The following is a 72,089-nucleotide window of genomic DNA, read 5'->3' on the forward strand; positions in this document are numbered from 1 at the left end:
GTAATAACCCTGTATTTGCGACAAATGTTTGTATGCAAGGAATCGAATATGTTTTCTATAGGAAATATTCGTAATCATTTTAACAAGAAGTGTATTGCTGCAGTTATCTTTTATGTTCAAAGTATCTCCATTTCTAAAGGCATTCGATAGCTTCCGATAGAAAAAGAGAAAGACCGGGACGTGTTTCGTGAAACTTATTAGGAAAGCAGCCGGACAACTTGCATAAATTGAAGGAGAATGTAGCCAGCACAGTACCGTATCACCTCATGGGTGGGGCAGAAATCATACGATGTGACTGGTCCTGCAATTTCAGGTAGGCTGTTTATGTCTAATCACAGCCACTTACGAAAGCACGAGGGTTGCCCAGAAAGTAATGCACCGCATTTTTTTTCTTCAACAATTGTTTCTTGAACGTAATGAGAATTACACACACGAAAGAATGGTGTTTTATCTACACACCCTATTTTTCTACGTAATGTCCATCCCGTTCTATGGCCTTCCTCCAGCGCGAAACAAAGGCGTGTATACCTTGTCAGTACCATTCCTTGTGCTGGTGGCGGAGCCAATACTTCACTGTGTGAATCACCTTCTCATCGTCCTCGAATTGTCTCCCACGAATGGCATCCTTTACTGGCCCAAACAAAAGGAAGTCCGAGGAGGCTAGGTCAGTTGTATCAGGTCTGACAGCCATGGCTGATCTCCCAAACCGCTGCAAATCGCGGAGCTCCGCCAAACCGCCTTCTGATGACCTCACCCTCCGTGCCCAGCGACTAATTGTACTTCCGTCGACAGCAGATGCTCCATAGACTTTGCACAAGCGTTTGTGAATATTCCCTACAGTTTCTTTCTCTGCAGTGAGAACTTCAAGGACGGCACGTTGCTTGTAACGTACATCACCTAAAGATGCCATTTTTAAACTGTGCTGCAGCTACGCTATCTGTCGGAAGTGACGGAAACTTGGCACTACTCAGGTGACTTCAAATAAAACTACACACATTCCTGGTCGTACAATCGTATATCTTTCTTTTATATTGTACACGATAGAGTTTTCAAATAAAGTTGCAGATCCTCTACTATTTCGGTACGTATAAATGGCAATTAATATTAACCACACCGTAAAATGCTTGTGGAACAAAAGTGTTCTACGAGGTGCATTCAAGTTCTAAGGCCTCCGATTTTTTTTCTCCGGACTGGAAAGAGATAGAAACATGCGCATTGTTTCAAAATGAGGCCGCATTCATTGTCTATACGTCCCAGAGATGGCAGCACCGTACGGCAGATGGAATTTTACCGCCAGCGGCGAGAATAAGAACTCTTTTAAATACTTAAAATGGCGACGTTTTCCTTACTTGAACAGCATGCAATCATTCGTTTTCTGAATTTGCGTGGTGTGAAACCAATTGAAATTCATCGACAGTTGAAGGAGACATGTGGTGATGGAGTTATGGATGTGTCGAAAGTGCGTTTGTGGGTGCGACAGTTTAATGAAGGCAGAACATCATGTGACAACAAACCGAAACAACCTCGGGCTCGCACAAGCCGGTCTGACGACATGATCGAGAAAGTGCAGAGAATTGTTTTGGGGGATCGCCAAATGACTATTGAACAGATCGCCTCCAGAGTTGGCATTTCTGTGGATTCTGTGCACACAATCCTGCATGACGACCTGAAAATGCGAAAAGTTTCATCCAGGTGGGTGCCACGAATGCTGACGGACGACCACATGGCAATGTTGACGCGCAACGACAGCATGAATGGGACTTTCTTTTCGTCGGTTGTGACAATGGATGAGACGTGGATGCCATTTTTCAATCCAGAAACAAAGCGCCAGTCAGCTCAATGGAAGCACACAGATTCACCGCCACCAAAAAAATTTCGGGTAACCGCCAGTGCTGAAAAAATGATGGTGACGATGTTCTGGGACAGCGAGGGCGTAATCCTTACCCATTGTGTTCCAAAGGGCACTACGGTAACAGGTGCATCCTACGAAAGTGTTTTGAAGAACAAATTCCTTCCTTCACTGCAACAAAAACGTCCGGGAAGGGCTACGCGTGTGCTGTTTCACCAAGACAACGCACCCGCACATCGAGCTAACGTTACGCAACAGTTTCTTCGTTATAACAGCTTTGAAGTGATTCCTCATGCTCCCTACTCACCTGACCTGGCTCCTAGTGACTTTTGGCTTTTTCCAACTATGAAAGACACTCTCCGTGGCCGCACATTCACCAGCCATGCTGCTATTGCCTCAGCGATTTTCCAGTGGTCAAAACAGACTCTTAAAGAAGCCTTCGCCGCTGCCATGGAATCATGGCGTCAGCGTTGTGAAAAATGTGTACGTCTACAGGGCGATTACGTCTAGAAGTAACGCCAGTTTCATCGATTTCGGGTGAGTAGTTAATTATAAAAAAAATCGGAGGCCTTAGAACTTGAATGCACCTCGTATATAGAAAAACGTTTAGGTGCGACCATGTAATGCCATTGATACTACACCGAGGCGCCAAAGAAGAAAAAAAGAAAGAAATCTGGTATACGTATGCATATTCAAATACAGAGATATGTAAACGGGCAGACTACGGCGCTGGTGTCGGCAACGCCTGTATAAGAAAATAATTGTCTGGTGCAGTTGTTAGATCAGTTACTGCTGCTACAGTGGCAGATTAGCAAGATTTAAGTGAGTTTCAACGTGGTGTTACAGTCGGCGCACGAGGGTGGGGACACTGTATCTCCGAGGTAGCGATGACATGGGGATTTTCCTGTACAACCATTTCACTAGTATACCGTGAATATCAAGAATCTGATAACACATCAAATTCTGACATCGCTGCGGCTGGAAAAAGATCCTGCGAGAACGGGACCAACGACGACTGGAGAGAATCGTTCAATGTGAGAGAAGTGCAACCCTTCCGCAGATAGCTGCTGATTTCAATGCTAGGCCATCAACAAGTGTCAGCGTGCGAACCATTCAAAGAAACATCACCAATATGGGCTTTCGGAGCCGAAGGCCCACTCGTGTACCCTTGATGACTGCACGACACAATGCTTTACACCTCGCCTGGGCCCATCAACACCCACATCGGACTCTTGATGGCTGCGCGTGTGAAGAAAGTACTTCACGACACAGTGTGTACGCAGTCTTTCCTTGCTGATTCAGTGTGCAGTCCTTCCTTGTGAAGGGATCACTGAAATCATGAATCTTAGTTCAGAGTCGGACTCTGATCAGAAACAGGACATTTTGATATTATATAGCACTTGAAAACGAAACACATGACAATGGGAAAATGGATACTGAACAAGAGAAATACTCAAGGCGCACTCGCGTAGGTGTCAAGTGTTTTCTGAAAAAGATTCACAAACTACTTTCGTTTGGACCTAAAATACACAGGGTATAGGGTGAACATTAATAAAACCGACGAACAACAGAGACGGATTTATGACTGGAAATGGAGGTAAAAAGGTCTCATGAACATGTGTCAGGAAAGTGACGGTGCGCGTGCAAGGACAACAAATCGTCCCAGAACACAGTATAAATCTGCGTCGCATCCACGTCAAAACAGGTGTTGAAAGTGGTCTCCATGGGATGCAATGTCATGTAGGATACACATAATAGTAGCTTGGCTTACGCCATGTTGGCGGGCCACTCGCTTGGTAGGGTTCGTCTCACTATTTAGTGCAGGCTGTTCCAACCGAGCTCCAGGGAGCCGGAGCGCTCCGGAGCGCTCACTGTGGCAGCTCGGAGCCCGCGTGGAGGGGGAAAGCGAACTCACTGCCCCCTGGCCGCATGCAGCCGCAACTGACGCAATAATCCGTGTTCAATGACAGCTATGATTAGCCGCGGGAGCCCTGTACCTCTATTGGAGGATACCTTTCTATTCACTGAGAGGGATGGTCGTCCGCAGAGTCTTGTATGTCATAAAGTAATTAATTCTGCGAAGAGGTACAATATACAACGACATTATACACGTCTTCACGCAGCGCACCACGATCAGGTAGAAGGCGTTGCACGCAGAGAACTGGTGGCCAGGCTTAAGAACGACATACCAGGAGACGTTAAGTTTAAAAACGGTTTCGTAATACGGAGGGTATCAAAACATGCAACATAGTTCGTGATCTGTAATGCGTTTATAATTTTCAGGTGAATGAGAGCGGAGAAAACACTACTGAGTCTGCAATTCGAGCAAGCTGCAGGGTGGCTCACATCATTGCGACGAGTGGCAAGCCGTTTTCGGTGGACCACTCGTAAAATCGTGCATGGTAGCCGTTGCAGAATGTTTGTTTCCAAGGGAGGTGCAGGCAATTGAAGGGGTTTGCCTGTCGAAGCAAACAATGTCTCATCGAATCCTAGACATGGCAGCGGATTTAGAGACACAGCTCAGGAAAAAGGCGGAGAGCTTTGTTGCATTTTCGCTAGTGCTTGACGAAAGCACCGACATATCGGACTGTGCTCAGCTTGCAGTTTTTGTGCGTGGAGCTGCAAGTAACTGAAGAACTCTTGGATGTGGTACCACTCGATTACACCGCAACAGGACGTGACACTTTTGAAGCTGTTTGTGAATCAGTGCACAATATGAATTTGCCGTGGGATAAACTCCATTCTGTAGCGACAGACGGTGCACCACAAACGATCGGGTGTCACCAAGGTTATGCTTCTCGTTTGAAAAATAAACTCAGGGACGAATTCGGGAAAGACATTTTGACTCTTCATTGTTTTATTCACCAAGAGGCACTGTGCGCTGAAACAATAGAGCTAGGTGGCGTAATGAAAGATGTCGTGAAGTGTGTGAATTTTGTGCGGCGTCACGGTATGAATCATCGCCAATTCAAAGGATTCCTGAAAGATATGGAAGCGGAGTATGGGGATATACCTTACCACAGTACAGTTCGTTGGCTGAGTCGGGGAAAATTTCTTGATGTTTTCTTTGCCATTCGTGAGGAAATAACCCTTTTTCTCGAAATGAAAGGGGACGAAATGCGTTTTCTGAAAGATATAAAATGGATATCAGAGCTGGCGTTCCTAGCTGACATAACTATGCATCTAAATAATTTAAATCTGTCATTGCAGGGCAAAGGGCAGCTAATAGTTGACATGCACGACCAGATCAAAGCGTTCATGCAAAAGTTATGTTTATTTGAGAGGCATATGAATAATGGACATTTAACGTTCTTCAATCGTCTTGCTTCTTTAAAACTACCTGAAGGTACTACTTTCAGCGATTACCAAGCAAAGTTAAAGCAGCTCATCACGTTGTTTGAAACACGATTCCGAGACCTCACTAGTTTGGAAATGGAACTTAAGGTGTTCAGCATTCCTTTTTCAGTTTCCCCCGATGACTTGTCATCATCACTTCATTTGGAGATTATTGATTAGCAAAATTCAACTTTGTTGAAAGACAGGTGCTACAACACGTTGGATTTGTCATGATGGTATGTTCATTACAGCAAAAACATTTCCCAAGCTTCACAACAATGCTACTCAGATCATGGGCATGTTTGGATCTATTGTATTGTTGTGAGCAGTTTTTCTCAGCAATGAAAAGAGTAAAAAGTAAGGAACGATCGTTTCTTCAGGATGCAACAATGAAGGCCATCCTCCGCATTACCGCTGTGAACACTTTGACGCCTGATATTTTCGATCTTGTAATGAAAAGAAAAGTCAAGCTACAGAGGCCCAATAAATTTAGTATGCAATTTCTTATAAAACAGTTGTTTCTTATTTATTTCTTGAACATCGTATTTCCTGGTGTAGCATGTCACCACGTCTTAGGAGCTAAAAGTATGAGGTTGTCGATCTTGTAAGACGCAACTGGCACATCAAAACGCTTGCCTTGCCGCCTGCCTCAGCCTGCCGTGCCACCTGCCGGCGTGCGGGCCCACTTGAATGGCCACAGCGAGCGACACGGCTCCCTGGAGCAGAGAGCGCTCCGCGGCTCACAGCGGAGCCGACGAGCTGGAACAGCCTGATTTAGTGGAACCCCGTCTTCCAAACCTGTCGTACGCAAAGTCCGCCGCCTCCCTGTACGTTCGTCATTCTGAAAGGACACATGATGACATAAACGCCCCAAAGGTGCTTGAAATGTTGCGAGATGTGGTTGGTTTCCGTGAGGGTACTTGTTTCGATATAGCCGTCGTGCCTCTCGAGCGTCTGCATCTGCTTCGCCGTACACAAACGCCACCCCGGCTTCTTCCCGTCATCAATACCGAATCGTTCTGCTGCTCACAGTACGCTGTGTCAATCATGCAGCCTGCAACACCTAAGGAACACACGGCACGTGGTCAGAGGAACTTTCACTCATCAGCGCCACATACCGTAGCAACGATGCATTTCCGGACACATGTTCAGAGGACCTTTTTTCCTCCATTTACAGTCAGGAATCCGTCCCTGCAGTTTGTCGGTTTTGTTAATGTTGACTCTGTATATTTCTGAAGGATGTAATGCCGAAAAACCAACTGGAAACGAAGTGCGTTCTTCAAGTAAGTGTTATTCAAATTTCTTACAAAGTAAAGACATAACCAAGAGATGCAGAGGTTACTTTGGAAAATTAATCAGGGAAATTTTTCGTACTATTCATGAACTGAGCGTAAGATCCTGCTGTTGTTCTAGAAGTTAGGTTCACTGAGCTATGAAGACGTGTCAAAGATGCGCCGCTGGCTTCCAACCGGTATTATCGATGTGAAGCACTTGTACGAGGGTAATCCCAGAAGTAAGTGTGGCGTCACCGCCAGACACCACACTTGCTAGGTGGTAGCCTTTAAATTGGCCGCGGTCCGTTAGTATACGTCGGACCCGCGTGTCACCACTGTCAGTGATTGCAGACCGAGCGCCGCCACACGTCAGGTCTAGAGAGACTTCCTAGCACTCGCCCCAGTTGCACAAGCGACTTCACTGACAAAATACGCTCTCATTTGCCGAGACGATAGTTAGCATAGCCTTCAGCTACGTCATTTGCTACAACCTAGCAAGGCGCCATTACCAGTTACTATTGATACTGTGAATAACGTACCGTCAAGAGCGACGTTCACCATTAATGGATTAAAGTTAAGTATTCCACCAGCTACGTCCGTTTTTTCTAAATTCTAATTTCCTTGTCCTGTTCCAGACCTCACATCAGCCTGCCTGAGCTAAAACGCGTGCCTTTCGGCTTCCTGTAGTAACACGGTGTTGGCTCTCCTGCCAACCACAGTCCGCAGCTCGTGGTCGTGCGGTAGCGTTCTCGCTTCCCGCGCCCGGGTTCCCGGGTTCGATTCCCGGCGGGGTCAGGGATTTTCTCTGCCTCGTGATGACTGTGTGTTCTGTGATGTCCTTAGGTTAGTTAGGTTTAAGTAGTTCTAAGTTCTAGGGGACTGATGACCATAGATGTTAAGTCCCATAGTGTTCAGAGCCATTTGAACCATTTTGAGCCAACCACAATAGTAAGGTCACCTATTTTTTTATAAGTACATAGACCTGTTTATATCTACAATAGTTAACATCAGTTTACAGCTTGAACATTAAGCTATTTTTCGACGTAATCACCATTTCTGTCGATGCATCTTTGTATACGTTGTGGCAGTTTTTGTATGCCCATGTCACACCAGCTCGCCGCCAGCTCAGCGGCTTTGGCGAAGAAGGATGCCGCCACTGGCGTGGTTGTTGCTTGTTCTCAGGTGTTAAGTGGTGTGCCCAGGTTTCGTCACGGGTGACAATTGAGTCCAGAAAGTTGTGCTGTTCGGCTGCAAAGCGGTGAAGAAATGAAGAAATGCGCGGGAAGCATCAACTCGTTGCCGCATGTGGTCCTCAGTCAGTACGCATGCCACCCAGCTTGCGCACACCTTCTGGTAGTTCAATGTTTCCGTTAAAATTCTGTGGGCGGTGCTTCGGGAAACCTCAGGAACCAACGTGCAGAGATCATCCAGGGTGATACCGCTATCTTCACGCATGCTTTACTCAACCTCCTCAGAAATTGATGATCTCCCGCTCCTTTGTTCGTCGTGAATTCGGTCCGACCAGCTGCAAACTCTCTACACCACTTAGGAACATTTTTGACATCCATGCACGACTCACCATACACTTCCGTCAATTGGCGATGGATTTCAATCGCAACAGATCCCTTTGCGTTCAAAAACCGAATAACTGCGCGCAATTCGCAATTGGCGGTAACATCCAACGGTAGCTCCATTCTCAACAGCTGCCAAGCCAAAACTGAGCGCCTCAGCGCGGCGTGCGCATGTTCACGCACAGCGCGTGAAGCACTCCTCATAACAGAGTGAACAACTGCCACACAAACAGAGTTCTGTACTCATAAAAAAATAGAAGACCTTACTTTTGGGATTACCCTCGTAGCATCCTAATTCCGAGGTGGTTCAAGTTCTTGAGGTGCAGGACTGTGAAATCCTGGGAGACATGTCTCAGTTTGCGATATGACGTCAAATAACTGACTTAGAAAGGAACTCCTCATCGCATCCCACTAACATTTAAAGCATGATGATCGAGTGGATAGTCCGTAAAAAACTGAACACAGAGCAGGCGTGAAAACAAAAAGAAAGTGTGCTAAACTATGAAAAAAATGAGAAAAATAGAAACAGTGAACGGTCCAACCTCAAGATATGTAACATGAAGCAAATTGGCAGAACCAAGGCGTCGTGGTAATGTTGTCACAGTATTGGACTGAAAAATAGAAGACCCGTGTTCAAACCTCCGTCGTGACAATTTCTTTTTTTTTTTTTTCATAAAATTATGAACTGTCCGACTGGTCACTGACGTGTCTGTTCGCTGTATTCACATTTTGTATGTGTCCAATGACCAGACGGGCAATTCATAAATTTGTGGAAAAGAAAAAAAAATAATCATTTGCCATGTTTAGTTGCTCGGTACGGCGACATGGAGAAATGGTAGAGGTTCACTGGCAGATTTGGGGTCTCTTTCCTTTGTCCTTTGTTCACGCTGCACAATGAAAAGTTGCGTAAGCTTGGGAACATTAAAATTCGTCATTTTCTTTGTTTGTCCTCTACAGATTCGGCACTTGATTCATGAGGAAGTGCCCAATTCCGCAGGATTCTCAGTTTGAGATGTAACTTGTTTGTAACTATCAATACTATCAAGACCTTCACCTTCGTTGTCGTCATTCTAAGATACCAGGCCGCACCAGCACTTGTGGCGCCCGCACAGAGAACTGTGACCCGGAGACTGCGCGATGAAAGCGGAAGCAGGCTCTGTGCTGTCCTGCGTCTCAATTTTCGTTGTTGTATTTACACCCGTGTGTCACAAAAACCCTTGCTCCTCTGCCCTCACTTGCCCTTCGCCGCCTCCGTCCAAATGTGCGCCGGTCCTAACAGTTCAGACTTTTAGGAAATATAAGCTTTACGAAATGTGGTACAGCAGAACAATGGCTAGATTGAGTATTTCATGAGAATGTAATGAATCGAACTGTAGTGTATTGCACAACTTGACTAAAAGGAGGGATAAGTTGATCGTGCATATCCCACGGCATCAAGGAGGCGTCAGTTTGGTAATAAACGGAGATGAGTGGGTAAAACCTATAGAAGGAGACAAAGGGTTGAGTACAGTAAGCCAGTTGCAATTCTTGTAGATTGCAGTAGTTACTCGGAGATGAAGAGACTTGTACAAGATAGAGTAGCTTGGAGAGCTGCATCAAATCAGTCTTCGGACTGAAGACAGCAACAATAACAGCGACAACATGGGACTATGACGTCACAAACTTTTACACGACATTTACGCAAAGTAGTGTAACCATGCCAGACAACCTCTGGATAATATATAGTTAGTCATATAAATATGATAACGTGTAATTAGTATAGATAGCAGATAGACCGAGAATCCCTTTTTGAAGTATTAGCAGAATTTGGACTAGATCAAAAGACAACAAACATCATAAAAGAAACACTCACGGAGACCAAATCCAAAGTAAAATTTATGGGAGAATTGACCACAGAATTTGAAATAGACACAGGAATACGACAAGGGGATGTACTGTCCCCAGTGCTCTTCAATTGTGCTCTTGAAAAAGTTGTTAGCGACCGGAAAAAAGCAGGCGCACCAGCACACAGACTGGGACCAAGACGTAAGGGCATAGAATTACACTGTTTAGCATTTGCTGATGACATGGTATTGATAGCACAAGACATTACCGATGCACGGAAACAGCTACAATTATTACAAGAACAGGCAGCTAAAATAGGATAACAAATTTCATTTGAAAAAACAAAATTTATGACTGACGTCAAAGATGCACCTTCTGATCTCAAAATTGGTAATAACTACATCTCTCGAGTAAAAGAATTTAAATATTTAGGTGAATGGATTGCAGAAAATTGTAATGAAAAGAAATCTGTCAGATCAAGAGTCCAGAAAATGGAGACGGCGTTTCAGTTAACAAAAAACATTTACAACAAAACGAGTCTCTCGTGGAACTGCAAAATACGACACTACACAACAGTAATTAAACCCGAAGCTCTCTACGCATCTGAGACACTAAACCTTCAACACAGAACACTAAAAGAGGAATTAGAAGTGAAAGAACGTAAGATAATGAGGAAAACCAAGAACTAAAGATGGGGTACATTATCCAAAACCCAATGCAGAAATATATAAAAATATCCCCAAAATAACAGACACAATGCGGATGAGAAGAATCCAATTCATGGGGCACTTAGAAAGAATGGACTCAAACAGGTTAACGCACAAAATCCATACATTTTTAAAGAACAAAACTACAAGACCGAACTGGTACAAACAGACGGAAAAAGACCTGAGAGAATTGGGGTCTCCAAATCTACATGATAGAAATGAAATCACAAAAATCACACAAACACACGGGGTTTTGAGGAAGAAGAGAGAAAAACTAACCGACATACATGGTCTACGCAACGAAAGCTAGCCCATTCGTTGTTTATGAAGGAATACTGGGCGAAAAGGAAGGCCAACAAATGTTGATTACGCGTGGTCCTAAGTGATCCATCCGCGAAGAAGAAAGAAGAATAGATAGCTGTGAAACAACGGCACCAATCTCTGTTGTTCCTGCTCCTTTGCTCTGCTTCTTTTTATCTTTACTCTTTTGCCACTGTCCTTGTCTTTCACGTTACGCAATTAATTCTGCGAATTTGATGAAATGGTCATAGGAGATCTTTCTTGGACTGTTAATAATTTGCAACTGAAACTGTTACTAGAAATCAGAATATCAGGTGCGTGCGTTTCATGTAGAGCATCTTTTGTTTTAAATATTAGGCATCGAATGTTTTCTGTACGGAATACGGTAAGTTGACTTCTATTTCTTTAAAATATAGTGTTAAAGTTTAACCTTACTTCACTTACAAAACTGTCCTTCCTTTACAGACTCATAATTCTATGCCTTTTCTTAAATACAGAAGCATTTCTCTTGGTTATTATAGTCTGGGTGCGTCATTTCATGCGCCGTAGTTTTTTGCTTGTGAAATACGACATAACCTGCAATCATTATAATATTACCCAATTTAGTATTAATTTCCGCAAGGAAAGACATTTAAATTCACAGTCAGTAACAAATTTTACCAAAAGATTTGCACTTCAAGCCAAAACTATCGGCCGTTGCTACTTTCAGAAGAAATTGCATTAACTTTCGTAAAAGCTCAGAATTAAGTCAGTCATTTAATGAAAGACGCCCAAGTTACTTTTAACATTGCCGCCATTGCTTTTAATTTTAATATAAAAAATAGTTAACAACCCAAAACTGGCTACCACATTAATTGCAAGCAAGATAATTAAGGTTCGCAGGAGAGCATCTGCGAACTTTGGATGATAGGAGGTGAGGTACGGTGGATGTACAGTTGTGAGACTGGATCCTCAGAAGTGCGTGGGTAGCTCAAGCCGGCACGGTAGCTCAGCGTGTTCGGTCAGAGGGTTAGCTGCCCTCTGCAGTCAAAAAAAAAGAAACTGCGTGAAAGGCTGTCATGCGACGAACGCCCCGAACAAATGCAACGAACAATATCGAACAAAGTAACATTCAAAAAAGTTGGTAGAGAATGGCACAGGTCCCGAGCTCGAGTGTCGATCGGTCACACAGTTTTAATCTGCCAGAAAATTTCACATCAGCGCACACTCCGCTGTAGAATGAAAATTCATTCTGAAAATAATTAAATCCTAATTAACGGGCATTGACGTTAAAATATATAATTGATTTCTTTTTATTCGTATTGTGATGGAATACGGTAATTGTTTCCGAATAATTACTGAGAAGCCCTTTAAAGAATAACCGTAATCAGTTCATTGTGGTTCAAAGTGCATCAAATTTTGTGGGAATAAAAGTAATTATGGTACGTCGACTGGCCAAAAGTGATGGGAAGCCACTCAATGTGACATCAGTCATCGGCTACTGAATCGTATTCGTAGTGTAGGTTTCGTCTAAAAAGTTAGGTGAATGGTATTAAAAAATAAAGAAAACTACAGTTACAAACAAAATACTTTCACTGCCTCTCGGATTAATGACCATTAGCTACGACACACTTCTGACGTTGGTTGTAAAACTGTTGCAAACTGTCAGCGAACGGTTCTTGTGGAATCGCTCGAAAACGTATCCTACTGTCGAAATAAATCTAACAAGGATCAATAGAAAACATGAAAGTAGCATAAAAAGAAATGGGTGGGTTAAACGACCTATGACACGCAGATGTGCAGTGTGGCCGCTAATTTAAAGCGTTTTATCCACAAACAAAACACTAGTCACCGTTGACTGTTTTTTAATGTTCACAACATATTTCGTAGTAAAATCTCCATCTTCGCGTGGTACGTTCTCGTCACTTCCCTTCTGTTGCCCTTCGTCACCTCTGTTCCGCATAAGTTCTGGCGTTCAGTAACATTTTCGCACACGCAGTGATTCGAGAGCTGCCCAAACTGAAATGAAAGCATTTCCTAGACGTGAATCTGATACAAAAGATGAGTTGTAAGTAGGCTGTTTAGGTTTTCTTATTGGTAACGCCACGTAGCGCTCTGTATGAAAAATGACTGGCTGTGCTGTGTGCAGCCTGTGGCTAGTTTGCATTGTTGTCTGCCATTGTAGTGTTGGGCAGCTGGATGTTAACAGCGCGTAGCGTTGCGCAGTTGGAGGTGAGCCGCCAGCAGTGGTGGATGTGGGGAGAGAGATGGCGGAGTTTTGAAATTTGTAACACTGGATGTCATGAACTGCTATATATATTATGACTATTAAGGTAAATACATTGTTTGTTCTCTATTAAAATCTTTCATTTGCTAACTATGCCAATCAGTAGTTAGTGCCTTCAGTAGTTTGAATCTTATATTTAGCTGGCAGTAGTGGCGCTCGCTGTATTGCAGTAGTTCGAGTAACGAAGATTTTTGTGAGGTAAGTGATTTCTGAAAGGTATAGGTTAATGTTAGTCAGGGCCATTCTTTTGTTGGGGTTATTGAAAGTCAGATTGCGTTGTGCTAAAAAATATTGTGTGTCAGTTTAAGCACAGTCATGTATAATTTTCCTAAGAGGACGTTTCAGAGTCTTTATATGTAATTGTTGGTTGGTTTGGGGAAGGAGACCAGACAGCGTGGTCATCGGTCTCATCGGATTAGGAAAGGATGGGGAAGGAAGTCGGCCGTGCCCTTTCAGAGGAACCATCCCGGCATTTGCCTAGAGTGATTTAGGGAAATCATGGAAAACCTAAATCAGGATGGCCGGACGCGGGATTGAACCGTCGTCCTTCCGAATGCGAGTCCAGTGTCTAACCATTATATGTAATTCAGATGGCATTAAGTAACACACATAAATTCAGTAGTACTTGGGTGTGGTGTTTGATATGTGTACAAAAGATTAAAAATGCTTCCGTCTTCACAAAATTTGTGTGGCACAAAACGTGGACGTCGATCTATTTGCAAATCAGTTTCCAAGTTGAGTGCGATATTCGGTGGTTAAATTTCACGTTCCAGGCCGAGTCCTAACAGCGCTGGCCAGGTTTCTGCGCATTGCGCTTAATGGTATTCCCTACTGGGAACGGCCCTAGCAGTCCGCTCGACTCGTTTAAAAGTGAACCGAGCAGTGCCGCTCGCGCCAGTTACCCTATTCTATTACGCGAAAAAAAAGGGGGAAACGGGAATGGAAAGAAGAAAAATCCTCCCGTTGGGGACGCAAAGCGCAGGGCAACGCACGGAGCGAGAGAGTCCTAAATTCACAGGTAGCTCGCCCGGGCCGGCCGCGAGGGGGCTGTTTAATTAAATGTGCGCGGCGCCAGCAGGTAGCGGCGTGGCCGGGGAAGTCGCATCAGCATGCGTGCCGCGTGCGTGCTGCCCCGCAATCTGCCAACACGCACCGCACGCACCCGCACGCGGCAGCTCCACCAGATATCCCAGGCGGTACTTCTGCCGTAGCGGCTTCGGCGCCGCGTGCTTACAAGTGAATGCAGGCTCTATACAGGGTGATTCAAAAAGAATACCACAACTTTAAAAATGTGTATTTAATGAAAGAAACATAATATAACCTTCTGTTATACATCATTATAGAGAGTATTTAAAAAGGTTTTTTTTTCCACTCAAATACAAGTTCAGAGATGTTCAATATGGACCCCTCCAGACACTCGAGCAATATCAACCCGATACTCCAACTCGTTCCACACTCTCTGTAGCATATCAGGCGTAACAGTTTCGATAGCTGCTGTTATTTCTCGTTTCAAATCATCAATGGTGGCTGGGAGAGGTGGCCGAAACACCATATTCTTAACATACCCCCATAAGAAAAAATCGCAGGGGGTACGATCAGGGCTTCTTGGAGGCCGGTGATGAAGTGCTCTGTCACGGGCTGCCTGGCGGCCGATCCATCGGCTCGGGTAGTTGACGTTCAGGTAGTTACGGACAGATAAGTGCCAATGTGGTGGCGCTCCATCCTGCTGAAATATGAATTGTTGTGCTTCTTGTTCGAGCTGACGGAACAGCCAATTCTCTAACATCTCCAGATACTGTAGTCCAGTTACAGTAGCACCTTCGAAGAAAAAGGGACCAAAAACTTTATTGGCAGAAATGGCACAGAAAACGTTCACCTTAGGCGAGTCACGTTCATACTGAGTTGTTTCCCGCGGATTCTCAGTGCCCCATATACAGACATTGTGACGGTTGACTTTCCCGTTAGTGTGGAAAGTTGCATCATCACTAAACACAATCTTTGAAACGAAAGATTCATCTGTATCCATTTGAGCAAGGATAAAATCACAGAAATCGATTCTCTTAATCGTATCAGCTGCAGACACTGCTTGAACCAATTTCAAACGATTAGGTTTCATAACATTTTCATCACTCGTTCTCGGCCGTCCAGAACTTTTCCCTTTGCACAAACACCCATTCTCTGTAAACTGTTTATACCAACGTTTAATACACCACCTACCAGGAGGTTTAACACCATACGTCGTTCGAAATGCACGCTGAACAACTGTCGTCGATTCACTTCTGCCGTACTCAATAACACGAAAAGCTTTCTGTTGGGCGGTCGCCATCTTAGCATCAACTGACGCTGACGCCTAGTCAACAGCGCCTCAAGCGAACAAATGTACAACTAAATGAAACTTTATAGCTCCCTTAATTCACCGACAGATAGTGCTTAGCTCTGCCTTTTGCCGTTGCAGAGTTTTAAATTCCTAAAGTTTTGGTATTCTTTTTGAATCACCCTGTATAACAAAATTTTATGAAAATTCCTATTTTCTGTACTAGACAGTGACACGGTAGAAATTTGTGTCTGAGGTTCCTTGCCAAACTAAGAACTAGTGACGACATTGTCTATAATAATTTGGCAACTCCCGGGTTTCTCCTGCATTCACACAGTGGTCGTTTGCCGTGGGCCTCGTACGATCTTCCACACTGAAAACTGTGCTTTTGTGTAACACAACAGTCTGTACGTAAACGTGCTAGGTAGGTCACTCCAGGTCACAAAGAGGGCAGTAGACGGGGTGCACGCAATGACAGACCAACATCAAAAAAATGGTTCAAATGTCTCTGAGCACTATGGGACTTAACATCTGTGGTCATCAGTCCCCTAGAACTTAGAACTACTTAAACCTAACTAACCTAAGGACATCACACACATCCATGCCCTAGGCAGGATTCGAACCTGCGACCGGAGCGGTCACGCGGTTTGTAACGTCTCTTAGCAAAAGACATATTATGTAATAAAGAGAAAACATTGTGTGTCATGTTTTGTTCTTGTATAGAAATATGTACTGTTTTTTTTTATTTAGATAATATCTGTGTCGGCGAGTACTGAAACCGCCACAGACGATACTTATTAAATATCAAACAAAGATGAGAATAGGTGACTAGTATAAATAGTAAAAAACGAACAATAATTTCTCTGTCGTCTTCTTGGAGTTACGTGAGTAGGATAGCCTGTGACGTTATATTGTACGCTAGCGTAGCATTCTTTTGTCAAGATTGTGAGAGGGACGCCATTAGATGTAGCCTTGGAAAGGTGTGTAATTAATTGATTTGTTTAAATGTTTTGAATAGATTTACTTAGTGAAACCTTGCATTATGATTTGTAATAAGCTTGCCTGGTATTTTATCCCATCCCTTTAAGACATTTTCAGTTATTTAAATATTATTCGTGGTGCAGAGCTGCGCTACGAACGAACGAGCCGCTGCCGCGGCGCATTCAGACTGCATTAAATGAAACCAATCATACCGCAAAGAAGCGGACAGGTAATAGTGAACTAAAATTATTTCTTTCAGCTTTCGGAATTGTAGAGCAGAGCAGCAGATTTTATGATGTGTTTTACAGGTTGATGCGGGCTGCTGATAATATATTACTAACAGTGTAAAAAGATAATTTACCTTCGTAACATAAAAGAAATCTTGCTGTGCGTAGTTCTGGTCTGGCAAACATTATAATAAAAACATCTTTTTCTCCGATAATAGTCTCATGTTCTCGGGTTAGTCGTGGTACTTATTGGTGTTTTACTGTTAACAAAAATCCACTGCAAAATTTTGATGTTGAACAATCATTGCGTACTGTAACTTCAGTATTGATAACAAAGTAATTTTCATTAACCTTTTCAACAACTATAAAGTAAGGAAGACATGTTGAACTTTATAGTGAGTTACAGTAACGAAAAAATGTTCCTTTAATAGAAAGCCAGATCCAGAAGAATAAGAACATAATATATTTCGTTTTGTTGAAAATTAATGATCCAAAGAAAGTCACAGCACAGCATCACTAAAAGGTATTTCGGGGCTCTTTTCGTAGTAACATATTTTATTTTATATATGAGTTGTCACGTGAGTAATAGTAAAACAAAGCAAATAATAATAGAGCCAGCGAAAGGTTCCAGACTGAAGCGCTTAGAACCGCACGGCCACGCCGGCCGGCAGACCAACATCGCTGACGTCCGTCGGCTGCAGGACGCTAGAGCATGTTCTAATCTGTAAGGTCATGACAGTCATAAAAAAAAAAAACAAGCGTCTCTAAGAGAGTCGGCACGGATTCAGGAAACACGTGTAATAATATTTTGTCTTTTGCAAACACGACATTTTTTCAAACAAAAGGTGCACGTGAAAAGGTGTATTCCGTGTACATAGTTTTCCCAAAGACGTTCGACAATGTACTACATGTTTTTTTTAATTAACTTATTTATTTTATTGCTTTCACTAGTCATATGATGATGATGATGAGGTTCTATACTCCGAGGAGCGTAGGGGACGATGCGGGAGACATTTTTCCTTTCATTTAGATGTAACCCTTTCCTCCCTCTTTACTGACAGATTAACTTCGGTGACGATTGCTTTTCCCAAATTTCCATTAGGTACACGCGGTTTAATTTTTCACTGTCATTAAAGTCGATAAGTGAGGGGGAGGTTACAGAGTCTCCCCCTTCAAGCTAGACGAGTTTCGTTCTTTGTAGTTTTTTTCGTTTGATGCTTAGTACGTGAGGTATTTGGCCCGGTCACTATATACAGGGTGTCACCTAACGTTACCACTGGATATATTTCGTAAACCACATCAAATACTGACGAATCGATTCCACAGACCGAACGTGAGGAGAGGGGCTAGTGTAATTGGTTAATACAAACCATAAAAAAATGCACGGATGTATGTTTTTTAACACAAACCTATGTTTTTTTTAATGGAACCCCGTTAGTTTTGTTAGCACATCTGAACATATAAACAAATACGTAATCAGTGCCGTTTGTTGCATTGTAAAATGTTAATTACATCCGGAGATATTGTAACCTAAAGTTGACGCTTGAGTACCACTCCTCCGCTATTCGATCGTGTGTATCGGAGAGCACCGAATTACGTAGGGACCCAAAGGGAACGGTGATGGACCTTAGGTACAGAAGAGACTGGAACAGCACATTACGTCGACATGCTAACACCTTTTTATTGGTCTTTTTCACTGATGCACATGTACATTACCATGAGGGGTGAGGTACACGTACGCACGTGGTTTCCGTTTTCAATTACGAAGTGGAATAGAGTGTGTCCCACTGGAAACGCGTCGACGTATGTGGTATCAGCATGATGGTGCACCTGCACATTCCGCAATTAACACTAGGCTGACCCTTGACAGGATGTTCGACGGGCGTTTCATAGGACGTGGAGGACGCATAAATTGGCCAGCCCGTTCTCCTGATCTTACACCTCTGGACTTCTTTCTGTGGGGTACGTTAAAGGAGAATGTGTACCGTGATGTGCCTACAACCCCAGAGGATATGAAACAACGTATTGTGGCAGCCTGCGGCGACATTACACCAGATGTACTGCGGCGTGTACGACATTCATTACGCCAGAGATTGCAATTGTGTGCAGCAAATGATGGCCACCACATTGAACATCTATTGGCCTGACATGTCAGGACACACTCTATTCCACTCCGTAATTGAAAACGGAAACCACGTGTGTACGTGTACCTCACCCCTCATGGTAATGTACATGCGCGTCAGTGAAAAATACCAATAAAAAGGTGTTAGCATGTGGACGTAATGTGCTGTTCCAGTCTCTTCTGTACCAAAGGTCCAACACCGTTCCCCTTGGATCCCTACGTAATTCGGTGCTCTCCGATACACACATCGAACAGCGGAGGAGTGGTACTCAAGCGTCAACTTTAGGTTACAATATCTCCGGATGTAATTAACATTTTACAATGCAACAGACGGCACTAATTACGTATTTGTTTATATGTTCATATGTGCTAACAAAACTAACGGAGTTCCATTTAAATAGACGTAGGTTTGTGTTAAAAAACATACTTCCGTGCATTTTTTTATGGTTTGTATTAACCAATTACACTAGCCCCTCTCCTCACGTTCGGTCTGTGGAATCGATTCGTCAGTATTTGGTGTGGTTTACGAAATATATCCAGCGGTAATGTTAGGTGACTCACCCTGTATACACACATCAAAATAAGTTTTGCATCACCTCGGTTCCGAGAGTTGCGGAACACGTACAGAAAATTGGAGTAGAGATCAACATAAACATCATTTCCGCCCTTTTTATTGCTCATGAAAATCACACATTATCACCATACAGCGAGACCTTCAAACGTGGTAGTCCGGACTGCTGTACCCATTGGTACCCCTCATGCCCAGTACCACGTCCTCTTCTATTGATGCATGCCTGCATTCGTCGAGGCATACCTGTCCACCAGTTCATCAAGGCACTGTTGGTCCAGATTGTCCCACTCCTCAATCGCGATTCGGCGTAGATTCCTGAGAGTGGCTGGTGGGTCACGTCGTTCATAAACAGCCCCTTTCAATCTATACCATGCATATGCGATAGGGTTCGTGTCTGGAGAACATGCTGGCCAATCTAATCGGACGATGTCATTATCCCGAAGGAAGTCATTCACAAGATGCGCACAATGGGGGCGCGAATTGTCTTCCATGAAGACGAATGCCTCGCCGATGTGCTGCCGATATGGTTGCGCTATTGGTAGGATAATGGCATTCACGTATCGTACAGCCGTTACGGCGCCTTCCATGACCACCAGCGGCGTACGTCGGCCCCACATCATGCCGCCCGAAAACAACAGGTAACCTCCATCTTGCTGAACTCGCTGGACAGTGTGTCTAAGGCGTTCAGACTGATCGGGTTGCCTCCAAACACGCCTCCGGCGATTGTCTGGTTGAAGGCGTATGCAACACTCATCGGTGAAGGAAACATGACGCCAATCTTGAGCGGTCCATTCGCCATGTTGTTGGGCCCATCTGTACCGCGCTGCATGGTGTCGTGGTTGCAAAGATGGACCTCGCCATAAACGTCCGGAGTGGTGCTCCGCATCATGCAGCCTACTGCACATCGGTAGTCCTCTCAGTCCAGTGGTGGCCAACTTCTTCATGGAACAATTCGAAGCACAGGCACTGGACTCGGTGACTTGCAAACCTAAGGTGTGGTACAGGTACGTCGATGATACTTTCGTGGTGTGGAGCCATGGTGAATAACAGCTCGGTGACTTCCTAAGACACTTGAACAGCGTCCATGCCAACATATCATTTACCATGGAAGTAGAAAAAGGACAAGAAACTGCCATTTCTAGATGTGCTGGTCACAAGGGACGGCGAAAACCTGGGACACAGCGCGTATCGAAAACCGACACACACGGGCCGATACCTGCATAAACTGTCAAACCACCACCCGAGCCAGAAAAGAGGTATGATTAGTACGCTCGTAACGAGAGCAGCACGAATATATGAGCCGCAACACCTCAAACGAGAAATGCAACACCTGGAAACTGTTCTGAGGAGCAATGGGTACTCCACAAATTACATTAGAAGTGTAACAGAGCCAAACACTCTGCGAAGTATGGAACAAGAAAAAGAAATGTTAAGTACGGCCTTTCTACCACACATTCCCAGAGTGACGGACAGAATCGGCCGTATATTGCGCAAACATGGCGTAAAGACGATTTTCAAACCGACAAGGAAGATTAAAGAGTGTCTTAGATCGGCGAAGGAGAAAAGAGACCCACTTGCAATGTCGGGAATGTACCGTATACCATGCACATGCGGAAAAGTTTATGTCGGAATGACTGGACGATCAATTAACACCAGGATGAAAGAGCATAAGCGACATTGCAGGTTGGGGCAGGTGGAGAAATCGGCCGTGGCAGAGCACGCACTGAATGAGACCGACCACGTAATAAAATTCGCCGACACGGAAGTTCTGGCTGTAGAGAAGCACTATCACACGCGCTTGTTCAGAGAAGCTGTAGAAATACAAAAACACGCGATCAGTTTCAACAAGAAAGAGGAAAGCCTTAAGGTAAACGGGTCCCGGCTTCCCGTACTGCAGCGAACGACCGTCGCAGGTAGCGAGAGGAGAACCGCACCGGAAATGACCGCGGAGAAGCCCTCGGACGTTGGCGCGCCAGGTACATATAGTCTGCGGCCGCGAGCTCGCCTCCAGTTCACCACCGGCAATGGAGGGTGAAGCTTTGATAATGCCAGCCACTCGTGCTGGCGAAACGTCAGAACAATCATTAGATGAACGTCGGCCGAAGAACCCGAGACAGAAGCCAATAGGCAGTTTGTCACCTTATCGCTAGTTATGTGATCTACCCATATAATCTTCAGCATTATTCTATAGCACCACACTTCGAATGTTTCTGCCCTTTTCTTATCTAAACTGTTTATCCTCAATGTTTTCACTTCCATACATGGCTACATTTCACACAAATACTTTCACAAAAGACCTCCTGACACGAAAGCATTAACAAGTTTGTAGTCCTCTATAACTTACAACTGCTTAAACATAACTAACCTAAGGACATCACACACATCCATGCCCGAGGCGTTTCCGCAACAGGAAAGTTACGTGTTGTTCCATCAGGATAGTGCTCGCCCACAGACTGCCCGTGAACCACAACGTGCTCTTCAAGACGTGTAGCAACTTCCCTGGGGACGAGAAGTGATTGGTGCAACTCGTCAACAAACAACTCCCACAGGACTACGTGGACAGGTCGAGCAGGCGCGGCATAACGTATCTCAGGGCAGTGTTCGCCATCTGTACGATCGACTGGGTGACAGAGTCAGCACCTGCATTGCCGCCTGTGGAGGCTACACCACGTGGTAATAGGGGTGTTTCTGCATGGGTCGATAACTGCTAACTCACAAGGGAACCTCCCCATCGCACCCCCCTCAGATTTAGTTATAAGTTGGCACAGTGGATAGGCCTTGAAAGACTGAACACACATCAATCGAGAAAACGGGAAGAAGTTATGTGGAACTATAAACAAAATAAGCAAAATATACAAACTGAGTAGTCCATGCGCAAGATAGGCAGCATCAAGGACAGTGTAAGTTTATGAGCGCTGTGGTCCCGTGGTAAGCGCGAGCAGCTGGGGAACGCGAGGTCCTTGGTTCAAGTCTTCCCTCGAGTGAAAAGTTTAATGTTTTATGTAATCAACTTCGCTCGCCAAAATTCCAGAACATGATCAGATTTGCTTGGACATATGCAGGATTTCACGGTCTACACACTGGAAAATTTGAAAACGTTAAAAACATGTTTTGACAGAGCACAGGGAAAACTGTGCGACTGTGAAACTGTTGCATTCATTTGTTGCAGTTTATGTGACAAACTCTTATGTTTTCGTCACTTTTTTGGGAGTGATTATCATATCCACAACAAAACCTAAATCTGGCAAGGTAGAAGAATCTTTTTACTCATTCGCCAAGTGTACAAGTTAGGTGGGTCGACAACATATTCCTGTCATGTGACCCACATGCCGTCACCAGTGTCGTATAGAATGTATCAGACGTGTTTTCCTGTGGAGGAATCGGTTGACCTATGACCTTGCGATCAAATTTTTTCGGTTTCCATTGGAGAGGCACGTCCTTTCGTCTAATAATCGCACGGTTTTGCGGTGCGGTCGCAAAACACAGACACTAAACTTATTACAGTGAACAGAGACGTCAATGAACGAACGGACAGATCATAACTTTGCGAAAATAAACTTTTCATTCATGGGAAGACTTGAACCAAGGACCTCTCGGTCGGCAGCTGCTCACGCTAACCACGGGACCACGGCGCTCCTGAGCTCAGGTTCTCCTTCATGTTGCCTATCTTGCACATGGACTACTCAGTTTGTATATTTTGCTTATTTTTTTCATAGTTCCACACAACTTCTTCCTGTTTTCTCGATTGACCTGTGTTCAGTTTTTCAAGGCGTATCCACTGTGCCAACTTATAACTAAATCTGAGGGGCGTGCGATGGGGAGGTTCCCTTGTCAGAATTGCTTGTGCTAGAGATTTGTAAATGTAATCTATACTTGCACTCCGTGTGCACTGCCGCAAGAATAAATTTTGAGTGAACAATAAACCTCTAGAACGGCATTGTTTATTGGCCATGGTATGGAGCGCTGAGCGACTGGCATGCTAGAGCATAGTGGCTGAACCAGACAGGAAAGTAAGGTAGTAAGACGGTCGGTGGAGTCGCAGCGGGCGAAGCGAGATGGTAGGTAGGTATCTGGTAGGCCAGTGAGCGGCTGTTACTTGGACTTCCCCACTGACTCTAGCAGTATGGCGAGGTGCTCACTGTCACTAAAAGTAAAATATATATTATACTCACCAGAAACAACGAAATCAACATCTACATGCATACTCCGCAAGCCACATGACTGTGTGTGGCGGAGGGTACCTTGAGTACCTCTATCGGTTCTCCCTTCTATTCCAGTCTCGTATTATTCGTGGACAGAAAGATTCTCGGTATGCCTCTGTGTGGGCTCTAATCTCTCTGAATTTATCCTCATGGTCTCTTCGCGAGAAATACGTAGGAGGGCGCAATATACTGCTTGACTCCTCGGTTAAGGTATGTTCTCGAAACTTCAACAAAAGCCCGTACCGAGTAACTTGTAACACCATAGCTCTAATACTCTACTGATTTATTTTGCTTTTTGTTTTATTTAATGTTACATCGTTGAGCTTCTGTAAAGGTGTTTGATAGAATAGATAACACAAAATTGTATACTTTTTTCTTTGTTTAAAACTTTGATGTCGTGGCTTGATTCTATGCAATGTAGTATATCTGTCATTTAAATTCTTTGTCCCAATTGGAGGGGGACAAAAGTTGCTGTATATAATTGTAGTTTCTGTGTGACTAATTTTTAGTAGAAATGTCAATATGTTCAAATGTTCTGTTTTATTTAATGTGTTTGGTTGCTGTTATGTAAACAGCTGATCCTCACTTAGGGTTCTTAGTTCTTTAGTATATAAAAGGTGTAGTGGTTCCCCTCGGGAACGGAACAGTGTAGCGCGCGCAAATTGTGGTTCGCTAGGTAGAAAAGGTGGAGCAAGAGTCAGCTTGGGACGAGCTACCAAACTGTGCACTGCCATGTAAAAGTTGTAAATTCTGTTGGTTCAGAGAGAGGCTTTTTCTGCTACTTTCCAATACCTCGGATGGATGGATAAATATCTGGAACGATTCTGTAATTGGTATTCATTATCGCCACCAAGAAGGGTTAGAGTCCAGTAATTCTGTCTCCAAATCCGCCTACCAACATGTAGTTGCAACCACATTGCGCAATCACTGTAAAGGAGTGCTATAATAATGTACAGTGAAGGATCAGCTTACTGGATGTTTTAGTGTGCACAAATATAAGGTACCTTATAATTGAGTTTATGTACCTACCTTGATTTTTTCCCTATCACAACACCTCTCAGGTTCCTCTCCATCTGAACTATGATTACCGAGTGTCCTATTTTGTGGAAAAAATGAAAGCCTCAAAGTTAGACAGTTAATTACATAATGTTGTTTGATCTTTGATGAGAAGGGCATATTCAGATTTACTGTGGATTTAGTGAAATTGTGGGAGGCATTAAATGTAGTTTTGTGAAGTTTCAAAGTAACCTATTTAATCATTTACTTGAAAGTAGAAGACTGAGGTAATAGAAACAATTCGCTGTTTCTTTTAAAAATTAAAGTTCTTAAAACTGAGGCTTATAAAGTTTTGCTTAGTTAATGATCATAGTGTTGCCTGTAGTAAATGTTAAAAGGTGATTCAGTTTCTTGTAAATTTGTCAACATAGTGTCTCACTGCAGCAAAAGTCGTGAATTGCATTTGTGGAAAGTTATATTGGCTTGCTAAGCACTTGTTTCTTTCGGGTATTGAAAGTGCATATTAATAGTGTAATAAGATCCACAGGTTATCCTTTACCACTATTTATGAAAACAATGATATCTTTATTCAAAAGACAGTGAGAAGAAACCTGTTAGCGAATTGTAATTAACTTTCATTTTAAGTAGTAAAGTATTTAACTGAGAGAGAGACTTAACCTATTACCAGCTCATAATTTTGCAGTGAAAAACATTTATAATTCTATGTCAATTTGGAAACTGTTTGAAAAATAATACTTAACCTGTGTCCAATTAATGATTCTGCAGTGAATATTAATTGTAATGTTATAAAGACCATTCAGTTTGAATAAGCTTTGAAAGTAATAGTGTGTTTCGGTATCTGATATATTTTTGCAAATAGTTTGTGCTGCTCTAGTTGTTAGTTCCAACCTTAACGTTAACATAGGCAGGTGTCAGAGTTCATTGCACTCGCGTGTGATAAATTATAGGTTGTGTTATCCGTTAAAGTTACTCATACCTAATTTCTTAAACAATAATGTTAAACATTCTCTTGCCTAATTAGGCTGGCGACCGTTTTCTTTACTCTCTAAACAGTATAGCTAAGTAAAATATTATTTGTTACTGTTTAAATGTTTACGCAATTGTGACTTTCATTTCCGATAATTCACCTCTGTTAGGTACAACACGGTCAACACAACAAAATTTCTCTCAGAGGGTAACACTGCTCTGTTACTTTATACCATACTTGCTTCAACAACATAGTTTTATTTCACGACCTGCCTCCAACTTTAAGGTTATGGTATAGCAGTAGCAGACGCTAGTGTTATATACTGAGCGTCTCTCCTGCAGAGTCTTCCACTGAAGTTTATCTATCATCTTCGTAACGCTTTCGCGATTACTAAATGATCCTGTTCTCCGTTGGATCTTCTCTATCTCTCCCTATCTGGTACGGATCCCACACCTGTGAGCAGTATGCAAGCAGTGGGCGAACAAGTGTAGTGTAACCTACTTCCTTTGTTTTCGTACTGCATTCCCTTAGGATTCTTCCAATGAATCTCACTCTGGCATCAGTTTTACCGACGACTAATTCTATATGGCCATTCCATTTTAAATCACTCCTAATGACTACTCCCAGATAATTTATGGAATTAACTGCTTCCAGTTGCTGACCTGCTATATTGTAGCTAAATGATAAAGGATCTTTCTTTCTATGTATTCGCAGCGCATTACACTTGTCTACATTGAGATTCATTGCCATTCCCTGCACCATGAGTCAATTCGTTGCAGATCCTACTGCATTTCAGTACAATTTTCCATTGTTACAACTTCTCGATATACTACAGCATCATCCGCAAAAAGCCTCAGTGAACTTCCGATGTTATCCACAATGTCATTTATATGTATTGTGAATAGCAACGGTCCTACGACACATCCCTGCGGCACACCTGAAATCACTCTTACTTCGGAAGACTGCTCTCCATTGAGAATGACTTTCTGCGTTCTGTTATCTAGGAACTCTTCAATCCAAAAGAGCTACAGAAACTCTAAAGACAGCGTTTAAATCGCAATAAATGTATTATTTCCACAGAATTATCGTCTTTTTTGTACCATATCTGTCAACTAAGTTATTAACAATTGGATGTCAAACTGGGAAGAGCTACAGATACTTCATAAGCTCATATGATACAGCATATGTTAGTGCTCGACGTCAGCTATGAAATGACCATACCTGACATTCAGATAAACAGAATATCTATTTCAAAATTGGTTCTGAACACTATGGGACTTAACATATGAGGTCATCAGTTCCCTAGAACTTAAAACTTTAAACCTAACTAACCTAAGGACATCACAAACATCCATGCCCGAGGCAGGATTCGAACCGTCGACCGTAGTGGTCGCGCGGTTCCAGGTTGAAGTGCCTAGAACCGCTCGGCCACACAGGCCTGCGAACATCTATTAATTATAAATAAAAAATGTACAAGATAATTGGAAAAAACGTTTACAAACGGACATGGCGCATCGGGCATACAACAAGGATCAGTAATCACATAGGAATCGGGAGGAGAGCGCAAACGCCATCCAGGGCTCTGAATGGTGTTGCAGTTATTTAGCCACAAGCTACAAATGGACGCTCACTACAGGAGATCCTCGAAGTTTGTTTTCTTTTATTCAGATGCATCAAGACACGCCAGACATCGACGCTGCATTGAGCGGCGCACCCTCTCAAAGATACCCGGTTTATCCAGAAGACACCCCGCTGAAGAAGCAGTCCTGCCACCATTCCTCCGGCGACGTAACAGGTGATTCACACAACTGGGCCTTCAGATACTCTCACAGGGAGAAATCGATTGGGGACAGATCGGATGATCGTGGAGGACAGCGACCGAGAAAGGTTGTCTGCAGATGTGCTCTCACTTGCCTGCTTAAATACGCTGTTGAAATCGAATGCGGTGACGAATAGGAGTCGGAACATCATTCAACATGTCCGGCAAAACTTCTAGCAGGAATATGAGATACGTGCGTCCGTCGAATCGGTCCATGAGAATGTTGTTGTTGTTGTTGTCTTCAGTCCTGAGACTGGTTTGATGCAGCTCTCCATGCTACTCTATCCTGTGCAAGCTTCTTCATCTCCCAGTACCTACTGCAACCTACATCCTTCTGAATCTGCTTAGTGTATTCATCTCTTGGTCTCCCCCTACGATTTTTACCCTCCACACTGCCCTCCAATACTAAATTGGTGATCCATTGATGCCTCAGAACATGTCCTACCAACCGATCCCTTCTTCTGGTCCAGGAGAATATACGGCCCAATTAAACAGTTTTCAACGATACCAGACCACTCGTGAACGTAGCGACCGCTCGTTGCGTTTGTGACTCACGGTTCTTTTGTGATTACTGATCCTTGTTCTACGCCCGATGTCCTACGTCAGTTTGTAAACCTTTTTTTGAATTACGCTGTATATTATCATTACTGTGTAACCAAAAAGGAAGAAATGGTTCAAATGGCTCTGAGCACTATGCGACGTAACTTCTGAGGTCATCAATCGCCTAGAACTTAGAACTAATTAAACCTAACTAACCTAAGGACATCACACACATCCATGCCCGAGGCAGGATTCGAACCTGCGATCGTAGCGGTCGCTCGGTTCCAGACTGTAGCGCCTAGAACTGCACGGCCACTCCGGCCGGCCAAAAAGGAAGAGTTCTCCACAGTTACTCCAAAAGTTTAGTCTCTGCGTGAATTTGAGAGGTGGCATGGGCCCCCTCTCATATTTCTATCTTACGATTCTCCTCTCTAATTGCATGTGGTGGAAAGTTGCTATTCCTTCACACGCGGACTTCCCACGCAGCGTCTCTCATCACCCGGGTGGTCCGGTGACAGGCGGGCTCTGCTGATCTGGAAAGCTTTAAGCCGACGGGTGTGAGGAAGTCGAGTGAATGCTTTGCAGACACCGACATTGTCAAGAGGCACGCCCGCAGAGCCTGAAGTAGCGGCTGGGCTAGAGGTTCCGTTACTTCACAGAAACTTAGCGAAAACACTTTCTGGCGGGCTACCAGCGAGGCGTGGGAATGACTTGTGTACCCAGGCAGCTGTGGCGGGAAAATTCCCGCACTTTCTGCAAAATAGTAACTGTGATTGGCTTGCTCAGAGCATAGCTCCGTGACGTAGCAAGATCGGCGCAGAAATTGGCGCCAAGAATCTCCATTGGTGGAATGGTAGCGTTCCGGCAATGGAGTGGAATTTTCCGCCGGTTTTCGAGTTGCTGATTGGAACGTTTAACCACGGCCACTGTCGTGGGGGCGGGAATGTTCTGTGTTCGGTTTTTGTACGGGTGCTCTTGTAAGTAGTCGGCTCTCGCCTTTCGGTCGAGGACGTAGAAGCAACCAGCCAACGGCTCCGGTACGCCAGATCGTGTCCTGGCAGTCAACAAGACAGTCTGGTAATATATGTCTGCAGCACCGGCAGATAGGGATTTTCCTAGGTGATAATCAGAGCTCAGCAGAGCGCGCCTGTTCGTCTTTTTTCTAACTTTGTTCTGACTGGGGTAGCAGCAATTAATGTTGGGTTGGCTATGTGTTTTCTCTAAGATTTGAGTTGCAAGGAATTGGCTGCACATACCACTTCGTCATAATCCTCACAATCTAGTTTAGGGACAACTTCACATTCACAGCGTTTGTTTGAGTATCCAATTTGAGCCAATTTGATGTATTGTTTCTTGTGTTTTTGTTTATTATTTTGTGTTTAGTCTTAATAAATCATATTGTTATTTTGGACAGAACTTTCATTCTGTTAATCGGTAGAGCAACCCCATCATTCCTCACTATGTTAATGAAACCTTCGTTTATTTAACTTATTTATCAAATTAAATTATTGCAGATGCCAAACTCTCTTCTACTCCACTGGCAGGGTTGATTAGAGTCAGTTCGCGTATTTTTTTTATGCTTGTGCAACAGCAAAAGTTGGAGTTAGAATAGGGGGGGCTTAGAGCATCATGTACATATGTAAATTGTAGAAGAATTGACCTACTGGTCAAAGGAAACGCAGGACAGGATTAAAGAGGAAATAATATTTTGTCCTGAACTGGAAGTGTCCGGGTATAGGAGCGCAACCAAATTTCTTGATGAGTTACTCAAGAAGAATCAATTTTTAGATAGTCCATATAGCAACGGAGAAATCATTAAATTTTGCTTTTCCAAATTGCCAGTTAGGTACCAACAGACACTTGTCGGCAAGTGTGGATCTGACATAGAAGCATTCAAGAGTCTATTGCGCGAACTCGAAGTAGTCTTCGATAAACAAGACGCAAAGGACAGGAAGAAGGCGCAAAACAACAAATACCACGGGCCAGCAAGGGAAGACGACAACAGATCGCATAATAGCACTCGTCAGTTAGGAAACCAGGGTTACGGAAATCAAGGTTACGCTTTTCAAGGTTATGGAAACCAGAGACACGGAAACCAGAACATCAGGGAACAGGGTCAATCTAGACAAGGAATCTGGGACAGGAGGAATAACGAACGGCAAAGCGACCGTAATTGGAGAGAACGAAATCAAGGACAACAGGAGAACCAGGAGATTGAAATTAGACCTGCAAATCCTAATGCACGTCAGAGGAGGGGGAGTCAAACAAGGGATTGGCGCTAGTCCATAGGATTCCACCACATCTCTCACACAAAGAAGTTCGTGGAATAATAGTAGCTTAAGTGGTGTACATAGTAGAATAGGCAAAGATATGAACTTTTCTTCGGGGAACAATACTCGTGGCATTAATAGATTAAGATTGTTAATTAAAGTAATAACACGCTGCGTTTTCTCGCATAAGAATTTACTGCTGTTAATTTTTTTTTGTCTATGTTCCGGATCTCCTCTGTCGTTGCGATAAGAGGCACTACCTTTCCATGAGCAATGTTTTTGTCCTTTCCTATCTGGTGTCCATGTTAAGGGATAAAGATGAGTGACGAGACGTCGCACAAACGGGCGCATACAAGAACGTGCTCTTAGAAGCGTTCTGAGAAGTCGTGATACGCTCCATAGCGGCCACAGCCAGTTCGTGAGACGTTCATACCAATGCTTGCAGGCGCGCGTCAGTGCACTGCAAGATTGTGGTATATTGCGAGATTTCGAGGATGAATATTGGCAGTATAGTTTTTGCAGAGCTGCGCCAGCATCGTTGTCTTGCAAGTTGGGGTGAACCTGTGAGCGTTTGACTCCAATGGTGCCCTAGACGGTAGCAACGCGGGCATAAAGCCTACCATGCCAATGTGCTGGTTGGGGATTTAGCATGCTGCTTGCGACTGTCACAGATGAATAACCAGTGACTCATACTAGGATATTCGTGACATACTGTGTAGCTGGCGTGTGGTGGGCGACTGAATCCTCAACAGGAACCAGACTTGGCTGGGTCAAATTACATTGCCTCTGGAAAGGTGCGCTTTCATTGCTAAGACTGCATCACATACAAAATTAAGTTCAACTATAAATTTATTGTCTTGTATAGCCATGGCTAACCCAGTCTCCGGAGTTTCAGTGAGGCGTAATGAAAACTTGGAGGTCATGTCGTACGGCGCGCACATCACTGTCGTCAATAGCGGCGAGCAGCGAGACATCTCAACGTAACAGGAATTATGTAAGAGTATTGTATAAGGTAAAGAAAAAGTAAATAAATAAATAAATAAAATAAATAAATAAAAGGGAAAGTACGTTATACTAGGATAAGTTAAACTGTAGGATTTAACAATAACTAGATCGTTAATAGTGTGGCGGTTTTCTACCACTAGTGTTCAGCACAGCGCGCCTGTTGAGATGCTATTTTTCAGGTCACCAAACCACAGACCCGAGATGGAGGGAAGACTGGCGAGCGAAAGCAGCATAGTTGGATGTTCTTTATAGCACAGTAAAACTTAGACCTGCGTAACAACATAATTTAATTAAAAGACATTGAATGTAAATCGTTGGCAAATGTTAGTTAATTCTTGAGCATGTCTACTGTCGATCTATATAATTAATAGTAATATTAGTGCGGGCCCGCACATTTAGTTCTTCATCCAATATAGCGTCACACACCATGTACAATAGTGAGATCGGTCTCTACACAAATATCAAGATAAATTATTTCCATTTTTTGTTATGATAGCTACAGATAAATAACTATAAAATTAACATTACAGTGTCTGAAATGACAGACCATCAATGTATCGTTATGTAAATTTATTATAACATAGAAGGTCATGGGGAAAAGTTAGGCATAGGATTTTTGTAAGAATTGTGCAGAGGACGGGGATCGTGGCAATGCAGAAGCCAGCCGGAGGTCATCGGCTACCTGCAGGAGGAGAGCGTCGGCGCGCTACCTGACGTGAGGGGCGCGAGGGCGTCCGGTCCTACAAGCTGACAGTCACCGGGCCGTGTACCTGAGGGATTAGGCGGGATCCTCGCTGGGCCACAAGCGAAAGTGAGGCTGGCCATTGACACTGACACGCGACCCACGCGCGACAGCCCGTTAGCTCTCTGGACGCGGCGGCCGTTTGGAGGGATTCCCTGCGGCAGGCCACGTTGTCGTGAGTACACGAAGAAGATCACATATTGTGTCAGAACCTGCGCCTCATGTGCCTCAGGACAGAAAGGGACACTATATACTCACCTGTTTGGGTTTTTACAACTCACTAGCATAGGCCGATCTGCATACACAAAGCAGTATCGTGCCACACTAACAAATGTATGGTCTCATTTCTAACTTATCCTCTCTATTAGAGAGCAGTTTTAGCAATCGTCGCTCCTAGTTCGATCCCGTATGGATGACCTCACACACTTGTGGAGTCACTCCACGTGCCATCATCCCTCGTCGAACTGCAATATTGGGAAACGTAAAGTACTGTCCAGCGAGAGAAGAGACCTAGACTAGTGATGTATCCCAACAAGTAGACCTCAGAGACAATTAATCGACGTGAGGAGGGCCTATCACTGTGTCTTCCTACCGTACTGCCGTGATAATATGCATGGGTCTGACTACAATCTCAACAGCGTACTGCAGACGCTCCAGCACTCCCTATTGCTGTTGCAACAATGTAGCAACAACACCCGACGTTTAGCCCTATGTGATGTCAGTACTGTGGCCCCATCCCAAAAGCACCCCTCCAATGCTCAAGACATGGAACCACGTGCATCAATGCATATGACTCAACATGCCAACCCCCTCAGAGAAACTAATGAATTTGTGAAGTGCTTCGAGCATTTCTAACAATGTGATTTAGTGCCTCATTCTCAGCACAGTCGTGAACAGTGTACAATGTGCACGCGCAACTTAATGTCCCATGAGCCTTGTTTTTTTAAATTTCTTTCTATAGTGTTGTTTTTGTAATGTATGTGATACCTTGTATGTGGTTGTTTTACACTGTAATTCTTATTACAAATTACTGCATTGTTCTCCACCCCATTTTTTTTATCTTGTATTTATTGTTGAGTGTATGGAAACAGTGTGCCTGAAGTCCCCATAAACTGAAGCAGATACCACCACTGTCATTGTGAATGGACCATCAGTTCAGGGAACATTTTGTAAAGGTTATTCTTGCTGCAGGGAGACAGAATGAATCGGAGGTTGTAATTAGATTCTGAAAGCTCACAAAGAGATTGTTAACTTACATAGTATCATGTGTGAGTGAGTTCAGGTTAGTTTAATGATTAAAATTGTTGTTTTTAACACTCAATTCTTCTAGAATTTACATATGTACATGATGCTCTAAGCCCCCCCTATTCTAACTCCAACTTTTGCTGTTGCACAAGGATAAAAAAAATACGCGAACTGACTCTAATCAACCCTGCCAGTGGAGTAGAAGAGAGTTTGGCACCTGCAATAATTTAGTTTGATAAATAAGTTAAATAAACGAAGGTTTCATTAACATAGTGAGGAATGATGGGGTTGCTCTACCGATTAACAGAATGAAAGTTCTGTCCAAAATAACAATATGATTTATTAAAACTAAACACAAAATAATAAACAAAAACACATGAAACAATACATCAAATTGGCTCAAATTGGATACTCAAACAAACGCTGTGAATGTGAAGTTGTCCCTAAACTAGATTGTGAGGATTATGACGAAGTGGTATGTGCAGCCAATTCCTTGCAACTCAAATCTTAGAGAAAACACATAGACAACCCAACATTAATTGCTGCTACCCCAGTCAGAACAAAGTTAGAAAAAAGACAAACAGGCGCGCTCTGCTGAGCTCTGATTATCACCTAGGAAAATCCCTATCTGCCGGTGCTGCGGACATACATTACCAGACTGTCTTGTTGACTGCCAGGACACGATCTGGCGTACCGGAGCCGTTGGCTGGTTGCTTCGACGTCCTCGACCGAAAGGCGAGAGCCGACTACTTACAAGAGCACCCGTACAAAAACCGAACACAGAACATTCCCGCCCCCACGACAGTGGCCGTGGTTAAACGTTCCAATCAGCAACTCGAAAACCGGCGGAAAATTCCACTCCATTGCCGGAACGCTACCATTCCACCAATGGAGATTCTTGGCGCCAATTTCTGCGCCGATCGTGCTACGTCACGGAGCTATGCCCTGAGCAAGCCAATCACAGTTACTATTTTGCAGAAAGTGCGGGAATTTTCCCGCCACAGCTGCCTGGGTACACAAGTCATTCCCACGCCTCGCTGGTAGCCCGCCAGAAAGTGTTTTCGCTAAGTTTCTGCGAAGTAACGGAACCTCTAGCCCAGCCGCTACTTCAGGCTCTGCGGGCGTGCCTCTTGACAATGTCGGTGTCTGCAGAGCATTCACTCAACTTCCTCACACCCGTCGGCTTAAAGCTTTCCAGATCAGCAGAGCCCGCCTGTCACCGGACCACCCGGGTGATGAGAGACGCTGCATGGGAAGTAAGCGTGTGAAGGAATAGCAACTTTCCACCGCATGCAATTAGAGAGGAGAATCGTAAGATAGAAATATGAGAGGGGGCTCATGCCACCTCTCAAATTATTTTTACCAACGTTTTCAATCGTCTATGCTTATTTAATGGGAAATTTGCGTATTTACACTTGCAGAGAAAGCATTTGAGTAACGTAGTGTGGAACCAGCAAGAGCGAATAAAGTAGCACTTTTGAGTATCGATTGCTGTTTCGTTTCATGTGATGTTCAAAATGTAGTACGGTATTGACTAGACGATAGCATGTGAATGAAACCAGATGATACTCAAGTGCTCTTGTACAAATGTACGTATATAATGTTTATGCTCTGAATATTTAAAATTTGTAAAACGTTTACGTAAACAAACGGCGGCCACGGATATAAATATTCTTTTGACCAGTGTAGTTGTTCGGGTGACAAGGCTGAGACAGGAGCCAGCAGGGTATGTCTTGGGATCGTTTGCAATTTGAAACTCATTGTGTGGCCAATGAGCCGCACGTGTATTATATGATAGCGTGGTGCGTAGAGCTATGCACTTTGAGGTTTCAGGGCATTAGTTTGCTAATTTGAAAGTGTGTAATCACTGAGCAGTACTATAGGCATCTATTTCTGATCTACGTTTTAAGAGATGAGACATCCAAATTTTCTTGGGTGAACAGTTAAATGTTACAAATTTGTTCAGATTATTGTTTCGTTGCACTCTAACGTGTTTGGTATCATTTACTCGTTGCCTCCCTACACTGTGCTTCCTCTTCTAGGACAGTTTTACAAAATTATCTGTTTCAATGTGTAAAACATTCGCCTATGTAAGATCATCATCCTCAGGAACTTATTTCTTTGAGGCAAATAATAAACGGGAAGTTAATCTAAATATTGTGCTCAGGGTACTATTTGTCCTATGGGACGATACTTGTTGTTGTGGTCTTCAGTCCTGAGACTGGTTTGATGCAGCTCTCCATGCTACTGTATCCTGTGCAAGCTTCTTCATCTCCCAGTACCTACTTCACCCTACATCCCTCTGAATCTGCTTAGTGTATTCATCTCTTGGTCTCCCTCTACGATTTTTACCCTCCACGCTGCCCTCCAATACTAAATTGGTGATCCCTTGATGTCTCAGAACATGTCCTACCAACCGATCCCTTCTTCTGGTCAAGTTGTGCCACAAACTTATCTTCTCCCCAATCCTATTCAATACTTCCTCATTAGTTATGTGATCTACCCATCTAATCTTCAGCATTGTTCTGCAGCACTACATTTCGAAAGCTTCTATTCTCTTCTTGTCCAAACTATTTATCGTCCATGTTTCACTTCCATACATGGCTACACTCCATACAAATACTTTCAGAAATGACTTCCTGACACTTAAATCTATACTTGATGTTAACAAATTTCTCTTCTTCAGAAACGCGTTCCTTGCCATTGCCAGTCTACATTTTATATCCTCTCTACTTCGACCATCATCAGTTATTTTGCTCCCCAAATAGCAAAACTCCTTTACTACTTTAAGTTTCTCATGTCCTAATCTAATTCCCTCAGCATCACCCGACTTAATTCGACTACATTCCATTATCCTCGTTTTGCTTTTGTTGATGTTCAGCTTATATCCTCCTTTCAAGACACTGTCCATTCCATTCAACTGCTCTTCCAAGTCCTTTGCTGTCTCTTACAGAATTACAATGTCATCGGCGAACCTCAAAGTTTTCATTTCTTCTCCATGGATTTTCATACCTACTCCAAATTTTTCTTTTGTTTCCTTTACTGCTTGCTCGATATACAGATTGAATAACATCGGTGAGAGGCTACAACCCTGTCTCACTCCCTTCCCAACCACTGCTTCCCTTTCATGTCCCTCGACTCTTATAACTGCCATCTGGTTTCTGTACAAATTGTAAATAGCCTTTCGCTCCCTGTATTTTACCCCTACCACCTTTAGAATTTGAAAGAGAGTATTCCAGTTAACATTGTCAAAAGCTTTCTCTAAGTCTACAAATGCTAGAAACGTAGGTTTGCCTTTCCAATATTTCTACGGAATCCAAACTGATCTTCCCCGAGGTCGGCTTCTACTAGTTTTTCCATTCCTCTGTAAAGAATTCGTGTTAGTATTTTGCAGCTGTGGCTTATTAAACTGATTGTTCGGTAATTTTCACATCTGTCAACATCTTCAAGTTTTATAGTCCTGTCCTCCTCAGTTGCGCGCAATATTACGGTATATTAATAATTTTTACTTATGGGCCGTCTGACAGCAACTGAATAAAACACAGTTTTAGTGCCATACGCTTTTCGCCTTCATTTTCTGCAAGGCATCATCAGTGGCCTGGAATATGTACATATGTTAGCTATTTTATTTACATTTTTGTCATTGTGCCTATAGGTTATACCAACCACCAGAACTGTTTATAACCTATAGGCACAATGACAAAAATGTAAATAAAATAGCTAACATATGTACATATTCCAGGCCACTGATGATGCCTTGCAGAAAATTAAGGCGAAACGCGTATGGCACTAAAATTGTGTTTTATTCAGTTGCTGTCAGACGGTCCATAAGTAAAAATTATTAATATATTGTCAACACCTGCTTTCTTTGGGATTGGAATTATTATATTCTTCTTGAAGTCTGAGGGTATTTCGCCTGTTTCATACATCTTGCTCACCAGATGGTAGAGTTTTGACAGGACTGGCTCTCCCAAGGCCGTCAGTAGCTCCAGTGGAATGTTGTCTACTCCGGTGGCCTTGTTCCGACTCAGGTCTTTCAGTGCTCTGTCAAACTCTTCACGCAGTATCATATCTCCCATTTCATCTTCATTTACATCCTCTCCCATTTCCATAATATCGTCCTCAAGTACATCGCCCTTGTATAGACCCTCTATATACTCCTTCCACCTTTCTGCTTTCCCTTCTTTGCTTAGAACTGGGTTTCCATCTGAGCTCTTGATGTTTATACAAGTGGTTCTCTTATCTCCAAAGGTCTCTCTAATTTTCCTGTAGGTAGTATCTATCTTACCCCTAGTGAGATACTTATTCTCCTTTTTTATTTCATAGTTCACACTAATTTATTCAATGTTTATTCACTGATTGTCTATTAGGCCAGCGTAACATTTATCGAAAAGTTAAGGGTTCGGAAACAAACCTCTATGTTAGGAAATGATCCATTAAACTGAATTGTGGTTGTGAATTCGCCTTTTGGTGATCAAGTAAGAAGTAACAGTTTATCTGATGGGTACTTTCCCTCCATTTACCTGTTACCATAAATCATCCGGTGATGTTCCAGTTATTTGATATCGCTAGCGATTGAAACAGTTGTGGTGATGCTCACAACAGGTCACTATAGCACGAGAATGAGATCAAACTCAGCAACGCACACAAGCAGTACGGCTCCAGCCAAACTCTCCAGTAGGAGAGGACGGAGTATCTGCGACGCAGGTGATGTTCCCGTTCACCCCGATTATATTCCCTGGGGTGTGGCAACTGCAGGTGATAAAGCACAGCTCGAGCCCTCGTGTATTTAACTGGGTCACAGTCAGGACCTGCCATATGAATTTTATTACTGAACGTACACGCGCACTGCTGAAAGTCGCGCACCGTCGCATAGTCAATAAATTTTACACCAACGAAATGAAATATTTTCGAAATTAGATTCCTGACTATCCCGCCTCTTCGGTCGGATGAAAAAAAAAGAAAAAAAAGAGGTGCGCCCGTATTACATTTGGCTCATTTGAATACCATATAGGGGGTTGCTTTCATATCAGGAGTGCGCATTTTAAAAATAGCATTTGCATTAGAGAGAGCTTATATGAATTCATTCGACCTCTGTTTATTCCAGTACTGTTATTTTGATAAACCTGTAGAGCGAGAAACAAGAAAAGAGAGAAAACATGAAATAATGGCATCACACGAATGAAGAATTATTTACACATTGAATGGTATTTTTCAGTTAGCCTTTAAAAAAACTATTACTAGCAACTAAACCCATATCCCGATTAAAATTCGAGTGATCTCGTGATTCATAAAATTTTAGCTGCCTTATTCCAATAAACGTAGAGTTTTTGTAAACAAATTGTATATACTTTCGGAGTCTTAGGAATCGTTAATTAATTTTCATTCACAGCTCATAATCAGTCATTTCTCAGGCTTCTCCATGCACCATAATCTTCAGATAGACTCATCGACGCTCTTTGATTATTCATCACCTGATACAGCCACCCTTCGTGAAGTAACCTTTGTCATTTTTCCCTCCGCAGTTAACTAAGCAACCCTCAAGTTTTCGATGATTTTCAAATTAAATGTACATATGTTACTACCACTAGTTATACACGTTGAGTCGGAGCTGAATTCTGAAAGCCCTAACTGGACTCATGTTTATTGACATTGTCAACATTGGATACGAGCGATCTGCATTAATTTTTTGTATATTAGAGATTCAAATTTCTCCAAATCAAGTTCGTAAGTCAGGTTACAGGAGGCTTCAAACAACTACCTAAAATCTGAATATACAGGGTGTTCCATTGATCATGACCGGGACAAATATCTCTCGAAATAAGCGTCAAACGAAAAAACCACAGAGAATGAAACTTGTCTAGCTTGAAGGGGGAAATCAGATGGCGCTATGGTTGGCCCGCTAGATGGCGCTGCCATAGGTCAAACGAATATCAACTGCGTTTTTTAAATAGGGACCCCCATTTTTTACTACATATTCGTGTAGTACGTAAAGAAATATGAATGTTTTAGTTGGTCCGCTTTTTTCGCTTTGTGATAGGTGGGGCTGCAAACATATTGCTCACAATTTTAGACGAACAGTTGGTAACAGGTTGTTGTTGTTGTTGTGGTCTTCAGTCCTGAGACTGGTTTGATGCAGCTCTCCATGCCATACAGTAAAGCTGCATGGCTCTGAGCACTATGGGACTCAACATCTTAGGTCATAAGTCCCCTAGAACTTAGAACTACTTAAACCTAACTAACCTAAGAACATCACACACACCCATGCCCGCGGCAGGATTCGAACCTGCGACCGTAGCAGTCCCGCGGTTCCGGACTGCAGCGCCAGAACCGCTAGACCACCGCGGCCGGCAAAGCTGCATGCCTCGGGAAAAATTACGGCTGTAGTTTCCCCTTGCTTTCAGCCGTTCGCAGTACCACAACAGCAAGGCCGTTTTGGTTAGTGTTACAGGACCAGATCAGTCAATCATCCAGACTGTTGCCCCTGCAACTACTGAAAAGGCTGTTGCCCCTCTTCAGGAACCACAAGTTTGTCTGGCCTCTCAACAGATAACCCTCCGTTTTGGTTGCACCCGGCTATCTGAATCGTTGAGGCACGCAAGCCTCCCCACCAACGGCAAGGTCCATGGTTCATGGGGGGGGGGGGGGCGGGAGTGGTATCAGGTAGGTCTTTTAAATTAAAATACAGAACGTAGGTACGTTTGAAAATTTTGTTTCGGTTGTTCCAATGTGATACATGTACCTTTGTGAACTTATCATTTCTGAGAACGCAGGCTGTTACAGCGTGATTACCTGTAAATAACACATTAATGCAATAAATGCTCAAAATGATGTCCGTCAACCTCAATTCATTTGGCAATACGTGTAACGACATTCCTCTCAGCAGCGAGTAGTTAGCCTTCGGTAATGTTCGCACTTGCATTTACAATGCGCTGACGTATGTTGTCAGGCATTGTCGGTGGATCAGGAAAGCATATATCCTTCAGCTTTCCGCACAGAAAGAAATCCGGGGACGTCAGATCCGGTGAACGTGCGAGCGATGGTATGATGCTTCGACGACCAATCCACCTGTCATGAAATATGCTATTCAATACCGCTTCAACCGCACGCGAGCTATGTGCTGAACATCCATCATGTTGGAAGTACATCGCCATTCTGTCATGCAGTGAAACGTCTTGTGGTAACATCGGCAGAACATTACGTAGCAAATCAGCATACATTGCACCAATTAGATTGCCATCGATAAAATGGGGGCCAATTATCCTTCCTCCCATAATGCCGCACCATACATTAACCCGCCAAGGTCGCTCATGTTCCACTTGTCGCAGACATCGTGGATTTTATGTTTCCCAATAGTGCATATTATGCCGGTTTACGTTACCGCTGTCGGTGAATGACGCTTGGTTGCTAAACAGAACGCGTGCAAAAAATCTGTCATCGTCCCGTAATATCTCTTGTGCCTAATGGCAGAACTGTACACGTTCAGAGTCGTCGCCATGCAAATCCAGGTGCATATAAATATGGTGCGGGTGCAATCGATGTTGATGTAGCATTCTCAACACCGATGAGATTCCCGATTCTCGCGCAATTGGTCTGCTACTGATGTGCGGATTAGCCGCGACAGCAGCTAAAACACCTACTTGGGAATCAACAGTTGTTGCACATGTGGCTGAACACTTTCTGCTTCCTTAAATAACGTGTCTATCCGGCGAACGGTCCGGACACTTGGATGATGTCCAGGATACCGAGCAGCATACATAGCACACGCCCGTTGAGCATTTTGATCACAATAGCCATACATCAACACGATATCTACCTTTTCCGCAATTGGTAAAGGGACCATTTTAACACGGGTAATGTATCACGAAGCAAATACCGTCCGCACTGGCGGAATGTTACGTGATACCACGTCTTATACGTTTGTGACTATTACAGCGCCATCTACCACAAGGCGGAAAAAGTGGTCCAACTAAAACTTTCATATTTCTTTACGTACTACACGAATATGTAATAAAAAAATGCGAGTTCCTATTTTAAAAAAAACGCAAACCATGGCGCTGTCTAGTCTCCCGCTTCAAGCTAGACGAGTTTCGTTCTTTGTAGTTTTTTTCGTTTGATGCTTAGTACGTGAGGTATTTTGCCCGGTCACTATATAGAGGGTGAGTCATCTAACGTTACCGCTGGATATACTTCGTAAACCACATCAAGTACTGACGAATCGATTCCACAGACCGAACGTGAGGAGAGGGGCTAGTGTAATTGATTAATACAAACCATACAAAAATGCACGGATGTATGTTTCTTAATACAAACCTATGTTTTTTTAAATGGAACCCCGTTAGTTTTGTTAGCACATCTGAACATATAAACAAATACGTAATCAGTGCCGTTTGTTGCATTGTAAAATGTTAATTACATCCGGAGATATTGTAACCTAAAGTTGACGCTTGAGTACCATTCCTCCGCTGTTCGATCGTGTGTATCGGAGAGCACCGAATTACGTAGGGATCCAAAGGGAACGGTGATGGACCTTAGGTACAGAAGAGACTGGAACAACACATTACGTCCACATGCTATCACCTTTTTATTGGTCTTTTTCACTGACGCACATGTACATTACCATGAGGGGTGAGGTACACGTACACATGTGGTTTCCGTTTTCAATTACGGAGTGGAATAGAGTGTGTCCCGACATGTCAGGCCAATAGATGAACAATGTGGTGGCCATCATTTGCTGCACACAATTGCAGTCTCTGGCGTAATGAATGTCGTACACGCCGCAGTACATCTGGTGTAATGTCTCCGCAGGCTGCCACAATACGTTGTTTCATATCCTCTGGGGTTGTAGGCACATCACGGTACACATTCTCCTTTAACGTACCCCACAGAAAGAAGTCCAGAGGTGTAAGTTCAGGAGAACGGGCTGGCCAATTTATGCGTCCTCCACGTCCTATGAAACGCCCGTCGAACGTGTACCTCACCCCTCATGGTAATGTGCATTGAATATTGTTCCACTAACCGAAAAGATTAAGAAACGCTGATTTACGGGGTCGTTCGTCGTATGTGAATTGGGGTTTATGGGAACTAAACTAACAACCAGCATAATTATTTGTACTGGTCTAAAGATAATCACACAGTTATTGCTCACAAGGCTGCAAATTTGAAAGTCGCAACTTTGGCCTGGTTTGTCACCTTGCAGACTCATAGCGCCTTCCAGTTTTGAACATACTGTAACTGAAGAAACGACCTAGCAGTGATTTCTGAATACATTTTCCAGTTAGTGCTATGTACGATAGTGACAATTTTTATTACTAACAAGATGACGCTATGACGAACTAATACAGAAATCTGCGAACACATCTGAATCGAAAGGTCCAGTGGACAGCACGTTCGTGACCAACAGAGGTTCCATTAGGCTATCCAGAACTTACATCGCTTGGTTTTTTCTAGTGAGGCACAGTAAAAGAGTGAAAGTACCGTCGTAAACCGCGTTACTGGACACACTCTAGTATTTCAGATTCAGCCGGTCGTTGTGGCCGAGCGATTCTAGGCGCTTCAGTCCGGAACCGCGCTGCTGCTACGGTCGCAGGTTCCAATCCTGCGTAGAGCATGGATGTGTGTGACGTCCTTAGGTTAGTTAGGTTTAAGTAGTTCTAAGTTCTAGGGGACTGATGACCTCAGATGTTAAGTCCCATAGTGCTCAGAGCCATTTATAGAACCCCTCGGCCACTTCGGCCGGCGCAGTATGCGCGGAAACCCCACCTGACATGAGGGTATTTTCGTTGTGACTACAAGAAAATGCAGAGCGAAAATACCTTCATGAACTGTAAAGCAACTACTGACAATATCTACGTCTACAATACACACATCAAAAAAGTTTTGCATCACATCGGTTCCGAGAGTTCCGGAACCTGTACAGAAAATTGGAATAGAGATCAACAACAATGCGGACGCGATCGAACCGCGGTATTGACCGTCTAGGCATGGTTGAACTACAGACAACACGAGCAGTGTACCTACTTCCTAGTGCAATGACTGGAACTGATGGCTGTCGGACACCTCCGTCTAATAGGCGCTGCTCATGCATGGTTGTTTACATCTTTGAGGAGGTTCAGTAACATCTCTGAACAGTCAAAGGGATTGTGTATGTGATACAATATCCACAGTCAACGTCTACCTTCAGGAGTTCTGGGAACTGGGGTGATGCAAAACGTTTTTTGATGTGTGTACACGGATACTCCGCAAGCCACCGTACGATGCGTGGCGGAGGGTACCCTGTAAGACTACTTGTCATTTCCATTCCTGTACCACTCGCAAATAAAGCGGGGGAAAAACGACTATCTATATGCCTTCGTGTGAGCCCTAATTTCTCGTATCTTATCTTCGTGGTCCTTACGTGCAATGTATGTTGGCGGCTGTAGAATCGTTCGTCAGTCAGCTCTAAATACCTTCAGATACCGGTTCCCTAAATTTTCTCTACAGCGTTTCTCGAAAAGAACGTCACCTTCCCTCCAGGAGTTCCCATTTGAGTTCCCAAAGCATTCCCGTAACACTTACGTGTGGTTCGAACCTATTGGTAACAAATCTAGCAGCCTGCCTCTGAACTGCTTCGATGTCTCCCTTCAATCTGACCTGATACGGATCCCAAACACACGAGCAGTATTCAAGAACAGGTCGCATCAGCGTCTTATATGCGGTCTCCTTTACAAATGAACCACTCTTTCCTAAAATTCTCCCAGTAAACCGAAGTCGAACATTCACCATCCCTACCACACACCCTTTCCCCCTCGTGTCGCTTTGCAACGTTACGCCCAGGTATTTAAACGGCTTGACTGTGTCAAGCAGGACACCAGTCATACTGTGTCCGTATATTACAGGTTTTATTTTCGTAGCCATCCGCATAACTCACATTTTTCCACATTTCAGCTAGCTGCCATTCATCACATCAACTGAAAATTTTGTCTAAGTCGACTTGTGTCTTCCTACAGTCACTCAACTTCTACACCCCACCGTACACCAACGTATCATCAGCAAACAACCGTGGATCGCTGCACTCCCTGTCTGCCAAATCACTTATGTATACAGAGGACGGCAGCGGTCCTCTCACACTTCCCTGGGGCACTCCTGACCTTACCCTTGCCTCTGATGGCCACTCACCGGCGAGGACAACATACTGCGTTCCATCAATCAAGAAGCTTTCAAGACATTCACATGTCTATGAACTTACTCCATGTGCTCGTACCTTCGTTAACAGCCTGCAATGGGGTACAGTGCCAAATGCTTCCCCGAAGTCTACAAATATGAAATCTTCCTGTTGCACTTCATCCATATTTCTCAGTATATCATGTGAGAAAATGGCAACCTGAGTTTTGCATGAGGGATGCTTTTTTAACACCTCGTCGATCCGTGGACATAAGCTTCTCTGTCTCATGAAAGTTTATTATATTCAAACTGAGAATACGTCCAAGGATTCTGCAGCAAACAAGAGATAGGGATATTGGTCCGTAATTTTGCAGGACACACAGATGAAAAATTTACCCCAATTTGGTGCGACGTACGGTATCTGTCACAGATCTTAGTCGGAAATGCATCGATGCTGAAGGGTAACAATCTAAAAATTTGCCTTAACCACTACTTGGAATATTCATTTCAACAGAAAAGAATATTTCACACTTAAAAGTGTACGTAAATTGGTTTGATGCGCCTTGCATTCGGCAATATATTTACATCTATACTCTATAAAACACACTGTACTGCATGGCATAGAGTATTACATTTTCTTCTCGTGCCACTGCTTATGGTGTGCGGGGAAAATGTTTGCTTACATCCCTATGTGTGTGCTGTATTTAGTCTTATTTTGTTTCGCGTTTCCTACGAAGCGATATGTAGGGGATATTATTACTGTTGTTGTTCTGGTGGTGGTGTTGGTGGTGGTCGTCGTGGTCGTCATCATCGTTGTCAGTCGAAAGGCTAGTTTGATACAGCTCTGTATAAAAGTTAATCCCTTGCAAATCTCTGCAACTCTGCACAACTGCTACAACCGTCATTCATTTGAACCTGCTTACTGTGTTAGAGTATTGGTCTTCCTCCACACACCTTTCCTCCACTCTTCTCCTCCCCCCCCCTCTCCATCACCCTTCTCCCCTCTCCCCTCCTGCCTCTCCAAGCCACCAGCATTTCCCTCCATTAACAAACTGACAGTTCGTTGATTCCTCAGGATGCAGGATGTTTCCTATCGAACGATCTCTTCTTTTATTCAACTTGTGCCATAAATTTCTTTTCTCCCCATTGTGTTCAGTACTTGATTTTTCAATCTTCAGCATTCCTGTACAAAACCATATTTAAAAAGCTTGTAATATCTTCGTGTGTATAATATTAATAGTCAACGTTTCATTTCGATACATGACTATGTTCGATACTATCAAATTCCTTTTTTCGTAAGTTCTCTTCTTCTTTTGTCATACTGAATTTTATATAAAGTCTACTTTTTTTGCTGCCCAAACAGGAAAACTCATCGACTACTTTTAGTACCTCTTTTCCAAACCTAATTTCCTCCGTATCGCCTTATTTAATTCTACTACATTCCCCTCCCGTTATTTGGTTTCATTTTATGTGTAGTTTCCTCACTTAATAGTGTTTCTTGAAACTTTGTAAACAGATTTGATGTCTATATACGAGTGCCAGTCACAAAGTAATGCTTCCTGTTTTTTTTCTCGTTTATTAAGCTGATAATGTAGTAATCATGAATTTAGCGCGTTTACGCAAACCTGCTTCTATATGCCCCTCCATTAATAGCGTCCTGCATCAACAGATGGCAGCATTGCATAAGTTTATAAAATGGACGAGGCCGGCCGGGGTGCCGAGCGGTTCTAGGCGCTACAGTCTGGAACAGTGAGACCGCTACGATCGCAGGTTCGAACCCTGCCTCGGGCATGGATGTGTGTGATGTCCTTAGGTTAGTTAGGTTTAAGTAGTTCTAAGTTCTAGGGGACTGATGACCTTAGAAGTTAAGTCCCATAGTGCTCAGAGCCATATAAAATGGACGACATTGACGTTAGTAGGAGGCGTGTTAAGAAAGTAACTGTACAAGACATATGCTTTGTTTCTTTTTTTTGGTAAAAGTGTATTTGAAAAAAAAAAACGGGATGTTTTTGATACACTGGATGACTATTTTCCACAAAGTCGTCATCCTGTACAGTGCATGTGGTGAGCTGTGGCACAAGGTTCTTTATACCTTACTCGAAGGTAGCTCCCCCCAGCTCCTTCCTCCACTTCAGAACCCGTTTCTGCACCTGCTCGTCGTTTCAAAATTTAATTCCACTCATGTGTGCCTTCAGGGACAGAAAAGACGATAATCTGAAGGCACCAAGTCAGGGTTGTCGTGCGATAAGCAGACTCATCTCGTTAGCGTTCCCTCCTTCTTTTTAAATGCGCCTTTTGAGAGTTTTTAGGGACTCACAATATCGTTGTGCATAGATGGTCTCCTCCTGATTCAGAAATTCGACCAAAATGATCCCTTTTCTGTCTCCAAACACTGAGGCCATGGTTTTTTGTCTTAAATTGTGGTTTTGAATTTATTGGCCTACGGGGAATTGCTGTGACGTCATTGTGACGACTGTCGTTTTGTCTCAGCCCTGTAATGAGTGGCCAACGTTTCATCTCTAGTCACAACAGAGCTTAGAAAATCCCCACTTTACAGTTCAAGTCGCTCGAAAACTCGCGGGCGCTAATGACCCAATATTCCTTGTGCTGCTCTGTCAGCTGTTTTGGGACACGTCTTGCATTCAGTTCCCGGTGTGCTGTATAAGAGAGTTCCGGAGGGCTGTGGAACATCGCAGAAATTTCATCATATTATCAATCACCGCCGGTCTTCACCAGCAGTTTCCTCGATTTTTTGCAACAACTCATCAGTCAAAACGGAAGGATTTTTACTCTGCTGTTCGTCATGAATATCTGTTCTGCGTCCACTAAACTCCCTCCATCAGTTAACACACTCGTTCTGTTCATAGCACATTTGCCGTAAACCGTTTGCATTCGCGAAAAAGTTTCGATAAGCGTTATTGCTTCCGCGAGCAGCAATCGGATCACAGCACCCGAATGACACTTCGCATATTGTACACAACTGGACGGTACAACGTGAGTTAACATTCTACCGTATTCCTGCGATGCCCACTCTGTTCAGGTGATCTCCCTCTACCACTCAGCTTTGCCAGTCCTAAAACAAATAATCACCGTTCGTTATGATCACAGTACACTTACTTCCTGAGGATGCCTCGTCTAAGGAGGCTTCCGTAATTGAAGGTGAAACGTCCAATCGCATTTATGAAATGCTGTAGATGGTGTACGTAAGTACCACTGTGGGCGTCAGCTCAGTAAGGCGATGGTTTCGTCGCTGTAGAGAAGAAGAGGGGAAAACACAATCGGCTGGTGTAAAACCGCAGCGGTCGGTCAGCAACTGCAGTGACCCCACACATGTGACGTTGTACAACCCGGCTTCTATCTGCTTGGTCCACCCACAGCAGCTCATCGGGGACGTCACTTCGACGAAGTGTAGACCTTGAAAATTCTGTGAGCCAGTGGTTGACGAAGGAGGACCATCATTTATACCGCACAGCTATGCATGCTCTTCTTTTAGGGTTAAAAAAACTGCAGACAAAGATGATAATTATAATGAAAAGTGACAAATTACTCGCGAATGTTGTAGCTCTTATCCTACGTATGCAGCATTTACTTAACGTGAGAAATAAAAATTAGAGAATAGGAAGCATTACTCTCTAAATGACCCTGATACGAATGCGTACAAGTTCTAGTTTTTTAACACCTCAATTGAGGCGTAGCGCCGTATACCGATCCCGCCTTGGAGGCGGTTAAGTGAGAAATGTGTCTCAGAGCTGGATAGTGACAGATGGTGACGCGAGACTGGATGCGCACGTAGTTTATTTATCAGCCGATAGAGGACAATATTGGATAGGGTGACTGTGATTTTAGTTTCGATTGTGCCCAATAGAGTGCACTAAAGTAATGGAATGTTTTTCATAAACTGTTCTAGTATTTTCATAAAGTGTTGTTATGTCTTTTTGTGTATGTAAAATGTTATAAATGTGTTTTAGCAGTATGAATGATGCGTGAGTGTGGTTTAAGGTTAATATGAAGATAATTGTTTAACGAGTTATGTAGTAGGATTTAGTGTGGGAACATTTCGAAGAAGTATACATATGGACAAAGGGGATTTTTGTAGAATAGATTTGTAAAGTAAGTTTACGGCAAAGGGAAAGTTAATTCAGGTATAAGTAACAATAGTAAATAACTTTATGCATAAGCAAATCTTCAGCATATTAGATAATTACGTCGGTAAAAAGTGCAGTCGTTAGGTTTACTATTTCGCGATTGGTTATTGATGAAAAGCGCGGACTGACGAGGGAGAGTGTTGTTTTGCTATTGGCTGTTGAATAAACTGACCAATCGTAAAGCACTATTCTTCGCGCGCCTTTCTCTGCTGGTAGAGAAGACTTAGAGTATTCTAGAGAGAGGAGTGGAAGCCTAGCCATGAAAGAGATCGGACGTGTGTAGTAGTAGATCCGATGGAAATGAGAAGTTGCCGGACCTAGCAGTGATTCATACATCAAAAGTGTTGGAAAGTGACGGGCATAATTATTCCGATGTGTGTGTAGAAATCTCGGAATTTCTAAGTGAATTTTGAGACGAGAAAAGACATAAATTCCGTGTCGTGTATTGAGCAGGTCGGTGGCTAAAAACTGTGACTGCATTTGGTACCGACAGACTTAATATTTGGCGAGCATTCTCAATCAAAAGCAATAAGTATTTTTGTAGCTATTACGTTTTCGGTAAATGCAACACCATTAACTTGCTAACGTGAGTGAAAGGGATTGTGAGTGACTGTGTTAAAACTAGCACGGACTTGGCAGTAATACTTGTTTGCCTAAGTTTCAGAATATATTAATTGAGGACAAAATTTCCAACCTTTCATTTCGTGTTTCTCCCGAAACGTAGATTGGTGACGTTAATTGCAGTCTGGTTCACGTCGAAGTACAGTAGGTTTCACTCGGCTTTCCTACTGATGATCTGCTGAGACAATGTTCACAGGTAGGAGCAAGTCCGTCGTAAAGGGATGGAAAGAATCGCGCCGCTGCACAATGACCATCTCCAGTACGTCAAACCAATCTAGGCCATTCAAGCTGCACTTCTTTTTATGCGTTCGTTTTCTCCCCATTAGTCCTTTTAGTAAGGGACCCACACCTTGCGCAATATTCAGCGATAGAGGTATCAGTACGATTTTCGCTAGTAACTTTCGACTCGTTCGTACCAGTACAGGGACCCTTACCTCAAACCGATACGTTTATCCTTCTCCATCATCCCTAAAGTTTGTAACATCATCACAGAATCACCCTGTATAGTGACGCTATGTAGCGTCGTCGGATGACGCTTCCGGACACGGGTTCCTATTCAAAATATTATATACTCACTGTCCTCTACAAGCGCTAGAAAAAAAAATGGCTCTAAGCACTATGGGACTTAACTTCTGAGGTCATCAGTTCCCTAGAACTTACAACTACTTAAACCTAACTAACCTAAAGACATCACACACATCCATGCCCAAGGCAGGATTCGAACCTGCGACCGTAACGATCGCGCGGTTCCAGACTGTAGCGCCTAGAACCGCTCGGCCACCCCGGCCGGCCAAGCGCTCGAAGTTTGTAACCGTAATTGCCAAATACCCTATATAAAGGGGAAATGTTGTTACCAAATATCTCGAAAAGTACATTATGCATTACAGATCTGTTACTTTAATTTGTAATTTCAAAAGAAAACAAGTATAACCTATGATGTAATTGTTATTACCAACCGCCAGCCGGGGTGGGTGAGCGGTTCTAGGCGCTACAGTCTGGAACCGCGCGACCGCTACGGTACCAGGTTCGAATCCTGCCTCGGGTATGGATGTGTGTGATGTTCTTAGTTTAGTTAGTTTTAAGTAGTTCTAAGTTCTAGAGGACTGATGATCTCCGCTATTAAGTCCCATAGTGATCAGAGCCATTTGAACCATTTTATTACCAAACTTTTGGTTCGAAATTGATGTATACAAAAAGGTACGGCCAAACTTTCAGGAAACATTCTTCACACACAAATAAAGAAAAGATGTTATGTGGACATGTGTCCGGAAACGCTTAATTTCCATGTTAGATCTCTCATTTTAGTTACTTCCACCCACGCTCAATGGAGCTCGTTATTATGATTTCATACGGGATACTCTACCTGTTCTGCTAGAACATGTGCCATTACATGTACGACACAACATGTGGTTCATGCACGATGGAGCTCCTGCACATTTCAGTCGAAGTGTTCGTACGCTTCTCAACAACAGATTCGGCGACCGATGGATTGGTAGAGGCGGACCAATTCCATGGCCTCCATGGTCTCCTGACCTCAACTCTCTTGACTTTCATTTATGGGGGCATTTGAAAGCTCTTGTCTACGCAACCCTGGTACCAAATGTAGAGACTCTTCGTGCTCGTATTGTGGACGGCTGTGATACAATACGCCATTCTCCAGGGCTGCATCAGCGCATCAGGGATTCCATGCGACGGAGGGTGGATGCATGTATCCTCGCTAACGGAGGACATTTTGAACATTTCGTGTAACAAAGTGTTTGAAGTCACGCTGGTACGTTCTGTTTCTGTGTGTTTCCATTCCATGATTAACGTGATTTGAAGAGAAGTAATAAAATGAGCTCTAACATGGAAAGTAAGCGTTTCCGGACACATCTCCACATAACATCTTTTCTTTATTTGTGTGTGAGGAATGTTTCCTGAAAGTTTGGCCGTACCTTCTTGTAGCACCCTGTATTTGTAAAAGTCACAACCGGAAGCTTAGAACCTGACTTTTATGAATACCGCGAATGAAGACATATGCATTCGTCGCATATACACTCCTGGAAATTGGAAAAAAGAACACATTGACACCGGTGTGTCAGACCCACCATACTTGCTCCGGACACTGCGAGAGGGCTGTACAAGCAATGATCACACGCACGGCACAGCGGACACACCAGGAACCGCGGTGTTGGACGTCGAATGGCGCTAGCTGCGCAGCATTTGTGCACCACCGCCGTCAGTGTCAGCCAGTTTGCCGTGGCATACGGAGCTCCATCGCAGTCTTTAACACTGGTAGCACGCCGCGACAGCGTGGACGTGAACCGGATGTGCAGTTGACGGACTTTGAGCGAGGGCGTATAGTGGGCATGCGGGAGGCCGGGTGGACGTACCGCCGAATTGCTCAACACGTGGGGCGTGAGGTCTCCACAGTACATCGATGTTGTCGCCAGTGGTCGGCGGAAGGTGCACGTGCCCGTCGACCTGGGACCGGACCGCAGCGACGCACGGATGCACGCCAAGACCGTAGGATCCTACGCAGTGCCGTAGGGGACCGCACCGCCACTTCCCAGCAAATTAGGGACACTGTTGCTCCTGGGGTATCGGCGAGGACCATTCGCAACCGTCTCCATGAAGCTGGGCTACGGTCCCGCACACCGTTAGGCCGTCTTCCGCTCACGCCCCAACATCGTGCAGCCCGCCTCCAGTGGTGTCGCGACAGGCGTGAATGGAGGGACGAATGGAGACGTGTCGTCTTCAGTGATGAGAGTCGCTTCTGCCTTGGTGCCAATGATGGTCGTATGCGTGTTTGGCGCCGTGCAGGTGGGCGCCACAATCAGGACTGCATACGACCGAGGCACACAGGGCCAACACCCGGCATCATGGTGTGGGGAGCGATCTCCTACACTGGCCGTACACCACTGGTGATCGTCGAGGGGACACTGAATAGTGCACGGTACATCCAAACCGTCATCGAACCCATCGTTCTACCATTCCTAGACCGGCAAGGGAACTTGCTGTTCCAACAGGACAATGCACGTCCGCATGTATCCCGTGCCACCCAACGTGCTCTAGAAGGTGTAAGTCAACTACCCTGGCCAGCAAGATCTCCGGATCTGTCCCCCATTGAGCATGTTTGGTACTGGATGTAGCGTCGTCTCACGCGGTCTGCACGTCCAGCACGAACGCTGGTCCAACTGAGGCGCCAGGTGGAAATGGCATGGCAAGTCGTTCCACAGGACTACATCCAGCATCTCTACGATCGTCTCCATGGGAGAATAGCAGCCTGCATTGCTGCGAAAGGTGGATATACACTGTACTAGTGCCGACATTGTGCATGCTCTGTTGCCTGTGTCTATGTGCCTGTGGTTCTGTCAGTGTGATCATGTGATGTATCTGACCCCAGGAATGTGTCAATAAAGTTTCCCCTTCCTGGGACAATGAATTCACGGTGTTCTTATTTCAATTTCCAGAAGTGTAGTTGACATCCGGTGATTCAAACATGCTCGTAGATGTACACTGAGGTGACAAAAGTCACGAAATAGCGGTATGCACACATGAAATGGCTTCAGTATCGCGTACACAAAGTTTAAAAGGTCGGTGCACTAGTGGAGCTGTCATTTCTACTCATGTGATTCATGTGAAAGCGTTTCCGATGTGGCTATGGGCGCACTATACTGGAATTAACAGACTTTGGACGCGGAATGGAAATTGGTTCTACACCCATGGAGCGTTACATTTCCGAAATCGTTAGGGAATTCAATATTCCGAGATCCATAGTGTAAAGAGTGTGGCGAGAATACCAAATTCCAGGCATTACCTCTCACTATGGAGAACGCAGTGGTCGGCGGCTTTCACCTTATGACTGAGAGCAGGGGCGTTTGCGTTGAGTTATAAGTGCTAAGAGACAAGCAACACTACTCGAAATAAGACCAGAAATCAATATCGGACGTACGACGGACGAATCCGTTAGGACAGTGCGGCGAAATCTGGCGTTAATAGGCTGTGGCAGGGAGTGCCTTTGCTAACAGAACGACACCACCTGCAGCCTCTCTCCTGGGCTCATAACTATATCGGTTGGACCGTAGACGAGTGGAAAACCGTGACCTGGTCAGGTTAGTCCCGATATGAGTTGGTAAGATCTGATGGTAGGTTACGAGTGTGGCGCAGACCTCACGAAGCCACGGACCCAATCTGTGAACGAGGCACTGTGCATTCTGATGGCGGCTCCATGAGAGTGTGGGTTGTGTTTATTGTTCCATCGGCTATTTGGAGACCATTTCCAGCCACCAATGGACTTCATTTTTCCAAAAAACGATTGAATTTTTATGGATAACAATGCGACATGTCAGACGCCACAATTGTTCGCGATTGGTTTGAAAAATATTCTGGACTATTAGAGCGAATCATCTGGCTGCACATATCGCCCAACATGAATACCATCGAACATTGTGGGGCGTAAGTGAGAGATCAGTTCTACATCTACATCCACATCCATACTCAGCAAACCACCTGACGGTGTGTGGCGGAGGGTACCTTGAATACCTCTGTCGCTTCTCCCTTCTATTAGAGTCTCGTATTGTTCGTGGAAAGAAAGATTGTCGGTAAGGCTCTGTGTGGGCTCTAATCTCTCTGATTTCATCCTCATGGTCTCTTCGCTGGATATACTTAGGAGGGAGCAACATACTGCTTGACTCCTCGGTGAAGGTATGTTCTCGAAACTTCAACAAAAACCCTTACTGAGCTACTGAGCGCCTCTCGTGCAGAGTCTTCCACTACAGTTTATCTATCACCTCCGTAACGCTTTCGCGATTACTGAATGATCCTTTAACGAAGCGCGCTACTCTCCGTTGGATCTTCTCTATCTCTTCTTTCAACCCTATCTGGTACGGATCCCACACCGGTAAGCAGTATTCAAGCAGCGGGCAAACAAGTAACTCACTTCCTCTGTTTTCGTACTGCATTTCCTTAGGACTCTTCCAATGATTCCAATGATTCTCAGTCTCGCATCTGCTTTACCGACGATTAATTTTATATGGTCATTCCATTTTAAATCACTCCTAATGCGTACCCCCAGATAATTTATGGAATTATCTGCTTCCAGTTGCTGACCTGCTACATTGTAGCTAAATGATAAGGGATCTATCTTTCTGTGTATTCGCAGCACATTACACTTGTCTACATTGAGATTCAATTGCCATTCCCTGCACCATGCGTCAATTCGCTGCAGATCCTCCTGCATTTCAGTACAATTTTCCATTGTTACAACCTCTCGATACACCACAGCATCATCTGCAAAAAGCCTCAGTGAACTTCCGATGTCATCCACCAGGTCATTTATGTATATTGTGAATAGCAACGGTCCTACGACACTCCCCTGCGGCACACCTGAAATCACTCTTACCTCGGAAGACTTCTCTCCATTGAGAATGACATGCTGCGTTCTGTTATCTAGGAACTCTTCTATCCAATCACACAATTGGTCTGATAGTCCATATGCTCTTACTATATTCATTAAACTACCTGTGGCGAACTGTATCGAACGCCTTGCGGAAGTCAAGAAACACGGCATCCATCTGGGAACCCGTATCTATGACCCTCTGAGTCTCGTGAACGAATAGCTCGAGCTGGGTTTCACACCATCGTCTTTTTGGAAACCCATGCTGATTCCTACATAGTAGATTTCTAGTCTCCAGAAAAGTCATTATACTCGAACATAATACGTGTTCCAAAATTATACAACTGATCGACGTTAGAGATATAGGTCTATAGTTCTGCACATCTGTTCGACGTCCCTTCTTGAAAACGGGGATGACCTGTGCCCTTTTCAAATCTTTTGGAACGCTACGCTCTTCTAGAGACCTACCGTACACCGCTGCAAGAAGGGGGGCACAAAATCCAGCACCGGCAACACTTTCGCAGTTACGGACATTTATAGAGGCTCAGTATTTGTCCTGCGACATCCAGCGACTTGTCGAACCCGTGCCACGAAGAGTTGCTGCACTACACCGGGAAATGGGAGGTCCCACAAGGCATTAGGAGGTATCCAATGACTTTTGTCACCGCAGTGTAAGGCGTTTGCAGTTTCCCAGGACCGATGACCTAGCAGTTTGGTCCCTTCCCCCCTGGCACGGGACCATACAATTTGTGGGGCAGACAGTAACATACAGGGCAACGCTACAGCTTGTATAAAGTAAATGTAACGATCAAATAACTTCCGGGAATTCAGCCAGGTAACACAGCGACCGCCGATATTTCGGCGGGAGAGCACCCCGCCATTTTCGAGGCAAACTGCAACGGACAGGCGGCGTACATGCAAATTTAAAACCTCGGTTCTCGGACTGAAGCAGGAAAGATAACACACACACTCGACACTACTGCCACCAAAGATGACCAAAGTCAGAGCTATCGATAGTGAGACTATGAATTCGCAGGTGAGGTAGCATTGACTCTGCCCCTCTGTTTTTATGACAAGGGAGAGAGCCGGATTCCAAACAGAGTTTAAACAGAAACCACCGACCCTGTTAACGAGGTTGCTCGCTAATTTAATCTCAACTGCCTCCCTAATAACACTGTCCCAATAGCTGGACGTGCATGCCAATATCTTGGTGTTATTATATAACATGGGGTGAACAGTATCCAAGCAATGTTCGGCAATAGCAGATCTACTTGGCTGCTGTAATCGTGCGTGCCGTTTATGCTCAGTACATCTGTCCTCCACGGTCCTGATAGTTTGACCAATATATGCCACGCCGCAGCTACACGGAATACGATATACACCCGCCTTACGCAGTCCAAGATCATCCTTAACGGAACTCAAAAGTGCTCTAATTTTAGATGGAGATCGGAAAACACATTTTACATCGTATTTCCGTAAAATACGACCGATCTTGTTGGACGTGTTTCCTACGTAAGGCAAAAAGGCAATAGACTTAGGTGTTGACTCAGAATTATAATCAGTCACCCGATGTACAGTTGGTCGATAGCGCAACGCACGTTCAATGTGTCTATCACTATAACCATTTTGACGAAATGTAATTTCAAGATGGGACAGCTTAGCTGGCAAAGTCTCAGCGTCAGAAACGACATGTGTCGTGTGTACCGAGGTACGAAGTACCCCTTCACGCTGAGCCGGATGGTGACAACTATTAGCCTGTAAGCACAAGTCGGTGTGAGTACGTTTCCTGTAGACTGCATGTCCCAATGATCCATCATCCTTCCTCCTAAACAACACGTCAAGAAAGGGAAGGCAACCATCCTCTTCCACCTCCATCGTAAAACAAATGTTCGGGTGAATCGAGTTCAGATGTTCTAAAAAGACGTTCAAATTCTCCCTGCCATGAGGCCAAACAACGAAGGTATCATCAACGTATCTAAACAAACAGGCGGGTTACAAAGGCGCCGACTCCAGTGCACGCTCCTCGAAGTCTTCCATAAACAAATTTGCGATCACAGGAGACAACGTGTAACGCCGGAAATGCATATACTCCTATTTCCATGTATTGCACTATAAATTTTTTCCTTTTTTTGTTACCTGAAGATATGATTTTTAGATTAGATTAGATTTACTTTCATTCCAATTGATTCGTAGTGAGGAGGTCCTCCAGGATGTGGAACATGTCAGAAAAACAACAATACACGACAAATATTTACAACTAAAACAAGTAAGCTAATGTACCATTCCACAGGTCCTAAGTGGAATGATCGTCATTTTTTAATGAACGCTAAGAGTCATTTTACAAATACTAATGCACTGAATGTGAAATAAAAAAGTTTTTTATTTATTTATAATGTAATAAACATGTAATACAACTACTGTAATACTTATTTACAATGAACACATTACTGCACTGAAATGGTGCAGAAGTTAGATTATACTTACACACACACACACACACACACACACACATACACACCCACACACCCACACACAAATTTTCAGTGAACACATTACTGCACTGAAATTGTGCAGAAGTTATGTTGTACTTATATACAAATCAGTTGGTTTTACTAAGAAATTCATCAATGGAGTAGAAGGAGTTGGACACCAATAAATCCTTTAGGCTTCTCTTAAACTGAATTTCATTGGTTGTTAAGCTTTTTATGCCTGCTGGCAAGTTATTGAAAATGTGTGTTCCTGAATAATGCACACCTTTTTGTACAAGACTAAGTGACTTTAAATCCTTGTGAAGATTATTCTTATTTCTAGTATTGATTCCATGAATTGAACTGTTGGTTTGAAAAAGTGATATATTTTTAATGACAAATTTCATTAAGGAATAAATATAATGGGAAGCAGTAGTTAGTAACCCTAGTTCCCTAAACAGGTTTCTGCAGGATGTTCTTGAGTTTACACCACATATAACTCTTACTGCACGTTTTTGTGCCCGGAAAACTTTAGCTTGGCTTGATGAATTACCCCAAAAAATAATCCCATATGACATTATGGAATGAAAGTAAGCATAGTATGCCAGCTTTTTCATTTTTATATCCCCTATGTCTGACAAAATTCGCATTGCAAACAGAGATTTGTAAAGACGCTTCAACAGTTCTGTGGTGTGCTCCTCCCAGTTGAATTTATTATCAAGCTGTAATCCTAAGAATTTAACACTGTCCACTTCTTCTATCTTCTTGTCATCATATGTTAGACATATACTCTAGGGACACCCCTTACAAGTTCTGAACTGCATGTAGTGTGTTTTTTCAAAGTTTAGTGACAAAGAATTGGCTAGGAACCAGTGATTAATGTCCACAAATATTTTATTGGCTGATCTTTCTAAGACTACACTTGATTTGCTATTTATTGCAATGTTTGTATCATCGGCAAACAAAACAAACTTAGCATCTGGTAATGTTACTGATTAAAGGTCATTGATATACACAAGAAAAAGTAAGGGCCCCAAAATGGAGCCTTGTGGGACCCCACACGTAATTAGTTCGCAGTTGGATGATGCCTGATAGCTTGATACATGTCTCTTTCCTAAAAACACCCTTTGTTTCCTGCCAGACATTTCCGTGTCTTTATACATTGTAATTGTTTTACTCTTTGTATGTATATATATTTATGCATTTATGTCGATGTATAATTGGTTTGTTTTGTAAATATTATTTGTATTTTTACGCTGGGTCTTGCCTAGGGAAAACGATGCTATCGAATGAATACATCGATAGGTCGTGTGGAGAACCAAAGTGTTTAGGATCTTTGGTAGCGTGAACTCGGCCACGTGGAGCGCGGGCAGAGGGGAGTCTGGCTGGAGTAGGGCAGTGCAGCAGGTGTGTTGTGTGACGCTCTCGCGAGCTGCCGCGCTTTCGGGGTTTGGCAGCATGTAATTGCGCTCGACTTGCTACGTTTGTTTCTGACACGGTGTCGCGGACGGGAAGCATTAGCTGGCGCACATCAACAGCCCGTTTCGGCTGGAGACCGTGTCGGGAAGAGGACGCGCCAACATCCAGCTTCTGCGACAGCCACGGCCGACAATGAGTGATTGTCGCCACCTCCTCGACCGACGACTTCAAACCTTGAATCAACCAACAAGGAAGACTGCAAGCACGTCAGGTTTTAGAACTGTATGGCAGACCTCAGCTTTTCAAACTGTTCAATGTACCTCAAAAATTACAGCAACGTAGCTTGAAGCTCTGTTGCTCGTTGTCGCCGGCCGCGGTGGTCTAGCGGTTCTGGCGCTGCAGTCCGGAACCGCGGGACTGCTACGGTCGCAGGTTCGAATCCTGCCTCGGGCATGGGTGTGTGTGATGTCCTTAGGTTAGTTAGGCTTAAGTAGTTCTAAGTTCTAGGGGACTTATGACCTAAGATGTCGAGTCCCATAGTGCTCAGAGCCATTTGCTCGTTGTCCCAATTGCATTACCAAGCAGGGTCCCTTCCTTTTCCGGAATGAACCCGAGTGTCGTTGAAATTCAAACGCCAGCATTAAAGTAATATCATTCCATTTAACTGCTTTAATTTCAAAGTTCAGTTGAAGTATTCATAGATGGCTACAATATTTAGATTACACAAGCACAAATTGAGAGTGCGAGTTTTGTTACCATATTTTAGCTTACCTGTGACTGCAGCTCAGCTTGGTACGTACTAAATTTTCCTGTTGTTAATTGTTCAGAATCATTTAATTCAAGTTCAAAGTTAAATCTCTTATTTCTAAATTGTGTAGATTCAAGTAGCTTTTGAAATGACTGTTGAGGTTGCCCAAGACTAATCTTATTTTGTTGAATTTCGTAGTGCTTCAGAAACAAAGCTCATTATTAATTTCAGTCACTAAATTAACTTTCAGTTTTCCGGTTTTATTAATTCTTTTGCTAAAGTAAGTCAGAATGTAGCGAAATTTATTGCTTCTGACAAACATTCAGTTTTCACACTGCACGTGTCAACCTTCAGTTGCCACGCTCTTAGTGCTAAATATATGTGCATTAATCTTTCATTTTCAGTTATTATAGTAATTGTCCATGGGACTGGCGACCGTAATTTTCCCCAAATCTCAAATAACTAATTAAAGCCAATTAATTGTTAACGTAACGACCGCACATTTACTTTCTTTATTAACTTTACCCTTTTCTCAAAATTAATTTCCACCAATTTCATTTGCTTTTTTCCTTTCATTAAGATGTAACCCTTTCCTCCCTCTTTACCCACAAATTAACTTCGGTGACGATTGCTTTTCCCAAATTTCTATTAGGTGCACGCGGTTTAATTTTTCACTGTCATTAAGGTCGATAAGTGAGGGGGAGGTTACAAACGGACAACCCATCGCAACTCCATCTGTCTCCTCGTAATACTGATCATTAAATAAAAAGTAAGTGAATGTCAACACATGCCGAAAGAGATTAGTTAATTCAGCACCAAACCTGGCCTCAATTAACGCAACGAATCGGACAGAGAGACACGAGTGAAGAGAGAGACCACATCGAAACTCACTAAAATATCAGAGTCATTCAACCGCAGTCCCCCCAAACGACATAAAAAAAATCAGCTGAGTTCCTGATATGATGTTCGCACCGACCTACTTGTGGACTCAACAGAGAAGCAAGATGCTTGGCTACACGGTATGTCGGAGCGCCGATGTAACTCACTATAGGACGGAAAGGAACTCCTTCCTTGTGAACCTTCGGAAGGCCACATAACCTAGGGGGAACAGCACTATAGGTGTTAAGACTCTTGATAGTGTCCTGCGACAGATCACTTTTCTTCAGGAGGCTGTTGGTAACGAGTTCTCCCTGAGTGTGAAGATCCACGACCACCAGTCCCCCCTGCAGCATTCACACAGCCACAATAACCGCCTCCGGTTGCCTGGCTGTACCCGGCTCGACACGAGGCCTATTACTCACGATTACAAGTACACACTCTGCGGTCGGGGCTCGTATTTGCGAAGCGGAACGGAGAACGAGTTGATGAAAGGACGTGTCGGCCCCGGCGCCGAATTGTCCGGCCTTATTGGGCTGGCGGGCTATCGCTGCGGCATCGCCGTCCGCTCGGTCGTTACCAGGATCGGCTCATCAAAACGCCATTGGCCGGAGCGAGCGGCGGGCCCGCCGGTTCGCGGACTGCTCAGGGGAGCCTGGCGCGACCGCCGAAACCGGCGCCTAATGGCGATCGTGACGCGGCCGTCGTTAGGAGGCGTGCGCAGGCGCATTCCCCACGCGCTGCCCTCCTCCCACACTCGGCGTGGCCTCTCAGTTCCACATGGCACCCAAGAAATTACCTCTGCGAAGAGTCGTTCAGGAACTCGCACTGACATCTACAGGGTGTTTCAAAAATAACCGGTATATTTGAAACGGCAATAAAAACTAAACGAGCAGCGATAGAAATACACCGTTTGTTGCAATATGCATGGGACAACAGTACATTTTCAGGCGGACAAACTTTCGAAATTACAGCAGTTACAATTTTCAACAACAGATGGCGCTGCAAGTGATGTGAAAGATATAGAAGACAACGCAGTCTGTGGGTGCGCCATTCTGTACGTCGTCTTTCTGCTGTAAGCGTGTGCTGGTCACAACGTGCAAGTGTGCTGTGGACAACATGGTTTATTCCTTAGAACAGAGGATTTTTCTGGTGTTGGAATTCCACCGCCTAGAACACAGTGTTGTTGCAACAAGACGAAGTTTTCAACGGAGGTTTAATGTAACCAAAGGACCGAAAAGCGATACAATAAAGGATCTGTTTGAAAAATTTCAACGGACTGGGAATGTGACGGATCAACGTGCTGGAAAGGTAGGGTGACCGCGTACGGCAACCACAGAGGGCAACGCGCAGCTAGTGCAGCAGGTGATCCGACAGCGGCCTCGGGTTTCCGTTCGCCATGTTGCAGCTACGGTCCAAATGATGCCAACGTCCACGTATCGTCTCGTGCGCCAGAGTTCACACCTCCATCCATACAAAATTCAAACGCGGCAACCCCTCAGCGCTGCTACCATTGCTGCACGAGAGACATTCGCTAACGATATAGTGCACAGGATTGATGACGGCGATATGCATGTGGGCAGCATTTGGTTTACTGACGAAGCGTATTTTTACCTGGACGGCTTCGTCAATAAACAGAACTGGCGCATATGGGGAACCGAAAAGCCCCATGTTGCAGTCCCATCGTCCCTGCATCCTCAAAAAGTACTGGTCTGGGCCGCCATTTCTTCCAAAGGAATCATTGGCCCATTTTTCAGATCCGAAACGATTACTGCATCACGCTACCTGGACATTCTTCGTGAATTTGTGGCGGTACAAACTGCCTTAGACGACACTGCGAACACCTTGTGGTTTATGCAAGATGGTGCCCGGCCACATCGCACGGCCGACGTCTTTAATTTCCTGAATGAATATTTCGATGATCGTGTGATTGCTTTGGGCTATCCGAAACATACAGAAGGCGGCGTGGATTGGCCTCCCTATTCGCCAGACATGAACCCCTGTGACTTCTTTCTGTGGGGACACTTGAAAGACCAGGTGTACCGCCAGAATCCAGAAACAATTGCACAGCTGAAGCAGTACATCTCATCTGCATGTGAAGCCATTCCGCCACACACGTTGTCAAAGGTTTCGGGTAATTTCATTCAGAGACTACGCCATATTATTGCTACGCATGGTGAATATGTGGAAAATATCGTACTATAAAGTTTCCCAGACCGCAGCGCCATCTGTTGTTAAAAATTGTAACTACTGTAATTTCGAAAGTTTGTCTGCCTGAAAATGTACTGTTGTCCCAAGCATATTGCAACAAACGGTGTATTTCTATCGCTGCTCGTTTAGTTTTTATTGCCGTTTCAAATATACCGGTCATTTTTGAAACACCCTGTACATCCACCCATACACGAGGTAGGTTCCGTGAGTAGAGCGACACTTTTTTTTTCCACCATCAGTTTCAGTCGAAAACAAGCGGAATTTGTTGCGGGACACCGCGGAATATACCCGCTTCAGTTCCTCTAGTTTCTAACAACCCTACCACAACAAAGGTAAAATTTAATTATGATTGTAGTGTTGCTCACGCTACTAAATATTGCATTTTCGGGCAACAACAACGTTATATTATATGGCAGGTGTCATTAGAGCACAGTTAATAAAGTCATTTCATGAAATAATGGATAAATTAGGCACTCATCTTTTCGTGTTTCCCATGCTGGTCTCGTTGTGAACTTACGGCTCAATCTTCGAAAATCTAGGTGGTGATGATTCCGAGCTCGGATGCAGAAAGGCCTAGGTGTTATTCTGCGATATTCAAAAGTTTTATAGATGCGCTTCACAAACCATTCTTGAAGATTAAACTTTTGCAAGTTAGGACGATGCTGATGTAAGAAAGTAATCAGCACTCCCAATTTAAGTTCAACTTCTTTTTTATTATTTTTGTAACAATATCACTTCACAATATAAAACATACTTGAAAATATCTTCGTCACTGTTAAAGTTCACATTTCATAAACTGACTACAATTTGCGTCTTTTCAACATGATGACCAAGACTTGACTCTCTAATAACCGCTTACGCGCCCAAAAATCAGAGTTACAAGTACGTCAAAGATCATAGTGACTAAAGAAAGAATACACATAAGAATAATATCATTGCAATATAAACATATCGATGTATCAAAGTACCTCTACATTAATTAAATCAAATCTGAATGTTGTCACAGAAATATGTTAACTATCCTATAGAAACACAGTAGAATATTGCTGGTATAGAGAAGTTGAGGTGAGGTGCCGTAATGGTTACGTAATTCAAGTACCATTACAAGTTCTATCACGTTCCATATACAGGGTGGTCCATTGATCGTGACCGGGCCAAATATCTCAAGAAGTAAGCGTCAAACGAAAAAACTACAAAGAACGAAACTTGTCTAGCTTGAAAAGGAAAACCAGATGGCGCTATGGTTGGCCCGTTAGATGGCGCTGCCATAGGTCAAACGACTATCAACTGCGTTTTCTAAAATAGGAACCCCCATTTTTTTATTACATATTCGTGTAGTAAGTAAAGAAATATGAATGTTTTAGTTGGACTACTTTTTTCGCTTTGTGATAGATATCGCTGTAATAGTCACAAACATATGGCTCACAATTTTAGACGAACAGTTGGTAACAGGTAAGTTTTTTAAATTAAAATACAGAACGTAGGTACGTTTGAACATTTTATTTCGGTTCTTCCAATGTGATACATGTACACTTGACAGCAAAAAATGTAGGTCACTGCCGAATACAACCAACATAACGTAGCTCTGTTGCAGGTCCTCTAAACACCAAAAACCTCTGCGTACAGCCGTTTGACTACACACAATGGGTACTGCAAGAGACTACGAGAGACCAAAGGTATTTATGGCAGCCAGTCTAAGCGTCAGCTAATATCGTCATACAAAACATATTAGAAAACACGTTCTTAGCGGTGAGACACCCCATAACACTCATAAACTAACCTTAATTACAACAAGTGACATTTCAAAAGTTCTGAGAAAGCGGATTATTTTACATATATCGTACAGTAATCCTTAGTCAAAATTAAAGACTTGAGACAATATATGGAGTTACAAAGCGGTACGGCAACTGTAAAAACGTTTTTTGCTCTCGAAAAGGTTTTCCATCCACGTGCTGAACGTCGCTCAACAGCGAGTGGCTCTGGAAACTGGATATTGGACGAACCAGTAAAAAAACGCGATTAACGGCAACAAGCACTCTACGGAAATCTCAACATTAACAGCGAATCACCAGTAATATCATTGTTCTCGTGACACATCAACAGCTACGTGTACACAAATTTGAACTTTAAATGACATGACCAACGTCGTCTTTCTGGACCTGGATTCAAACCCAGCACCTATAGCCATTGCTAACTAAGCTAAGCTTTGTTTGTGCCTTATTGAGACCCGATCACTAGGCATAAAGAGACGTGAAGTATAGGCGTTTGCACCAGTGTCAGTTATCAATTCAGATCCTGAAAATAAATGACGAAAATGTTTGTACTGAACTGAAAATCCTGTCATAACAGTTATCTTCCTGGGAACTACCCCCAACGACGTTCAATATGGTGTCATTCACAAGGAACAAGGCATGCTCATGTTTAAAACTGCAATGCCATCATGTAAAGCTTATGACAGGGATGCGAACCCAGCACCTAATCGGATTGTTAACGAAGTACGTAAATTCAGAAGTTAAATATCAAATGTTTTCACCAACAGCGAGATGTTGGAACCCTAAATGACGATAGAATTTTTTTTTTGTCTGACTGGGATTCGAGCCCAGCATCTAGCGCCGTCGTTTCCTAGCCAGGAACAGACGATAAATAGCTATTGTTGGTTCACCAGTAGCGAGATGTGCGCATGTTTAGCTAGACATCAGGCGACGAAAAGTTCTGTGCTAAATGGAATTCAAACCCCGCACACCTGGTCATGAAGACACTTTAACTATCAAATTCTTTTCCAATAATAGCTAGGAGCGGCATGTTTGTACTTTCAATGATGTGATGGAAAATACTCTGCTGGCTAGAAGTTGAATCCACAACATATCGTCGTTGGGGATCACAACGAACACAACGTCAAATCCAAATCCGTTTTCGTCAGTAGGATGGAGACGAATGTTTGAACTTGAAAAGATGTAAGGAAACTTTTGATCTTGTAATGTTGTGATAAAAAGCTCATCATGTAGCTGTGAGTTGAAACGAACACGTTACAACTGACAACGCACGAAGAGACGTTGAAAATGCAACTATTTTTCACTAGTAGTTCGGAGTGCACGTGCTAGGGCTTGAAATGAAATAACGAATATTTTGTGCTGATCAGGATTCGAAATCAGATAGGTGCCTTTCGAGGAGGCCTAGAAGAGTGTGCAATCTTGGGGAACACAGTGAAATCGAATTCGAATCCCAGTCCAGCACCACAATTTTCAACGTCTCAGTTTCAAATAAAGTAAGAGCCTTGTGAACTTACATGGCCATTGTTTCATTAAATCAAATACGTTTTCTAGTTTACGACGGCTTGCTGGTGACAGAGTCTCTGCATTCCCGGTTTTCTCCATCTGTCACAGCTCAAACGAAAGCCGCTCTGCCCCAGTCGGCAGCGAAGGGATGTTATCTTTACTGCGGATATTAAACTACGGAGCTTACTGGCGTTCTGCACTTGGCGTTAGTAGGGATGAAGGAGAGTTACTTGTTTGTGTGAAAAATCTACGACTGACGTGAGATGTGAACCTACACGTTTCACACATCAATACAAGATTAATCCACCAGACCACAGAACCCCCTGCCAAACACATAATTATGAATTGCAGAGGATTCATTTGGATGTAGATGCAAATGTCAAGGGACGGGTAACAGGAAGGAGGGCGGGATCTGGGAATGGATAGAAGTGCAGAAGTGCAAAATATAAGCGTGAAATGCTTGCAAAGTATTGCTTACTTAGATGTGTGCCACAGTTCGTTTTATCTTAGGACCGAGAGATAAGGAAGGACTGTTTTCAGAACGAAGAACGGGTTGTAGGGAGGGGGATATCAAAGAATACGGTTTCATAGGCGTTGAGAGGAATGAAGACAGCAGCAATCAAAAGAGAAAATGTAGCGTCAATGAAAACTGTTAGATTTGTTTATAAAGTTTTGGGGGAATGGAATAGAAGGGCACTTGCGGCGATAGTGTCAGAGAGAGAGAGTGTGAGAGAGAATAGAGGAGATATTAACAACGAGTAAGCATAATATGAAATCGTTTGCGTATTGTGTGGATGACGGAGGGTGTATTCATGGATGGAGGGGAAGAGAGAGATGTATTTGAAATAACAAAAACTACTGTGACAGAGTCCATCTACGCTGATTAGTTTGTAATTATCTAGACAGGGTATAAATGAAATCAAGATAGAATATTTAACAAACTGTATATTCAAAAGAAACCCACCTGAATTAAAAAGGCAACTCAAAGGAAAACTAACCCATATTGTATCTTTTCTGTTGCCAAGCGATCTTCCACTAGCTCCCAATGAGGAAAAATGACGAAAAAGAAGACATAACAAAACATTTTAAGGACTCTAATATTTTATCCAGAATCCCTCATTATTTTGTACTTCTATCACGCGTCTTGGCATAGAATGTATAAGCCGTCGGACGTAACAGCCTGAAGAAGCAGCTTCCTCCCAGGCTTCCAGGACGCAGTCCCAAAGGGCGTCCGCAGTAGTTGATTGGTTTTGTGGCCAGTTCTCTGTTAATGTTCTGGTGACCTCAACCCACATGTTTTCCATGGAGTTCATATCAGTCGCCCGTGGCGGCCAGTCCATGTCGTTGACGCCAATCGTGGAGAGCCGCTGCTGAACAAATGCAGACTTGTGAATGGGAGAATGGTCCTCCTCCAATGTGACGTCCCCTTCTGCGTACAGCATTCGCACTGACGGAAGCATCACATTTTCCAATATGAGGGCATACTGCGCGCTGTCCAGAGTTCCTTCTATCCCGTGAAGAATTCCCGCCCCTCTCGCAGAATTCCAACCACAGCAGGTAACAGATAGCCGGCCACTTCTTCTCGTCGTGCTTACATATTCGCGTCGATGGCGAGTCCCTTGCGGCCTGTAAACGATTCGTGGACCGTCGTTATTGGTGGAAAACACCTTCTCATCAGTGAACATGACGTTGTCCCACGACGACCTCAGATGGATCTCCGCAAATGCTAACCGGTATAAGACGTTGTCTTCGCTGAGCTCTTGTTTCACGGCGGATCGTCGTGCATACAGTCCAGCGTCCCTCAGCCTTCGGCGAATCGTGTCACTGGAGCCGGGGATGTTGGTCTCCCGCCGCAACTGCTTCGCGTTCAGAAAGGGATTTCCTCTGCTCCTAGACACTAGGTCCCTGTCTTCCTGCTGTGAGCTCACTCTCTTCCTGCCTGAGCCAGGAGCCCTGTTGGTGGTGCCTCTATCAAGGCAGATCCTCCACCATCTCGTTGCAGTGGTATGTGGTACGCCATACCGTCTGCCAGCTTCTCTGATGGAACATACTCCTTCTTCAATGAGAGCGACGACTCTACCTCGAATAGACCTCTCCCAGTGAGCCATTACGGCAGACTTCCTGATGTGTATTTCTCCTCGCCGCTCTTATACTGATGCCAGGAGAGAAGGTAAACATATTTACGTCATACTGAGCGGCAAAGGCAGAGGCATGCGGCGCAGCCGTGCTGGCTCGTCCCGGGCTGTTGGCCAACCAACGCCACCGCCAGCTCGCTCACTTGCGTCTCGCCTCGGCCAGCCTGGCTGGCCCGTAGCTCGCGAGCCGCGGCTAGTACAGACCCGGGCCGCAAGGCCACGGTCACCCCTTCAAGGATCAAAAGTTACACCTAATCTACCCAAGTCCGTAGTATAAACTAACGCAGCTACAGCTATTATGCTATAACACGCGCAGGCACACCAACAGTTGACGATTCATTCAAATATTTGACGAACAATACGTTACAAAATACATTTATTTTGAACATAGCTACCACAAAATATTTCACCCAGCTAGCAATAGCATGACGCAGGAAACTATTCTTTCTTGTAAGCGCTCTGCATTAGATGTAGCCTTAGGAAAATGTGCATTCAACCACGACAACTAAGCGGAATGTAAAAGTAAACAGGTTTGGCGGCAGCTTCACCAAATTATAGTATTTACGGAGCATATAATACACGTTTTGTGCACTTATAACATGTACTCAGTGTGTCTGAAACAATACGTGCTGCATGACGGAAATTACTTTCTGCTGAGGCACTTCATTAGCATCTCAATGATACACGACTACTAGAGAACATTGCTCTTTACGGCAGTCAATCTACTTGTAAATTAACACCATGATATCGCAGATATTAGGCAACGCGTTATTAGGGATGAGAAAGGTCTTAAGGTTTGCAGCTAAACATGCTACTCCTAGCTACTACTGTATAAGAATTTGATTATTAACGTGTCTTCATAACCATGTGTGCGGCGTTCGACTCTCAGTCATCATAGACGTTTTCGTAGCCTTATTTCTAGTTAAACGAGCGCACATCTCGCTAATGGTGGACCAACATTGGACATTTCTCGTCTTTTCTTCGTTAGACAACGACGGCGGTAGGCGCCCGGTTCGAATCCCGGTTAGGCAATACAACTTCTATCGTCATTTAAGGTTCCAGCCTCACTACTGATGACAAACTGTGGTATCTACATTCTGACTTTACTTACTTATTCAACAATCCGATTAGGTGCTGGGTTCGCATCCTTGTCACCAAAATTACATGATGGCATTTCAATTTTAAACATGTGCTTCCTTTGTTCCTTGACAATGCAACAATATACATCGTCTTTTGAGGTTAATTACCAAGAAGGTATTTTTCATGTTAGGGTATCTGGTTTCGTGCGAACATTATCGTCATTTACGTTCAAGTTGAGAACTGATAACTGATACTGGTGCAAACGCCAATACTTGACGTCTCTTTCTGCCTAGTGATCGCGTCGCGATAAGGCACAAAGCTTTGCTTGGTTAACAATGGCTTTACGTTCTGTGTTTGCATTCGGTTCCAGAACGAAGATGTTGGTCATGTCATTTAAAGTACAACTTTGTGTACAAGTAACTGTTGATGAGTAATGTGAACAATGATATTACTTGTGATTCGCTGTTAATGTTGGGATTTCCGTAGAGTGCTTGCCGCCGTTAATCACGTTTCCTTTTAACTGCTTAGTATTACATAAAGTTGAAGCGAAACCATTCCCTGTTGAACGTTGAATGACGTTCAGCATGTGTTGGGTAACCTTATAGACAGCAAAGAACTTGTTTCCAATTGCCATACAACATTATAAATCCATATACTGTCTCAAATATTTAATTGTGCCTAAAGGACTACTGAACGATTTACGTGACAAAATTAGTTGTCCCATAACGTTTGAAATGTCACTTATTGTAATTAACTTTAGTTTGCAAACGTTAAGGACTGTCTGATCTACTCTGTACTATCGTGGTGTTGCTTTACATCTTGACGGACTGTCATAAAGACCGGTGTCTCTAGTAGTCTCTAGCAGTACCCATTGTGTATCTTACAGGGTGTTTCAAAAATGACCGTTATATTTGAAACGGCAATAAAAACTAAACGAGCAGCGATAGAAATACACCGTCTGTTGCAATATGCTTGGGACAACAGTACATTTTCAGGCGGACAAACTTTCGAAATTACAGTACTTACAATTTTCAACAACAGATGGCGCTGCAAGTGATGTGAAAGATATAGAAGACAACGCAGTCTGTGGATGCGCCATTCTGTACGTCGTCTTTCTGCTGTAAGCGTGTGCTGTACACAACGTACAAGTGTGCTGTAGACAACATGGTTTATTCCTTAGAACAGAGGATTTTTCTGGTGTTGGAATTCCACCACCTAGAACACAGTGTTGTTGCAACAATACGAAGTTTTCAACGGAGGTTTAATGTAACCAAAGGACCGAAAAGCGATACAATAAAGGATCTGTTTGAAAAATTTCAATGGACTGGGAACGTGACGGATGAACGTGCTGGAAAGGTAGGGCGACCACGTACGGCAACCACAGAGGGCAACGCGCAGCTAGTGCAGCAGGTGATCCAACAGCGGCCTCGGGTTTCCGTTCGCCGTGTTGCAGCTGCGGTCCAAATGACGCCAACGTCCACGTATCGTCTCATGCGCCAGAGTTTACACCTCTATCCATACAAAATTCAAACGCGGCAACCCCTCAGCGCCACTACCATTGCTGCACGAGAGACATTCGCTAACGATATAGTGCACAGGATTGATGATGGCGATATGCATGTGGGCAGCATTTGGTTTACTGACGAAGCTTATTTTTACCTGGATGGCTTCGTCAATAAACAGAACTGGCGCATATGGGGAACCGAAAAGCCCCATGTTGCAGTCCCATCGTCCCTGCATCCTCAAAAAGTACTGGTCTGGGCCGCCATTTCTTCCAAAGGAATCATTGGCCCATTTTTCAGATCCGAAACGATTATTGCATCACGCTATCTGGACATTCTTCATGAATTTGTGGCGGTACAAACTGCCTTAGATGACACTGCAGACACTTCGTGGTTTATGCAAGATGGTGCCCGGCCACATCGCACGGCCGACGTCTTTAATTTCCTGAATGAATATTTCGATGATCGTGTGATTGCTTTGGGCTATCCGAAACATACAGGAGGCGGCGTGGATTGGCCTCCCTATTCGCCAGACATGAACCCCTGTGACTTCTTTCTGTGGGGACACTTGAAAGACCAGGTGTACCGCCAGAATCCAGAAACAATTGAACAGCTGAAGCAGTACATCTCATCTGCATGTGAAGCCATTCCGCCAGACACGTTGTCAAAGGTTTCGGGTAATTTCATTCAGAGACTACGCCATATTATTGCTACGCATGGTGGATATGTGGAAAATATCGTACTATAAAGTTTCCCAGACCGCAGCGCCATCTGTTGTTGAAAATTGTAACTACTGTAATTTCGAAAGTTTGTCTGCCTGACTGTTGTCCCAAGCATATTGCAACAAACGGTGTATTTCTATCGCTGCTCGTTTAGTTTTTATTGCCGTTTCAAATATACTGGTCATTTTTGAAACACGCTGTACAACGACTGTACTGTGGAGGGATGCGACGATGTGCAACACAGATATGTTATGTTGGTTGCATACATTCAGGTGCAGCTTACACGATGGAATTCAGGCGTGACCCACTTTTTTTGCTGTCGAGTGTATCTTTGTCAACTTATCATTTCTGAGAACGCATGCTGTTACTGCGTGATTACCTGTAAATACCACATTAATGCAATAAATGCTCAAAATGATGTCCATCAACCTCAATGCATTTGGCAATACGTGTAACGACATTCCTCTCAACAGCGAGTAGTTCGCCTTCCGTAACGTTCACACATGCATTGACAATGCGCTGACGCATGTTGGCAGGCATTGTCGGTGGATCACAATAGCAAATATCCTTCAACTTTCCCCCACAGAAAGAAATCCGGGGTCGTCAGATCCGGTGAACGTGTGGGCCATGGTATGGTGCTTCGACGACCAATCCACCTGTCATTAAGTCTGCTATTCAATACCGCTTCAACCGCTCGCGAGCTATGTACCGGACATCCATCAAGTTGGAAGTACATCGCCATTCTGTCATGCAGTGAAACATCTTGTAGTAACATTGTTAAAACATTATGTAGGAAATCAGCATACATTCCACCATTTTCGCCGGCCGCGGTGGTCTCGCGGTTCTAGGCGCGCAGTATGGAACCGCGCGACTGCTACGGTCGCAGGTTCGAATCCTGCCTAGGGCATGGATGTGTGTGATGTCCTTAGGTTAGTTAGGTTTAAGTAGCTCTAAGTTCTAGGGGACTGATGACCACAGCTGTTAAGTCCCATAGTGCTCAGAGCCATTTGAATCATTTGATTCCACCATTTAGATTGCCATCAATAAAATGGGGGCCAATTATCCTTCCTCCGATAATGCCGCACCATACATTAAGCCGCGAATGTCGCTGATGTTCCACTTGTCGCAGCCATCGTGGTTTTCCGTTGCCCAATAGTGCATATTATGCCAGTTTACGTTACCGCTGTTGATGAATGACGCTTCGTCGCTAAATAGAACG

Source organism: Schistocerca cancellata, chromosome 6 (assembly GCF_023864275.1).
Source record: "Schistocerca cancellata isolate TAMUIC-IGC-003103 chromosome 6, iqSchCanc2.1, whole genome shotgun sequence".
NCBI lineage: Eukaryota > Metazoa > Arthropoda > Insecta > Orthoptera > Acrididae > Schistocerca > Schistocerca cancellata.